Source organism: Zingiber officinale, chromosome 6B (assembly GCF_018446385.1).
Source record: "Zingiber officinale cultivar Zhangliang chromosome 6B, Zo_v1.1, whole genome shotgun sequence".
NCBI classification, from domain to species: domain Eukaryota; kingdom Viridiplantae; phylum Streptophyta; class Magnoliopsida; order Zingiberales; family Zingiberaceae; genus Zingiber; species Zingiber officinale.
Window position 1 is genome coordinate 69574596 of NC_055996.1, and position 72089 is coordinate 69646684.

At 37.2% G+C, this 72089-nt stretch overlaps 2 protein-coding genes and 3 non-coding genes across 11 annotated transcripts in view; 4 read left to right on the forward strand and 1 right to left on the reverse strand.

The window, feature by feature from the left end:
- Window positions 1-14690: 14690 nt before the first annotated feature.
- Window positions 14691-14762, forward strand: TRNAG-UCC. Its single transcript has one exon. It is a non-coding gene; the product is annotated as a tRNA-Gly (tRNA).
- A 445-nt stretch (window positions 14763-15207) lies between these two features.
- TRNAG-UCC lies at window positions 15208-15279 on the forward strand. Its single transcript has one exon. It is a non-coding gene; the product is annotated as a tRNA-Gly (tRNA).
- A 352-nt stretch (window positions 15280-15631) lies between these two features.
- On the forward strand, window positions 15632-15703 carry TRNAG-UCC. The gene has a single exon. It is a non-coding gene; the product is annotated as a tRNA-Gly (tRNA).
- Window positions 15704-34672: 18969 nt separating this feature from the next.
- Window positions 34673-36478, forward strand: LOC121992607 (glutelin type-D 1-like). The gene is made up of 3 exons (XM_042547097.1): window positions 34673-34970; window positions 35302-36025; window positions 36118-36478. Exons 1-3 carry the CDS (start codon window positions 34775-34777, stop codon window positions 36278-36280), a joined length of 1083 nt encoding a protein of 360 aa, XP_042403031.1. The 5' UTR covers window positions 34673-34774; the 3' UTR covers window positions 36281-36478.
- A 34105-nt stretch (window positions 36479-70583) lies between these two features.
- The window catches only part of LOC121992608 (putative pentatricopeptide repeat-containing protein At5g59900), a 4943-nt gene continuing 3437 nt past the window's right edge, over window positions 70584-72089 (reverse strand). The window contains exons 2-4 of one of the 7 annotated variants that reach the window (XM_042547103.1): window positions 71929-72089; window positions 71219-71352; window positions 70584-70996 (exon numbers count right to left, since the gene is read on the reverse strand). The exon at window positions 71929-72089 is cut by the window's right edge and continues 6 nt beyond it. The gene's annotated coding sequence lies outside the window, so the exon portion shown is untranslated. Of the gene's footprint in view, window positions 71358-71458 lie in introns of all 7 variants that reach the window. The other 6 variants (XM_042547099.1, XM_042547102.1, XM_042547104.1 and 3 more) reach the window with 6 other exon arrangements.

Sequence of the window (72089 nt, forward strand, 5' to 3'; positions counted from 1 at the left end):
CAAATAGATTAAGTTTTGGATCAAACGTGTTAAGTTCCGCAGGCGATCTAAAATTTAATTTAAAAGAACACATGATAGGTAGGAAAAGGTTCAGACCTTTGTACAAAATTTTTGTATAGTGGAACCTCTAGGTTTTTCGAATAGCAACCAACAGAAGAGATATGGTCGACCCTAGGTGGAGATGTGGGGCGCCGACCACCAAGGAGGGGCACCGGGCCTAGACAAGGGAGAGAAGAGAATTGTGGAAATTAGGTTTTAGGGGCCACCACGTACTCCTTTTTATAAGCTTGTCGTCGGTTACAAAGAAAGAAAAATAACAGAATTCTGTTTAGAAAAAAATCTCCCTTTCTATAACCAAGTTAAATCAAACCAAGTTAAGTTAAACCGAACCAAGTTAAGTTAAACCAAACCAAGTTAAGTTAAACCAAACCAAGTTGTGGATAGGTGGATGTGAGACTTTAGATATTGTGGCTACAACAGGGACCTAGAGGAGGAATTGGTTTAGGCCTTCTGATGGGCTCGGGCTTCTTGTGCTCTGCCCGAACACCCAACCCAAGTCCATCAATAATAACCCGTACCACTAAGGGTTATTATTGAACTACCGCACCAATCTCATATTACAATATGGGCTCCTTCTTATCATGAATGTGTTAATCTCCTTGTGTTTAAGATATCGTATGCCCGTTAATTAATTGAGTTACTGACAACCCAATTAATTAACATCTGATTCTAAGAGTAGTACCACTCAACTTTATTATCATGCCGAACTAAGTCCACCTGCAGGTTTTACATGATAATCCTTATGAGCTTCTCAAGGGGACATCATCAGTCTAAATAATTAGGACATAGATTCCTTCTATAATCAACAATACACCATATAAACAATACTATCTCCCAACTCATCGGGCCTATTGATTTAATGAATAAATCTCACCCGTTGATAAGTTAAAGAAATAAATACTAAGTATACGTGCTTGTTATTATATAGGGATTAAGAGGGCGCGCACACATAATAACAGAGGTTCTATTCTTTTATGTAGTCAGTACAAATCGAACAACTTCAAATGATCTTGCTCAATACACACATTGTGTACTAGTGTAATTTTATAGTCAAGACAGACTAATACCAAATTACACTACAATCGTTCCAATGGTTTGTCCCTATCCATCTTGGTTGTGAGCTACTATTTATAATTTATAAGGAACCGATAACATGATCTTCTGTGTGACACTACACACCATGTTATCTATAATATAAATTAAATGGACAACTGCATCGACATAAAATACAAACATTTGACCAAAGTGATTCTCATTTCAAAATATTTCAAAATAAATGTTCATACAAAAGCTAGGCTTGTAGTATACATCCTAACACTTGGTGCATTTGAGGGATGAGGTGTTGCGGAAGAGTACGCTGGTGAACGAGAAGGAGGTGTATGACATTTCTGAGGGACGAGAAGCTAGAGCAGAAGACTGCTCGAAGGCCGAAAAATGAGTTTAGGTGAGCCCTATTCCGGATGGCCAAAATCACCCAAGCGATCAGAGCAGTGATGTCATGATCGCAAGTGCACTGTTGTCGTCAAGTAATAAAATTTATAAAGTCGATCCCATGAGAATTGAAGTTTAAATGCTAATTGGTTCTACACTTATAATTTAGGTAGACACAATCGATAGATGTTTGTTTTGAGATTTTTGAACTAAAATGTGAAAGTAAAGAAAGTAAATTGAGGAAGTCATTAGTTCAAAAGATGTTCTAAGTCGAATGTTTCATTGTAATGGTGGATGTTATGCTACGAATTGGCCCGTTCCTAGTCCTCTGCTTGTTTTTTTTGTAGGATAGTCTAAACATCTACCAAATTCTACCCTGCGACGGTGTGTCAGAGTGCTTCCCCTGCAAGTAACCAAGTATGTCATCAAGTGAAGAAGTAACATAGAGAGTCCTTTCAATAGAGTATCTCCTGTCACAAGGTCTCCTCCAGGTATACGTCTCTAGATTACGTAGGTCACTTGTGTAGCATATGATTGGGGAAGCTCATTAGGTCAAGTGATAGACTTATCCATACATAGAATCCTCCTCCCTTAGGAGGTTGTGTTTCATATAAAAGGATAGTTACCTTAGATACTCAACTCCAAACAAGTATCTAAGGCCATGCCGAGCTATATTGGAATGCACACTCAAAAGAAACGATGATTTATGCATCTGATCAATGAAAATTTAGGTTCACACACAGTCCTGATATAGACACACAACAATGTATCTAATTCAGAACTAAGATCTATGAATATAGAAATGCAATTTAGATAGACAAATTCATGATCATAAGGGAATGCCTCTATGCAAGTATTTCATCAAACAGAACAAATGCATACAAGCGTTATCAAACTAGGTCATTGGCAATTCTATAGAGTTTACATCATCCACACATTACAATTACATCCTATATTCTAGAACAGATTAAATCTACTCCATAATAGCCAGAAATGCAATCCAAAGACTCATAATAATAGAAATCCAAGAGAAGGAAGAGGAAATCTTATCCTTTGATGTCAAGTGAAGTCTTTAGATGCAGATCTTGGCATGCAGACGAGGATGGAGCAGCAGAACGGCCTCGGATCATCCAGATGATGCCTTCGGATGCAAGGATTTGACCTAGATGGACTCTTCCTCTCCACCAAACTTTCTCTCTTATGGAGGAGATAAAGTGCCCCTCTTATAGAGGTGTGGCACGGGGTGGACGTGCCTCTAGGCATGACCTAGACATGACTCCAGCATCTAGCCATGCCATTTGGCACAGCTAGAGCCAATCAATCTCGGCCACAAGTGTTTGGTCGTGCCAAATGGAATGACCCCTTCTCTGCTGGCTTCTTGGCCATGCCATAAGGCACGACCAAAGCCAGTTTGGCTCTGTCCACATGGCCAAGTCGTGTGGTTTGACACAGTTAAAGCAGAGCAACTATGCTTTGCCTCTTCTTGGCTGTGCCAATTGGCACGACTATCTCTTTAGAACTGCACTTTGAAGTTCATGGGCATGCCTCAAGGCACGGCCAAGTCCAATTTGGTTCTGGAAAATGACATGGAAAGCTTTTGGCCATGCTCTGGGGCACGACTTCTCCCTCTTCTTGTGCTATTTCTTCTCTCTGGCTGTGCTATTTTGCATGACCATGTCTTCTTTGCTTCCTTGGCCATGCCTTTACACACGACCACCATCTGAATTTTCTTCTGGCCATGCCTCAAGGCATGGCCAGGCCCAGTTTAGTTCTGAAATGATTTGGGACTCCAATCCTTGCTTCATTTGATCTTCATTTACGTCTTTAGCATTCTTTTCCGTTCCAAACTGCTCCTGAAAGTTAAAACAAGCAACCGAGTAGATCTCTAGATACAAAGTAGTAATTATGCTAAAATATGATAGAAAAGGGTTCAAAAGCATAGATTATAACCAAATGAATACAAAAAGATGTGCGTTAAATGATATAAAATAATATATATATTCTACGCACATCACACCCCCAAACTTAAACCTTTGCTTGTCCTCAAGTAAACTCTGTAATCTAGATTCATGAGCTAAAATGAGTATTCTTAGTGATTCTCTCCAGTTCTATCAAACTAGTGAAACTAATGAGCATAATCACAATGATCTACAAGAAAGCATTCGATTGTTATCAAATAAAATTCTGTAATCTAGAAACATGTGTAAGAGTAAGTGCATCATAATCCTTGATGAATCAATTTAACTCTATAGAACAATTTCAATAATGAGCATGATCATAAATGGATTTAACTTAGCCTAAGAATAAGTCCTCCGTGCTCAGTGTAAAATGTGGCATAAATCTCTCAAGTATCAATTCTAAATCTTAGTCAAGTCATCATTAAACCATATTTTCCTATTATTCCCAACAGTAAATACTTCTTGATTCATCTTTTCTAACTCTACCCAAGGTCTAAAGAATGTGCTCGATAATAAGAGAAATCTAGTGTTCATTTCTCCAATAACCTAACTCAGTCTTAAAGAGACAAATAACTAGTTTCTACTCATGACAATAAATTTTTCAATCCCTTATTTCATATGTTTTTTTTTAATTTTTATTGCAAAATTGTAATGATGCAAATTTATGGGATTTTCATTTTTCCAAATGAGCTTTAATATTTCGAGCATCAATCTAATAGTCGAGATGTAGTTAAGAAATCACTATAGAAATCAAGTACTCATCAAGTCTAATAAATCATGACTAACTTTAGAACTTTCAACTATCAAAATAAGGCATGGTATATAAAGATCCTCAAGCTAGACTAGGATCAAATCCTTTCAACGAAAACAATGCTCATGTCTTGCTAATGATGATAGAGAAAAGTATATCACCAAACATACTAGTACTCATGACCTATCCACATGAATCTAAATAATAAACGTGTAAAAATTTTTATTATCAAACAATTGCTATGCTCATTTTGTTCCACTGTAGATAGAAAAATAGATCACTAAATATACTGGCAGTAGGAAATGTAGCTCATGACCTCTAGATAATAAACGTGCTAGAAGTTTACTTTTGGACAAGTCAGCAGTAATAGTGTGGATAGTGTAACTCAAAATGTCTCAAAAATTTTATTATAACCAAAATCTAAATTTTATTATCAAAATCTACACTATAACCCAACATATATACATCTAAATATGCATCCCCCCAAACTTAAATTTTTCATTGTCCCAATGAAAATAAAGTCAAATATGAAAGAGAGTTAAGATTAAAGGAGATATTGGAGAGTGTGCACCGTGTAGATACTTGGATTAGTTACCTCTTCTTGAGGTGGATACAAAGTAAATCCTCTTGTTAGTATTGGGGAGCTTTTGCATCGAGTTTTATCCGCTGCAACATCATCATCGATCAAACGTGAGAAGCTATTCCCCCCCCCCCCCCCCCCCCCCTCTAGCTCCGAAGTGTCCCAATAAATAATAGGAGTAGAAAGAAGATGTTTCTTCAACCAAATAAGCATTAAATATTGACCCCTCAACTCTTGCTTTGTTACAAATATTATTCTTTAATTTCCTCAAAAATCATTTAAATGGATACATCCATCTATACTGCATAGAAACAACTATTTGTGCCTCATATAGTAAATATATTGGTAGATGTTCCATTGAATCAAAAAAATATTTGGTGGAAATATGCACTCCAGCTTACATAGAATGAGAGGAATGCTCATTTCTAGTCAAAGCATATGATCCATCATAATACACCTCGCTGTCAAATCTCTGAAAAATAAACTCAATTTTGTGAGTGCTTACCAAACATTATGTGGAAGTAAATCATGGAAAACTATTGGAATAAGTCTTTACATGAATACATGACAATCATAACTCTTCATTTCAAACATCTTTAAACTATTCATATTCACTCATCGAACCATATTTGAGATATACCCATCTGGAAATTTGATTTCTTTCAACTAATTATATAAAGCTTGCTTACCATCATTATCCAATGTAAAACAAGCTTTTGGAAATCTATTAGTTGTTTCATCCTGATGTAACTCTGGTCTATTTTCTAGTTCTTTTAATTTCTCACGTGATTTTTTAGTGTTTTTAATTCTTCCAGATACGTTCATCACAATGTTGAAAATATTATCGAAGAAATTTTTTTCAATATGCATGACATCTAAATTATGTCGAATAAGTAGATACTTCTAATACGGCTGCTCCTAAAAAATACTCCTTTTCTTCCAATCACACTTGCACATCCTAATAATGTATTTATTTAACTCATTGGAACTAGGTTGAAATACTAGTAGAAATTCATAATTGTCTATTTATTCAATGATTTCTTCACCTGAAGCCCGAACTGTTAGAGGAGGTTTTCTGACTACAACATTCTTTAGGAATTTTTTTTTATTTCCCCTGAATGGGTGATCAACAGGTAAAAATTTACGGTGATTATAAAATCAAGATACCTTCCCACTGGAAGGTAATGAAAATGTATTAGAATCTATCATGCAGTGTGAGCATGCTAATTTACTAGTTATGTTTCATCCCGACAACATTGAATATGTTGAAAAATCACTGATCGCCCATAATAATGCAGCTTAACAATCTAAAACTAGTTTTATTTGTAACATCATAAGTGACCGACCCTACATTCCATAGTTCATTCAACTCAATAATCAGATGTTGCAAAAAAAAACACCAATCTTCTCTTTGGGATTGGTTTGACCAGGAATTTACACAATAAGAAACATAAATTCGTCTTTCATACGCATCCATGGTGGTAAATTATACAGTATTAATATAATTGGCTAAGATGAATATTGTTGTCCCAATTAACCAAAATGGCTAAAATCCATCTGCGAAAAGTCTCAATCTCACATTACGTGCTTTCATTCAAAGGAGGGAAATACAATATCAAGATATTCCCATGCAGGGGAATCACAAGAATGACACATAATACCTCCTTCGTGCTCATGTTTATTGTTGGTTGCTACTCGGAAAACCTAGAGGTTCCACTGTACAAAAATTTTGTACAAAGGTCTGAACCTTTTCCTAGCTACCATGTGTTCTTTTAAATTAAATTTTGGATCGCCTGCGGAACTTAACACGCTTGATCCAAAACTTAATTTATTTGTTCTTTTAGGTTTAGACTTGGATCTCCTGCGGAACTTAACACATTCGATCCAAATCACCTAAGTTATTAATTCCATTAAATATTAATTTTCATAATTGGTTCCCAGTACTGACGTGGCGAGGCATATGGCCTTCTTGGATATGAGAACAACCACCACCGACTAGACAAAACCTTTTAAGGAAAGCTAATATTTAATTTCCTAAAATAACTTTAGGTTAACCGAAAGGAACAATCAAATCACAAAGAAAAGAAGTAAACATAAGAGCACTCCATCGAAAATAAATTCGAAATACTAGAATCGTAAGCCTCTTGTATTTGGTATTATTTCCAAAAATAACTAGTATGATGCGGAAAGGAAAATTACTAGTTATACCTTTTAGAAAGACCTCTTGATCTTCTACCGTATTCCTCTTCTAACCTTGGACGTTGTGTGGGCAACGATCTTCCAAGATGAGAAAACACCTAAGCACCTTCTTCTCCTCCTTGCTAGGTTCGGCCAAAACAAAAGCTTCACCAAGGATGAAGAATAACACCAACCAAGCTCCAAGGGATGCAAGCTTTCTCTCCTTCTTCTTCTTCTTCTCCAAGTAGTATCCGGCCACCACAAAAGCTCCAAGCAAGAGATAGGTTTCGGCCACCACAAAGAGGAAGAGAGGGAGGGAGGATGGCCGGCCACAACACCAAGGAAAAGAGGGAGAAAACAATAGAAGTTGTAACCCATGAAGGCACCCCAACCCCTTCTTTTATATTCCTTGGCTTTGGCAAATAAGGAAATTTATTTATAATAAAATTTCCTTAACTTCCCTTAACAACAATTAATTAATAAAAATTAAATAAAATTTCCTAATTAATTGTATGTGGTCGGCCACCTCATGTAGAGAAAATAAGATAATTTTAATCAACAATTAAAACTTCCTTATTTGTCTTTGGAAATTTTAAAAAATAAAATTTCCCTTTAAAATCCCTTCATGGTTGATAAAAAGAAATTTCTATAATTTTAATTTTTCAACATGTGAATAATTTTCAAAAAGAAAAAATAAAATATCTTTCCAATCTACAAATAAAGAAAGAGATCTAATCTCTTTCTTTAATCTTTTGTAGATCCTTTTAAGAGAGATATTTTAATTTTAATTCTCTTTAATAAATTATATCTTCCACATAATAAAAATTAAAAATTAAAATTCTTTTTAATTTAATGGGGGCCGGCCACCTAAGCTTGGGTTCAAGCTAGGGCCGGCCACCCATGAATTAAGGCTTGGCCGGCCCTAGCTTGAACCACAAGCTAGCTTGGCCGGCCCCTTTATCATGGGTATGAAGGTGAGTATAGGTGGGTATAGTACTCTATAAATAAGAGGCTACGATAGGGACCGAGAGGAGGAATTAGTTTTGGTCTCCCGATAAAATTAAGCATCCTGTGTTCGCCCCGAATACACAACTTAATTTTATCAATAATAATTCATTCCACTAGAGAATTATTATTGAACTACCGCATCAATCCCAAATTACATTTTTGGGCTCCTTCTTATTATGAGTGTGTTAGTCTCCCTGTGTTTAAGATGTCAAATGTCCACTAATTAAGTGAGTTACTGACAACTCATTTAATTAATATCTTTATCCAAGAATAGTACCACTCAACCTTATCGTCATGTCGGACTAAGTCCACCTGCAGGATTTAACATAACAATCTTTATGAGCTCATCTTGGGAACATTATCAACCTAGATTACTAGGACACAGTTTCCTTCTATAATCAACAACACACACTATAAGTAATATCATTTCCTAACTTATCGAACTTATTGATTTATCAAACTAAATCTCACCCATTGATAAATTAAAGAAATAAATATCAAATATATGTGCTTGTTATTATATTAGGATTAAGAGCACACACTTCCATAATAACTGAGGTATTTGTTCCTTTTATAAAGTCAGTATAAAAGAAACAACCTCAAATGGTCCTACTCAATACACTCTAAGTGTACTAGTGTAATTATATAGTCAAGATAAACTAATTCCTAATTACACTACAACCTTCCAATGGTTTGTTCCTTTCCATTTTAGTCGTGAGCTACTGTTTATAATTTATAAGATACTGATAACATCATCTTCTGTATGTAGCACCACATACTATGTTGTCTACAATATAAATTAATTGAACAACTACAACTAAATGTAGACAATTTGACCAAATGTGATTCTTTATTCAAAATAAATGTTTACAAAAGCTTAGGCTTTCAGTATACACTCCAACATTTATGATGCTACATCATGTGGTAAGTTGTAGCAGGAGATGAATACAAGCGGTGAAGTCTAGCAGTTAAAAGAAAGTAATACATCACTTTCCAAGTAATATTTTTCCTTTTCTTCCCTGGTATGTGAGTACGATGCTTATAACGAGGGTGAGTACAGATTTCATTCACTCAAATCATTCTCTTCATTCCAAAATATCATGCAGTTGTTTATAAAAACTATCAGTCATTATATTATCAACAAGAAGTAACTCTGACATCAATTGACATATATCATTATAACATCTTTCTAAAAATGATGTTCTTCTTTCATATTCAATAACCTTGTAGTAGTTGATAGTTGAGAATGACCAGAGGGAATGTCTTCTCATACTTCTCTTTCATTAGCCTTTAACATTTCATATAGTTGCTGATATTCATGTGTTGTTATTTCATCTCTATTGGAATAATCAACTGTAACATTCATCATATCGTGAATCATTGATTGCATTGGAACATCATTAATTGATGATTCAGGCATAGTAAAAGTTGTGTCAGATGACGAACCACTAGAAGACCCAATTAGTTCATACAAATAAGATTCTCCGTGACAATATCAATTGTAGTAATTTAATACAAAATTATTTCTACATATATGTACTTTTACGGTATCCTCATCACAGAATACTCTATTTCTACATTTCAAATGATTACACAGACACTATAACTCAGCATCATTCATACACTCTGGATGGCTCTTAGTAAAGTTCACAAACCCTTATACTTCAGCAATAAAATTATCTATAATAAATTCATTTTCTAATCAATTGTACATCCAAACTTTATTCATAGACATTGTCACCTAATGATAATACAATTTAAAACACTATTAAATTTATACAATTTGATTTAAGTTTAAATAAAGTAATAAAAAATAATATAGTGTGGGTAGTTTTCATTTAACTACTTAATAGGTTAGATTAGACATAATGTCCGTTTTTTTATTGAACTTTCAATTTAGGGAATCACAAGAAACATAAATTGTTTTTCCATATATTGAACTTATAGTATTTATCAACCTAAATAAAAAAAAAACATAGATTTGAGATCAAATAAATAACAAACAATGTTATTTTTCAGAGTACATCTAAATTAAATCATATAAAATAATACATATTTACGATTTATTAAAGTATACATGAAGAAGAGTAGTTTAGTCAAAGAAGAGCAGTAAATGCAGTATACTATAAAAAACAAAAAATAGTGAAATTTAATCACAAACAAACATAGCAAAAGAGTATGCGATGAATCAAGCTTGTAGTCGCGAGCTTGTGACACGACCACTTGACGATCGGCTACGTTGCGAGCAGTCGTTGACCTTATGCTAGTGGCTGGCAAAGCCACTAGCATGCGGCTAACTAACAGAAACACCGCCAGCCGTGTGCTAGCGGCTGAAAACACAGCTAGCCGTGTGCTAGCGGGCAGAAACCCAGAAACACCGCCAGCCACGAGATCAGGAAAAAGAGTAGCCCAGTGCATGAAGCTCCCGTCATGTGGGATCCCGAGGAAGGATCCATTGTACGCAGCCTTACCCTGCTTTTTGCAAAAGGTTGTTTCCAGGATTTGAACTCATGACCTTTTGGTCACATGACAACAATTTTACTGTTGCGTCTAGTCCCCTTCAAAGACAAGAAAATCACCGAAGATCACCGGAGAAAATCGCCTTCAAAGACAAGAAACGCGTGCGTAAGGAAGGAAGGGCGCACACACCCTAATTATTTTCGGAATTTCCAACGAAATTATATTTCTGTTGGGATTTCTCGACGGAATTCAAAATTCCTTTAGGCAATAGGATTCCGTCGGAAATCCCGAAAATAATTTACCAACGGAATTAAAATTCTATCGGTAACCTCTTTTTTCATAAATTAATATAATTATTGATGGAAGTTAAATTCCATCAATAATATTAAAAAAAATATATCGATGGAATAATATTTTGTCTATATATTTTATCGATAAACTTGATAAATTTTATAGTGACGGATACTCTAGTAATATTATAATTATCCATTCATTCTCAAAAATTTTTTTACATATTTTTATATTTTAAAAAAAGGTAGATCCGCTACCTTAGCGGCCCCCTAGTGCCGGACCCACGGATATGGAGGGAGGTTCATGTAGGTACACAGGCCATAGGCACATAGCGGGATAAATCTCATGTCGTAAGTTCCTGAGAATCAACCTCTGACCATTAATAATTATTTTAAACCTTAAACTTTTGATACAGATTAACAAATTCCGAGGTAAGGAAGAAAAATGCAATTTTGTAAACATCCTTTGTTAGAAAACTATATATACAAATATATTAATTCAGAGCACAGTTTGTCCGAGACTTTTAAGAAGCGATTATTAGTTTTGATGAATTAATAGATAAATATTTTTTAATGGTGCTTGGTTAATAAATTGTTTGATATGAATATTTTTTTATTTATTTTGATGATTAATAGAAAATTTTTATAAAATCAAATCGAATATTTTAAAATTAATCGACGTAAACTGTATATCATCCTATTTTTTTTTTTTAAAAAAAAAAAAATGAATGTATCGTGATAATAAAGTCAAAAAAAAAATTATTTTTAAAAATTTTAAAAAAAATTATTCTTCACGATGAAATATCGAGCTTATAGGATCTATTGATAATCTAAGAGGATATTTTGGAAATATTTAAAGAGATGAATCGATAATCATTTATGACAATAATCTAAAATCTTTCATAATATTTTGATAAATTTAAATTTGTAGAGGATAATTTTAATTCATGATTAATTAAATTATCTTATTAAGGTACAATTTGAATTCATTATATTGGTGTTGTTTAAATTCGTTTTTATTTTTGCCCCGTCAATTTTTTAAAACAAAATGTCTAACTATGGTTTCTTTTTTTTTTATCAAGTTTCAAAATATCCGTGGGCATGTAATATATTTGTTAAATAGCAATCATAGATGTGCATATATTTCCTAATTTAAAATTCTTCTGCTTGGATTTATTATTATAATTTTGTCTTATATCAATTATTGAAATATAATAATATAACGGCAATTTACCAAAGGAGGCACTTGAAAATCTGAATTTACCAAAAGGCGTACACTACTTTGGTATTTACCAAAGAGTGCACTTTTTTAAAAGCATTTCCTATTTTACCCTTATGATAATTTAACTTTTTCTATTGTTTTTCTTTTCTTCATTATATTTCTCTCACTTCTCTCTCTCCTCTGTCGGCAGAATATAGGAATAACATTAGTCAATCTTTAATTACATTTTAATACATTTGAAGAAGCCAAAATAAATAATGGACACCATATTTGAACTCCTTGCAATTTTAGAAATTCACATGAACTGAAATGGGTGCAATCGAAGCTTTCTAGGTCGATTAGTGAGTTTCGGTCAAAACCCACTGATGGACCTAGAGAGCTCCGATTGCACCCATTTCAGTTTCTATGGATTTCTAAAATTACAAGGAGTTCAAATATGGTGTCCATTATTTATTTTGGCTTTTTATAAATGTTAACAAGTAAAATTAAAGAATAGACATAAAAGCCCACGTTGGGCCTGATTTGAGTCTATATCAGGCCCAATGTGGGTTTTTTTGCCGATTCTTTGATTTTTACTTGTTAACATATATAAAAAGCCAAAATAAATAATGGACACCATATTTTAACTCCTTGTAATTTTAGAAATCCATAGAAACTGAAATGGGTGCAATCGGAGCTCTCTAGGTCCATCAGTGGGTTTTGACCGAAACCTACTAATCGATCTAGAAAGCTCCGATTGCACCCATTTCAGTTTCTATGAATTTCTAAAATTACAAGGAGTGAAAATATGGTGTCCATTATTATTTTTGGCACTCCTAGTGGTTGACCAGAGGTTTTGAAAAATCATAAATCTCTCTTTATTTCTTTTTATTTTTTTATTTTTTTATTTTTTTATTTTTTGTTGCTACTAGGCCTGATATATCTCATATCAGGCCCACATTGGGCCTGATATGGGGAGATATCAGGCCCAACATGGGCATGATATCTCTTCATATCAAGCCTCAAAAAAAAGAAAAAAAAAAGAGAGATTTAGGGTTTTTCAAAACCTCTGGTCTACCACTAGGAGTGCCAAAAATAATAATGGACATCATATTTTCACTCCTTGTAATTTTAGAAATTCATAGAAACTGAAATGGGGGGTTTCGGTCAAACCCCACTGATGGACCTAGAGAGCTCCGATTGCACCCATTTCAGTTTCTATGGATTTCTAAAATTGTAAGGAGTTCAAATATGGTGTCCATTATTTATTTTGACTTTTTATATATGTTAAAAATCAAAAATCAAAGAATCGACAAAAAAGTCTACATTGGGTCTGATATAGACTCAAATCAGGCCCAACGTGGGCCTGATATGATTCCATATCAGGCCCAACGTGGACTTTTATGTCGATTCTTTGATTTTGCTTGTTAACATCTATAAAAAACCAAAATAAATAATGGACACCATATTTGAACTCCTTGAAATTTTAGAAATCCATAGAAACTAAAATGGGCGCAATCGGAGCTCTCTAGGTCCATCAGTGGGTTTTGACCGAAACCCACTGATCGACCTAGAAAGCTCCGATTGTACCCATTTCAGTTTCTATGAATTTCTAAAATTACAAGGAGTGAAAATATGATGTCCATTATTATTTTTGACACTCCTAGTGGTGGACCAGAGGTTTTGAAAACCCTAAATCTCTCTTTATTTTTTTTTATTTTTTTATTTTTTATTGTTACTAGGCTTGATATCTCCCATATCAGGCCCACATTGGGCTTAATATGGGGAGATATCAGACTCACATTGGGCTTGATATGAAGAGATATCAGGCCCAACGTGGGCATGCTATCTCTTCATATCAGGCCTAAACAAAAAAAAAAAGAAAAAAAAAGAAAGAGAGATTTAGGGTTTTTCAAAATCTCTGGTCCACCACTAGGAGTGCCAAAAATAATAATGGACACCATATTTTCACTCCTTGTAATTTTAGAAATTCATAGAAACTGAAATGGGTGCAATCGGAGCTTTCTAGATCGATTGGTGGGCTGATTGCACCCATTTCAGTTTCTATGGATTTCTAAAATTGCAAGGAGTTCAAATATGGTGTCCATTATTTATTTTGACTTTTTATAGATGTTAACAAGCAAAATCAAAGAATCGGCAAAAAAGCCCACATTGGGCCTAATATGGACTCAAATCAGGCCCAACGTGGGCCTGATATGGCCTGATATGATTCCATATCAGGCCCAACGTGGGCTTTTATGCCGATTATTTGATTTTGCTTGTTAACATCTATAAAAATCCAAAATAAATAATGTACACCATATTTGAACTCCTTGTAATTTTATAAATCCATAGAAACTGAAATGAGTGCAATCGGAGCTCTCTAGGTCCATCAGTGGGTTTTGACCGAAACCCACTGATTGACCTAGAAAGCTCCGATTGCACCCATTTCAGTTCCTGTGGATTTCTAAAATTACAAGGAGTTAAATATGGTGTCCATTATTTATTTTGACTTCTTCAAATGTATTAAAATGTGATTAAAGATTGACTAATGTTATTCCTATATTCTGCCGACAGAGGAGAGAGAGAAGTGAGAGAAATATAATGAAGAAAAGAAAAACAATAGAAAAAGTCAAATTATCATGAGGGTAAAATAGGAAATGTTTTTAAAAAAGTGCGCTCTTTGGTAAATATCAAAGTAGTGTACACCTTTTGGTAAATTCAGATTTTCAAGTACGTCTTTTGATAAATTGCCGAATATAATAACATGCCAGCTTTTGTAGTCCAACGGTTAGGATAATTGCCTTCCAAGCAATAGACCCGGGTTCGACTCCCGGCAAACGCAATTTTTTTTATTTTTAATATTTCTTATAATTGTGCATCTGTTCTTGGCTCAATATAACTATTTTTCCTTTATAATTATAATCCTTATGAAGAAACCTTTGATTATAATCAAATGAAGTATCAAAAGACAATCCACCAAACTTGAAGTGACCTTATGAGGTCAACGATACGACGATCAGTGGCGGCGACAAAGATTCTTACAACGTTGACTTTTTCTTCATGAAGTCGAACTGGACACGAACACAAACATACGGCGCACGAACAATCCAGTGAATCAACTTCGTAAGATAGATACTTATCGATTTGATAATTAACGAACAAATAACCAGACATCGATGGCTTCAAGATTTGTGCGTGACAGGGTATCCGATGCCGTGGGGATAAATCTTGGGGTTGTTAATTAAAATTTTACTTTTATAAATTTATTAAAAAAGCATATCGACCTAGCGTTTGTAGTCCAACGGTTAGGATAATTGCCTTCCAAGCAATAGACCCGGGTTCGACTCCCGGCAGACGCATTTTTTATGGTTTTTTTTGTTGTTTCTGCTAAACAAGTTGTATTTGCAAATAATAGTGATATGAAAACTGAAACTTAATTCTTTTGCTTAATATAACTGGGCATCAAATGTGAAAACTGCAAACTGGTGCAAAAAAGAAAGCACATAATAATTCTTTTTCTCAATTATTTAAATTGGCAATTGGTATTATTGGTGCAATTGGCAATTGGTATAGATAAACTTGCGTTACTGGTAATTTTATTATGGTTGATAAAATATTTAAATTAGACTTAATATATGTTAAGTACGGAAATACGTATTTTTCAATAACTAATATAAATGAGTAAAACATTTTGAGCTTGAAGAATATGAAGCGTTTGTAGTCCAACGGTTAGGATAATTGCCTTCCAAGCAATAGACCCGGGTTCGACTCCCGGCAGACGCAATTTTGTCGTTTTTTCCTTTTCGTTGACGGAAGAAATCAAATTATGGGAATTGTAAATATCTTTTGTTATTATTATAATTTAACGAATTATTTTATCAAGCTCTGAACTTTAGGGAAACAGTATTAATTTACACTTAAACTGAGTTAGACTCGTAAATTTACTTATTGATTGTGGATGGTTTAGTGTTCTTAATCTATTAGAAGTGTTTTAATTAATCCTTTCCTTTTTAAATAAAAAACAATGAGAATATATATATATATATATATATATATATTATTTTAAGAAAATAAGATCAAGATATCTCAATTAGTTTGTACCACCTTGTTTGTTTTACTTTCCATACAGATTGACAAATTCTGAGATAAGGAAAAAAAATATATAATTTTGTTAAACTTCCAGGGCTCAATTTAAAAAATATATATATTAATTCAGAGGAAAGTTAAAGTTTTTCCAAGAAAAATTCAATTTCTTTTTAATAATGATGAGTTAGATTAGACCTGACCACGATTCGGAAGTAACGGTTTGACGATTCGAAATCGATAGTTCGACGATTCAGAATTATCGGTTTGATGGTTCCATGCAGGTCAACTCTTAACTTTAATCGTCCAAGACGATTGCGTCTCACGGTTCGAAACCGCCGGTTCACGGTTCGATTCATAGTTTGCCATGGTTCAATATTATTATGTTAAAAAAAATTACAAATTACAAATTACAAATCAAAATTTATTAGAAAAAAATGCTTGCATTTAATTAAGTTGCCTACTGTCCCCCTAGGGAAATCAAAGTCCACGTAGTTCTTTTACATTTTTATTTTTTTATATTATCACTCGCTTTCATTTCCCGTTCCTATCGTATTTATTCCTTCAGTATCAAAATCTTCAACTTCGTCATCTGAAAGTTGCATTCCTTGGATTCTTTTATCCGCTCTGGTCCAATCGTCCAGTAATGATTGGGCTTCCAATGAGTCGGGAGACAAAGTTGTTCGTCGTTCATCTAATATGTTGCTGTCGGCACTAAACGTCTGCTCCACAGCAATAGTTAACACTAGACAAGCTAAAATTTCTTTGGTGATCACGGAGAGGACGTGAAAACTTTCACCCTTCTGTGACCACCACTTTAAGATATCGAAATTTTCGCTGTCTGCTTCATTAAAATCAAAAGAAGTCAGAAAATAATTCTTAAGTTTCTGTGTAGAACTTGAGGATCCTCGTGGATGTTTTGTCCGTTCTTTTAATAAAAGTTGTGTTTTTGTAAATTTTAAATTACTAGTAATTTGTTGTATTTCATAAATATTAATTTGTGTTCCATATTTTACATAATATTGATTATAAATATCATATAAATAAATTCTAACATTATATATAATATTAACTGGATCCGGAGAAGAAGAATCTTTAATTGGAATTAAATCGTCATAATATAAAGTTAACATTTCTTGTAAAACTTCTAATTTAAATCTAAGATCTAAAGCAAATGCAATTAAATAAATTTTAGGAATAAAATAAAAATATTTTTCCCATTTAGTTTTCATAGCTAAGATGCAAGGAGATAAAGATTAATTATTAATATGTTTATTTAAAACTAATACTATATTAGAAAAATTTTCTAAAACTAATTAAGCAGTGGGATAATAAATACCAGAAAGTTGTTCGGTTACATCATTAAATACTTTTAAAATTTCACAAATACTACAAATATTCCATTGTTGTGAAAATAAATATATATTAGTATTAGTAGTTTTGTGCAAAAAATGAACATAATAATTCTTTATATTCAAATAAATCTTGTAATAATTGGTATGCTGAATTCAAACATATTGGTACATTGCGCGGAAATTTTTTAGGTGTCATTCCATTAGTTTACAAAACCTACCACATTGTTTCCTTATAGATGGATGAGACCATAAATAAAAAATTACAATTCTAATTGGTTTAATATAACTTTCTAAAATTTTTAATCCATCTTGAACACATAAATTTAAAACATAGCATACACAACGAATATGAAAAAAAAATAAACCGATAATAATAGGTTGACAAATAAATTTTAGATCATCTATATAGGAGGTATTAAAACTAGCATTATCTAATGATATTGAAAATATTTTATGAGTTAAGACATATTCTTCTAAAATTAAACATAATAATTGTGCAATATTATGAACATTATGTGATTCATCAAAAACTCTATAAGCTAATAATTTTTTTTTTAGAGGTTCCAAGAGTTATCGATCCAATGGCAAGTGACACCCATATACGAATGTGTTTGCCAATAATCACTCCAAATATCGGAACATAAAGAAACTTTATTATCTAATTTACTAAATTCATCAATTAAATTCTTTTTTCCTTATTTTACTAATTTTTTAATTGTATGAGTAAGTGTAGTTCTAGGAACGTTTAACACATGGATTAAGAGATTCTTTACAAAAATCTTCAAATGTGAATTTACATCCAAAAATAAAAGAAAGATGTTCTACGAAAACAAATTTAGCTAATGATTTTCTCAATTTATTATCTGAATATAAAAATAAATCGAAATTAGTACTACCGCTAGTTGAAGAAAATCTTGATAATTATATTTGAGAACAGTCGAGTCCATATTCCGTCGGGTGCTTTGTTTCTACATGTCGTTTCTGTTGATACAGTCTGACCTGGATGTTGTTTTGCTGTTGACACTGATTTAAGTTTGTATCAGATATTTAACTCAGATTAATTACTAATCTAGGTTGACTAGGTTGACCTGATTGAGAAAGTCCTAACTGGGATGTTAGGCAGTTGGAAAGTCCTGGTGAGTGAAGCCAGACAGATTGGAAATCCTGGTGAGTGAAGCCAGGTAAAAACCCTAGTGAGTGAAGCTAGGTGCAAGTCCTGGTGAGTGAAGCCAGGCAAGGGAAAATCCAGATGGATCAAGGGTGATCGGACATCTGGTGTTGAAAAGTCCAAGAAGGAAGCTTGACATGCGAAGTCGGAGAGAGCTAGGGAGCTCGTTCCTCCGGACTAGGTCAGAGAGGGCTCGACCCGGACTGAGTCAAGAAGCTGGATCGGTCGGCAGACCGATCCAAGGAAACTTGACACCGGATCGGTCTGCACCGATCCGGTGGCTCTTAGATCGGTGCCGGACCGATCGTGAATCGATGGCTGCGAACGCGTTTCGACGGCTCGCGGACCGATCGAAATCGATCAAGAGCCGCTTTTCTTGATCGGTGCGGACCGATCGAAATCAATCGAGCCCATCGTGATTTTACCGATCGGTCGCGGACCGATCAGAAATCAACCTCATCGAGATTTCACCGATCGGCAGACCGTCGAGGCTTTAAGCAGGACGGCGACATCTCGATCGGTCCGGGATCGATCGATTAGTTCTGATCGGTCCGCAGACCGATCGAGTCGCGCACTTTAAAGAGCGGCTTCGATCGGTCCGCACCGATCGAGATGATCAGAAACATGGATCGGTCTGCACCGATCCACAGATATCTTGTTTTGCATGCGCTTTCTCTTATTGTTTCGATTCGCAATTGCTTTTACCTATTTCGTTTCTAACCATCTGCTGTAAGCTTTCTCAAGTTACAGATTACTTGATGTTGGGTGAATTCAAATTAAGGATCATTAGTAGAAGGCGACGAAAAAGCTTTTGCTGTGTCTCGCTGCGGACAAACCAGTTTTGGTAGCAACGTCTCGTTTGCGATCTGCTGGCAGCCGTTTGGTCGAAATCAGCTTGACTTGTGCTGATAGGTTCAAGCTCAGAGGTACCAGTGGAAACGAGGATGCCATTGGTGGGAGCTGAGACAATCAGACAAGGAAGAAGCGTGATTGGCGACGTCGTGGACGGTTGCAGGGATTTGCTGCAGGTTTGGCAGAGATCCGTTACAGAGCAGAGAGGCATATGAAGGTGGAGAGGAGAGGCTCTCGTAACTATGCTTTTTGTGCTCTTGCTGTGAAAAACACTGTGGTGAAAAACTCTCTGGAAGATTGAAGCAGTGTGCTTGTTCTTCGCTGATTGTGGCTGTGAGCTTCCTTTGATCATTTCACTTGAGCCACTACTGTAAGTCTTGTGCTTAATTTCTTACTGCTGTTAAAGACTTTGTGGAGAGGTTACTCCACCGAGAAGGAGAATCCTTTAGCCGGATAGCTTCCGGGGTGTGATCTACCGAAAGATCAAGAGGATTCGTCCACCTTACGGACACGCCGAGGAGTAGGGGCAAGTTATCCCCGAACCTCGTAAATCTCTGAGTTAGTGTGCTGTGCTTTCTTGTTTTAGTTTTCTATTTCCGCTGTGCTAACAAAGTTCTTGAAGAAATTTGTGTTTAGTGTTTTTCAAAGAGGCTATTCACCCCCCTCTAGCCATCTAAGGTCCCAACAAGTGGTATCAGAGCCTGGTGCTCTTCATTTCGGCTTAACAACCCAAAGAGCAAAACAATGGCCATGAAGGAGGGATTTAGCACCAACCGTCCACCTTACTTCGAAGGAGCAGATTTTCAATATTGGAAGGGCCGCATGGAGTACTACCTCAAAACCGACATAGCCATGTGGTTCTCAGTCAAGGAAGGTTTCACACCACCAAAGGATAAAGAAGGTAAGGAACTCGAGTCGTCAAAGTGGTCTACCGAACAACTCCGCAAAGCACAAGCCGATGCCAAGGCTATGGTCACCTTGCAATGTGGAATCGCCAAGGATCAACTCGTCAAGGTAGGCCCGTTCTCAAGTGCAAGAGACCTATGGAACAAACTCATCGAGCTCCAAGAGGGAACTCGAGATTCTCGGATTGCCAAGAGGGACCTATTCTTGAATCAGCTCCAAAATCTAACCATGAAGGACAATGAAACGGTGAGTGAACTTCATGGGAGATTCAAGGAGATCATCAATGGTCTCCACTCCGTGGATGAACGGGTAGAAAACCGTGACCTAGTAAGGTACGCTCTTAAATCTTTTCCTAGGAATGCCTTGTGGTCATCCATGGTAGATGCCTACAAGGTATCCAAGGATCTTTCCATTGTTAAACTAGATGAATTTTTCTGTGAGATGGAACTTCATGAGCTTGCTAACAAAGGTCAAAAAGAGAAGGGTATTGCTTTATTTGCAGGACCAAAGAGCAAGGATGGAAGAAGGAAGAAGGAAAAGAAGAAAGAAAAGGAGATTTCCTCATCCACCTCTTCTTCCGAATCCGATGATGAAAGTGGATCATCATCAAGCGAGATGGCGAACTTCGTAAGGAGGATTATGAGAAGAGGCCGAAGATACAAAGGAAAAGGTAAAACTAATGATCAAAATTTTGATAAATCTAATGTTACATGTTATGAGTGTAGCAAGAAAGGACACATTCGGAGCGAGTGTCCGAAACTAAAGAGGAAGGAGGAACGAGCCAAAAGGAAGGAGGAAAGAACCAAGAAGAAGAAGGCTCTCAAGGCCACTTGGGATGAGTCCTCATCAAGCTCATCGGAGGAAGAAGAGAAGATGGAAAAGAGCACTCGGCAATTGGCACTCATGGCAAGGGAAGAGTCAGAATCCGAGAGTGATGACTCAAGCGCTTCAACCACGGCTTCATCATCTTCGGATGATGAAGAGGTAACCTCTTCTCATATAGAAAAGTGTTATAAAACTATCACTCACTTATCTACATTGCTTAAAAAGTCGAAAACAGAAAATAAATTGTTGAAAGAAGAAGTAAAAACCTTAAGGACCCTTAGGGAAGATGAGGTCGATGACCTACATCTAGAAGTCCTTGAGGATGAGAACAAAGCCTTAAAGGGTGAGGTTGAGAAACTCAAGAAAATGCTTGAGAAATTCTCAACTAGCTCTAAGACTCTAGACATGATTCTAAATGCCCAAAGGGCAGTTTACAACAAAGCCGGGTTAGGGTATCAACCTAAGGAGTCGAGTTTCATTTCTCTAATGTCTAGAACTCAAAATAGTAGATCACATGTTTCTAGAGTTCATGGAACTAGGAAAGGTATGACCAAGGCATGGGTTCCTAGGTCTTTCGTTGTAGAAGCATTAGGTCCCAAGATTTTGGTACCTAAAACCTCTATTTTTCGTGTATTGTAGGCATTGGTCGAGGGGGAGCATCTATCAACTTGGTTTGTTGATAGTGGATGCTCCAAGCACATGACTGGGAACAAATCACTGTTTACTACCATTCAAAACAAAAGTAGAGGTAATGTGTCTTTTGGTAATAATGGTAGCCTTAAGGTTGTAGGAATTGGAGACATTCATATATCCGAATGTCTTCATATCAAGAATGTCCTTCTAGTCAAGGGATGACCTTTAATCTCCTAAGTGTCACCAATTGTGTGATACGGGTTACACAATTGAATTTCATTCAAGTCAATGTTTGGTTAAACACATTGACACACTTGACACGGTACTAGTAGGCACAAGGTTGACAATATTTATCAAGTATCATTTAAAAGTGCTACTAATGCTTTGATTAAGTGTTTCATGTCGAAAGAAGAAGAGTCTTGGTTATGGCATAGAAGATTGGCACATGTAAACATGAAGAACATCCGGAAGTTGGCCAACCAAGGATTAGTGCGAGGCTTACCAAGCATCAAGTTCCACAAGACCAAACTATGTGATGCATGTCAAAAGGGTAAGCAAACAAAAGCTGTCCATAAAGGTAAAAGCAATGTAAGTACATCTACTGCTTTAGATTTATTGCACATGGACCTTTTTGATTGCAGTAGTGTAATATCATTGAATGGAAGTAGATATTGTTTGGTAATCGTTGATGATTTTACTAGATACACATGGACTTTCTTCTTGAAACATAAGGACCAAACTATAGATATTTTTATTTCTTTTTGTAGAAGAACTGAAAATGAAAAATCGACAACAATTAAAACCATTAGAAGTGATCATGGTGGGGAATTTCAAAATCATAGGTTTTTAGAGTTTTGTCAAGAAAAGGGATATAGGCATGAGTTCTCTACTCCAAGGACGCCACAGAAAAATGGGGTTGTGGAGAGAAAGAACCGAGTCCTACAAGAGGCTGCACGAAGCATGCTCAATGAGTACTCACTACCGAGCTACTTATGGGCTGAAGCTGTGAATACAGCTTGCTATGTGCAAAATCGAGTTTTAATACATAGGTTTTTAGGAAAGACTCCCCATGAACTTTGGTTTGGGAAACCGCCTACAATTAAACATCTTAGGGTGTTTGGTTGTAAAGTGTTTATCTTAAACACCAAGGACCATCTTGGGAAGTTCACGGCTAAGGCTGATCAAGGGATACTGGTCGGGTACTCTCTTACCAGCAAAGCCTATCGAGTCTACAATGAGAGGACTAAATTGATTGAAGAGTCCTCAGACGTAGCATTTGAAGAAATCCCCAAATCAAATGATCAATCAAGGGATGTAGGAGAAATTCAATTCGAACTTAGAAATCTAAGTTTGAATGATCAAAACATTGGAAGAGTCAAAGTTGACTCTGAAGATGATGAGCAAAGGCAAGAAAGGGCTCAATCTGATCTCTTGCCTGTGCCGAGTGAGACCACTCATGAGGCACCGCCAACTCCAAGGCAATCTAGGATAGTCTCTAGTCATCCACAAGACCAGATTGTGGGAGACATCCAACAAGGGTTAGGACTAGATCATTCTTCAGAAATGAGTCGAATGAGGTTGCTTTGATCTCAGAAATCGAACCTAAACTAGTTGATGAGGCATTGCATGATCTTGATTGGGTCATAGCTATGCAAGATGAGTTAGGTCAATTTGAAAGAAGCCAAGTGTGGGACTTGGTTCCTAGACCTAAGAAGACCACCATTATTGGAACTAAATGGGTCTTCAAAAATAAGTTAAACCAAAAGGGAGAGGTAGTAAGAAACAAGGCAAGACTAGTAGCCAAGGGCTATAGTCAAGTTGAAGGCCTCGATTATGATGAGACCTATGCTCTGTGGCACGATTGGAGTCCATTTGATGCTAGCTTTTGTTGCACATAGAGGTTTCAAGCTCTATCAAATGGACGTTAAATCGGCCTTCTTAAATGGTTTCATTAAAGAAGAAGTCTACGTTGAACAACCACCGGGGTTTGTGAATACCGAAGCTCCAAACCACGTGTTCAAGCTCAAGAAAGCTCTTTATGGGCTAAAACAAGCACCTCGAGCTTGGTACGAAAGGTTGTCAACTTATCTATTAGAAAAGGGTTTTGTAAGGGGTCAAATAGACCCAACACTATTTCTTCGTCGAGATGGTGAAAATATTTTTGTAGCCCAAGTATATGTCGATGACATAATTTGTGGCTCAAATAACAAGGGCTATTTAAATGAATTTATCACTCACATGGAAAGTGAGTTTGAAATGAGTCTTGTGGGAGAATTGACATTCTTCCTTGGACTAGAAATCAAACAAACTAGAGATGGCATTTATGTCCATCAAGCAAAATACACTCAAGAGATGCTTAAGAAATTCAAAATGAGTGATTCTAAGGAAGTATCCACTCCTATGGCGACGAGCACTCGTCTTGACAATGATGAGAGTGGAAAATCAGTTGATCTAACGCAATATAGAAGCATGATCGGTAGTCTTCTATATCTCACAGCTAGTCGACCGGACATACTCTTTGCTGTGGGCATGTGCGCTAAGTATCAAGTCTGTGCCAAGGAATCTCACTTAATTGCAGTTAAGAGAATTCTGAGATACCTTAAAGGCACAATTAGAGTAGGTCTTTGGTACCCTCGTACTGAATCATTTGACTTGATAGGTTATACCGACTCCGATTATGCTGGGTGCAAATTGGATCGGAAAAGTACAAGTGGGGGTTGCCAATTTTTAGGTTCATGTTTAGTTAGTTGGTCAAGTCGGAAGCAACATTGTGTTGCTCTCTCCACGACCGAGGCTGAATATATTGCCATGGGAGAGAGTGTATCACAGTTGTTGTGGATGATACACACCCTAGAGGATTATGGACTCTCTTATAAGGGTGTACAAGTGCTATGCGACAACATTAGCACAATCAACCTAACTAAAAATCAAATCCATCATTCGAGGACCAAACACATTGAAGTGCGTCATCACTTCATAAGAGATCACGTAGCTAGGGGAGACATTGTGCTCACATATGTTGAGTCAAAGTCAAACCTAGCCGATATCTTCACAAAACCCCTTCCGGAGAATGAATTTAGTCATTTAAGGAGGGAGTTGGGAATGTGTTTGGCTCCTTAGGTCATTAGAACTTCACCATGATCAATAAGGACTATTAAAATGACAAGAGTAATTGGGAAACTGATTTGGGCAATTTGGGAACATCTCACACAAACGATAAGGTTTAACAAATTGTTTTTGTTTGCTAGAAATGGGGTGAGATGCTAGGAACAACCAATTTATTCAAAATGTACTATGCATCCCTTGAATAAGTAGGTTGAAGAGACATAAATTGAGTATGGGGAAGGTCATTACATAATTCATGTGTATTTGACTCCTAGATCTTACTCATATATTCCAACCAAGGAATCTTGGTTGGACTTTTGTCTAGAAATTTTCTAATCATGGTTGATGGTTAATGTGTTGATTGGTATTGTTGTTTGGTTCATGTCATGACTTTTGATTGATAAAACGATAGGTTATTAAAGGAAATAATAATAAATTGGATATATTTTGACAAACTTGAAACTAAACATAACAAGAATCAAGAACTTCAGCTTTCATGCCTTGATTGCAAATTAGGACAAGTTGTCTATTTTGACAAACTTGAAACTTGTCTGAAATATCAGTGTTTGTAGTCGAATATGAAAGTCTCAAATTATAAACAAATTCACACCATAAGAGCCCATCGTTAGGACATAGTTATGCTTGTAGATTCTCAGGGTTCTAGATATTGATTTTGAAAGTTTTACTGGAGAAACTTCTACGAACTATCAAAGGATTTCGGTTACTGAAATCACTGAAAATTTCAATATCAGACATCGATCGGGCTCACCCGATCGAGAGAAGATGGATCGGTCGACGACCGATCCAAAACTTCCCAATCTTTACGTTTCAATCGATCGGTCCCAGGACCGATCGGTTATTTGTCGGCTCACCGATCGGTCCGAGGACCGATCGATAATCTGATACGCGATAGGCTCTTCGATCGGTCCATAGACCGATCGGTGGTTCCATGAAATGCCTGAATTTTCTTTGTCGATCTCCGATCGGTCTACGGACCGATCAGAAGTTCTGATCGATGCGGTGACGATCGAGGCTTCGAATGCTACCGATCACCGATCGGTCCACGGACCGTCGGAGGTTCCGATCGATCGGTGACCGATCAGGGACGTCGGATACCTTCTGATCGGACAACCGTCCGATCATTTCTTCACTGTACACCCATCTTAACCCTTAAAACCTCCCGATCCCCTCTTTCCCTCATTCACGCGAACCCTAGCCGACTCTTCCCAACAGCCCACCCTTTCTCTTCTCCTTGCACGCCGAAGCTCCATCCCTCGGAAGCCCTAGCCGAGAGTTCCATGGCTCCAAGGTAACTCCTACCTCTATAGAACTTGGCATTGTGTTTTCATTTCTCATCTTCTGTTGTTGTGTTTGTCTCGGTTCTTATTTGTTGGTGGCTCCGGTGCTCACTCATTGCCCCATTTTACCACATTGAATCCCCTTAGGAAGAAACCCACTGATGGTGAGGGAACCTCTAAGGAATCAACCAAGAAATCCAAATCCAAAACTTCTCCTGCTCCCTTTCGACCCCAACCAGCTAGTTCCAGTAGATTCCCAAACCGCCAGTCTGAGCAAGCTTTTCAACAAAGGACTTTCAAATTACTCCCTTGTAGGTCCGTGGATAGAAAATTCATGGACGAATTTTGCCCACAAGTGTCCGAAATCATAGCATACTACAAACTCGATTCATTAGTCTACTTGGAACGAGATATCAACTATGACCTGGTCTCTGAGTTCTATAATAACCTTCATGAGACTAGTGATCAAGGTTTTAAAACAAGAGTTGCTAAGCGGACTCTTGATTTCAGTATCTCATCTTTCTTTGAGTATCTCGATTGTCGGAGGTGTTCCGGTGAGGTTTTTTCGATATTTCCTGACTTACCAGAACAATTACTTCCACCGTTTGATATCTCACCTGACGACATATATGAGTACTTCTTCAGACAGCCTAGACAAGGGCTAGATGAGCTAGATGTTGACTTCCCTACTTTTGCAGCCTTGAGATTATCTCCTCAAGATTACATTCTTTTTAAAATTGTCACGAACTGCCTTCTACCTATCACATCTAAACCCTTATCTGAGATCCGATCATATCATTGTCTTATGCTCTATGGTTTGCGTCGGCGTCTCGATTTTGATATCATGTCGAGCATCTACTCCTCAATCATATCCTATTCTCAGCCTAGCGGCTTCACTATTTATATGCCTTATGGGCATATAATTACTGATTGGCTTGAGACCCTTCAGGTTGATGTCTCTAAGGGTAGAACAATCAAAATGGTCAGGCAGGATTGCCGACTTGGAAAAAGGGCATTTTCCAAGTCTGGAATCATAGGGCGAAATGGGGATGTTCAGTGGAAGGATGGAAGAGCTTTAGGTGAGTTACCACGGGGACCTCCACGACAGGTTGCAGCTGCTCCTCCTGCTGACATTGGCGAGGCGGATCCTGATCTGCGCTGGCAGATCGCCGAGCTGGAGAGTCGCTTTGATCGACACGAGGAGATGGTGGCTGCTGAGTTCGATGGACTACGTATTCGGATAGACCAGCGCTACGATGACCTGCGCGGGCATATTGACCAGCGCTTCGATGATATGCGTAGTCATCAGGTGGTGACACAGCAGTTGCTACTCGGATGGATGGCACGCTACCCGCCTCCGCAGTCTTACCCAGGCTATTCATCCTCCAGCGTGTTGCCTCAGGATTTCACCCTTCCTGCCGATGATGATGATGCTCCTCATGTTGAGGACGTTGATTGATGTAGTCTGTGTGTCACCTAGTCTGTATGTATTTTGGATGCTATGTGTTAGTCTGACCTGGATATTTGTACTTCTGATGCTACTCATATATTTATGCTCCTCGGTTTTATATTTGCTTGCTCCTTATTATGCTTCATTTTCTATGTTTTTTTTATATATGCTGTTCCTATGCCATGATTTGATTGTATCTTTTGTCTTTCTTACTGTCGTATTGTGACCTTAGAGGGAACTCTAGGTCAGTTAAGAGAAGGCAGTATGGATTAAGGGGGAGCCTTTTGAGTTTTTGTCACCTCATTTGCACCTTTTCGGTGTTTGACAAAGGGGGAGAGGATACCTAAGTTTAGAAATGTATGAAAGCTTGATTTTAGGGGAGAGGATAACGGGAAGGATCTTGATTCCCGTCATTGACTTGGTGGTGTATCCGTCTTAGGGGGAGAATCCAGATTTCCCTAAAATTATGGGTAAATGAGCATTTTTTATCTAAACTTAAATCGTGTTGTCAAACAACAAAAAGGGGGAGATTGTTGATACAGTCTGACCTGGATGTTGTTTTGCTGTTGACACTGATTTAAGTTTGTATCAGATATTTAACTCAGATTAATTACTAATCTAGGTTGACTAGGTTGACCTGATTGAGAAAGTCCTAACTGGGATGTTAGGCAGTTGGAAACTCCTGGTGAGTGAAGCCAGGCAGATTGGAAATCCTGGTGAGTGAAGCCGGTAAAAACCTAGTGAGTGAAGCTAGGTGCAAGTCACGGTGAGTGCAGGCCAGGAAAATCCAGATGGATCAAGGGTGATCGGACATCGGTGTTGAAAAGTCCAAGAAGGAAGCTTGGCATGCGAAGTCGGAGAGAGCTAGGAGCTCGTTCCTCCGGACTAGGTCGGAGGGCCGACCGATCGAGAAAGGCTGGATCGGTCGGCGAGACCGATCCGGTGAAACTGGACACTGGATCGGTGCCCGCACCGATCCGGTGGCTCTGTGATCGGTGCCGCCGACCGATCGGAATTGTCGATGGCTACGAGCGTTTGCGGTCGATGCGGACCGATCGAAATCGATCGAGCCCATCATTTTTGATCGGTGCGGACCGATCGAAATCAATCGATAGCCCATCGTGATTTTGCGATCGGTGCGGACCGATCGAAATCAACGAGCCTCGAGATTTCACCGATCGATGCGGAGACCGATCGGGACTTTAAGCACCGGACGGCGACATCGATCGGTCCGGGACCGATCGATTAGTTCTGATCGGTCGCGGACCGATCGTCGCGCACTGAAAGAAGCGGCTGATCGATGTCGGGACCGATCAGATTAGTTCTGATCGGTCCGCAGACCGATCGAGATGATTCACATGGATCGGTCTGCGACCGATCCAGTATGACTTGTTTTGCATGCGCTTTCTCTTATTGTTTCTGATTCGCAATTGCTTTTACCTATTTCGTTTCTAACCATCTGCTGTAAGCTTTCTCGAAGTTACAGGTTACAGATTACTTGATGTTGGGTGAATTCAAATTAAGGATCATTAGTAGAAGGCGACGAAAAAGCTTTTGTTGTGTCTCGCTGCGGACAAACCAGTTTTGGTAGCAACGTCTCGTTTGCGATCTGCTGGCAGCCGTTTGGTCGAAATCAGCTTGACTTGTGCTGATAGGTTCAAGCTCAGAGGTACCAGTGGAAACGAGGATGCCATTGGTGGGAGCTGAGACAATCAGACAAGGAAGAAGCGTGATTGGCGACGTCGTGGACGGTTGCAGGGATTTGCTGCAGGTTTGGCAGAGATCCGTTACAGAGCAGAGAGGCATATGAAGGTGGAGAGGAGAGGCTCTCGTAACTATGCTTTTTGTGCTCTTGCTGTGAAAAACACTGTGGTGAAAAACTCTCTGGAAGATTGAAGCAGTGTGCTTGTTCTTCGCTGATTGTGGCTGTGAGCTTCCTTTGATCATTTCACTTGAGCCACTACTGTAAGTCTTGTGCTTAATTTCTTACTGCTGTTAAAGACTTTGTGGAGAGGTTACTCCACCGAGAAGGAGAATCCTTTAGCCGGATAGCTTCCGGGGTGTGATCTACCGAAAGATCAAGAGGATTCGTCCACCTTACGGACACGCCGAGGAGTAGGGGCAAGTTATCCCCGAACCTCGTAAATCTCTGAGTTAGTGTGCTGTGCTTTCTTGTTTTAGTTTTCTATTTCCGCTGTGCTAACAAAGTTCTTGAAGAAATTTGTGTTTAGTGTTTTTCAAAGAGGCTATTCACCCCCCTCTAGCCATCTAAGGTCCCAACAGTTTCAATGACTCATAGCCTCCGCCGACTTGGAATTTGTAGGAAGCATTGCAGTGCTTACATTTTGCACGCATTTCTCCCGACGGAAGAGTGACATTCTCAAAATGTTTAGTGAAAATAGAAGACTTTAGAGGAGGAAGTTCCCGAACCTTAGAAGTAATTGCATCGATACTTCCTTGTGTTTCGGGTGTCGGATTCGGAAGATGTCGGATCTCATATGTAACGACCACACTTCTTCACCCCAACTCCAGCCACGGATGTTACTTCTTTCCATACTACTAAGGACCCTATTGTATGTACAATGTTCAGTTCAGAGATCTACTCTGAACTTGTTTCGACTATTAAGTCGTGTTTTGAGAGCGAAATAGAGCTAAGATGAAGTTTAGAACTGCTTGAGGATCTGAGCCGTGTGGTGATAACCAACCGTGTAGCCTTACTGAGCCCTAGTTTGGGCACGGCCGTGTGTGCCACACGGCCGTGTAAGGTCCTCCCTGCTGAGGCAGGGCACGGCCGTGTGGCTTCCACACGGCTGTGTCACCTTGGCCGTAACGAAGAGGAGCATGGCTCTGTGGCTCACACAGCCGTGTCACCTCGGTTGAGTCAAAGGGGTGCACGATCGTGTGAATCCACACGGCCGTGTCATTTTGCCCGAGGAGGAGAGGTGCATGGTCGTGTGTGTCACATGGTCGTGCAACCTTTCCAGAGGCTAAGCCTTGCATGGTCGTGTGTGACACACGACCGTGCAACTTTTCCAGAGACTAAACCTTGCATGGCCGTGTGTGGCACACGACTGTGCAACCCTGGCCGAGAGGGAGAGGGTTGGGCCCGTTGGACTCCACACGGCCGTGTCACGGCCGTGTGGGGGTCACGCCCTGCACCCAAAAAGGAGTGGTTCTCCCCCTTTGTACTCCTTCTTGACTTATCATTTTATCCCACAACCTTAGGGAGAATATTTGACACTTCAACTACTACCAAACCGTAAATTCATTGTACACCATTCTTAATAATACTTTTATACTAAGCGGAGATAAGAACATATGTCCATCAGTACCAAAATCTAACATGGTTAGACACTAGCAAATTCCAGGATCGCTTCCCATTGTTCCGTCACCCATACCATCAAACATTGCTCCTGCTGCCCCTTCCTACTCGAGCTTTCCCTTACCTTTATCTGCAGTATAATAAGGAAATGCAAACTATAAGCAAATGCTTAGCAAGTACCATCTACTCACAAAACTACGCATTAAAGAGAACATGCCTTTTTATTATAAAACTGCTTGGAAAGAGAACAACAAACATGCACTTGAGTATAATTTACGCTAAAACATATGCTTTGTAAATATGCACATGATTTGTATTTTTAATTTAAAAAGTTTTAAAATGCTAAACACCAACTTAAACCTTGCTAGTAATGTAACGAAAATAGAAATCCTGGCATATTATAGAGTTCACCAACACTACACTTTATAACTCAAGTTCTCCACTTAATGATGGTTTCACTTCAACAAACCAATGCACTTTGAAAACTTTATCATGCATATTAGTGAACATAATAATCAACTTTCTTGGGCCCGACAATGTACCACTTGCGCACATCCTTAATAAAATCCGAGGTAGCTAATCCTGAACCTATTAAGGTACTACTAGGTGAACTTATGCGTAGGGGCAATCTAGGAGCCCATCCCATGGACCTTGTGTCAAGTACATGTCATTTTAAAGTAAAATACTTTCTTCTACTCAGTACTTTCTTATAATTGCACTTGTTGTCATTTCGACAAACACCTTATGTGTTGATATTTCCAAGACTCCCATAATAGTGGAGTTCTTTATTTAATTTTTGAGAGTTGCTGAAACATCAAGGGATGCACTTTACAATGAACTTAAATCATTTTTGGGAATATTTGAACTTGATTTTAATGACATGAGAGGGTAGGGTTATGATAATGGTTCAAATATGAAAGGATAATATAATGGAGTAAGCATCATAGCACTTAATCTTGCCCTTTGTGATATGGCTATAAGTTGTGTTCAAGCTAAATCACTTTTTGTAGAGATACAAAGAATTTATAAATTGTTCTCCGGTTCAATAAAATGGTGGTAGGTCCTTAAATCTTTTGTAAAAGATCGCAATAGAAAATGACTTACATTAAAATCATAGTTGGATACACATTGGGAAAATAATCTTGATAGCATAAAAGCTGTAAGATTTCAAGTTCCTCAAATAAGAGATGCACTATTGCATCTAGTAGAACATAGTGGTGATGCAACAACAGTGAGTGATGCGGGGTCTTTAGCAAATTATGAACTTTAAAATTTTGAATTTATTGTGGGTATGGTAATATGATTTGAAGTATTACAGAAAATAAATAAAGTCAACAAGATTCTCCAAAGAAAAGATATGACTATTGATGAGGGTATTAGTCTCTTAAACGTTTGATTATCTTTTTGGAAGAATAGACAAATACTAGTTTTGAAGCCGCGAAGAGTGAAGCTAAAAAGATTGCTTTAGGAATAAAGGTTGAGCCCATATTTCGTGAAACTCATATTCATTATAGAAAAAGATTCTTTGATGAAAATTCTTGAGATAAACCAATACAAGGAGCTGAAGAATATTTTCAAGTAAATTATTTTTTATAGATAGTTGATAATGCTCTTTCTTCACTCAAGACAAGATTTGAGTAGTTTCAGAAATATGAAGAGACTTTTGAATTTTTATTTAACTTGAGCAAGTTGAAAGACACAGATGATGAGAGTGTTGGATATATGTGAATGGAGAAGAGGTGGAAAGGAAAGAGACTCCATTGTGAATGAGACTTTAGTCCTATATTGAGAGTTTCAAGACATATTGATTTATTTATATTGGTTCACATGCATGTATGATGTGAACAAATGCATGGAAAGAGACTTTCTCTCACGCGTGGGTGCGCAGGGGGGCACAAATCCAAGACTCAGATTGCACTATACCAAGTTGACTCGTAAGTGAACACAATCTGTGCATGTTGAATGCTTTGCCCAAGCGAATAAACCAACGTTTTGCCATCTGAATATCTTTTTGCTACCTTCTTAAGAGTGTAATGGAAACATTAAAATAAAATTAATGGTGATTTTGTAATGTCTCAGCATTAATGACGAATTTTGTAACATCTTAACATTAATGGTGACATTAAACCTAGCATTAAATGATCATAATTTGGTTATTCATTGTAGGCTAGGTGAGAGCTCATGTATAAGGAGGCTGAATATTGAGTAAAGGGAAGAGTAATGGAAGATAATTGAAAGTGAGAGCAATAGCAAAAGAATTCCTCCACCTTCATTTTACGATTTTTTTCTCTCAGTCGTGCATCGACTCGATTGAACTACTCGTGATAGCACTCAGGTACATTCTCAGTTTGCCATGAACAACCAATGTTTGGTTGTGTGCATGGTTCTGCCGTTGTATCCTAAAAAATAGATGATCCGAGAGAACCTCGAAGTACATAGCTGGAGGTGGGACGAATCTATTTCAAGGAAACTGTGTTGAGAGTAAGCCTCAACATCTTCCTCAGCGAATTCCTTTCCTGATTCGACTGCGCATCGCATTGACTCTATGACTTGGACTACCGGAAGATTGCCAGAACCAACCCTGCTGACAACTTGAGATTATCTGCTCAGATCATCATAACAGATAAGTTAGAATTAATTTTATGTAATTTTAATTCAATAATATTCTCCAAAATCTCTTGCAGATTGTCCAATAGAGAGTTGGAACAATTCATGTGCTACACTTGAAGATAGTTTGAAAAATGCGGATGATTAAGATATTAATATGCTTGAACTATTATCTAAATTGCAATTACTCATAAAAGTATTGTCGAATTAGATTACCAAATCACTTGAAGTCTTGGAGTATGTCAAAAATTTGTATCATGAGTTTTCTAATGCTTGGATATCTTTTAAGCCATACTGGTTACAGTAATTCTGCTGAAAGAAGTTTCTTAAAATTAAAGTTGATAAAGAACTATTTTCGATCAATTATATCATAGGATACATTGAATAATTTGGTTATATTGTCTATTGAAAAAAGGATGATAGCTAAGTTTAATTATGATCATTTAGTTGATAATTTTGTACAATAAAAAGTAGGAAGAATATGAACATTTTGTTGTTATATTTAGTTTATATATATCATTTTTATAATTTAATAAATTTATATGGTATATTGAATATTGATGATAATCATATACATTTAATTATCAGCTCTAATATTTTTATATTTAATAAAAAATTTATATAGAATTTTCATCTAAAAATTACCTTAAACCTTCAGTTGGTAGGAGACGGCCTATCCTCCTGCCACGTGGATGCACCCGTAGGTGCACATGCAGGCGCATAAAATGAAGTTGACTTCGGTCTCATTCTTTTTCTCTCAGAAGAGTTGACTTAGTTGAGTAATCAATTTATGGTCTGAAAAATTTTATAAAAAAATTCGTGTATATCCTAAAACTCCTATTTATTCCCTTCCATCTTTTATCCACTTGACCGTCAGCTATTTATCCCCTTCCATCCTCTACCTTTGCTGCCATTTAGATAATCTAAGAGGATATTTAGAGAATATTTTAAAGAGAGGAATAGATAATCTTTTACAATAATAATCTAAAATCTTCCATAATATTTTGATAGTTTTATATTTGTAGAGGATAATTTTAATTGGTGATTAAATTATCTTATTAAGGTAAAGTTTGAAGTTAATGAGATCCAAATTTTAAGCCGTGTTTTATTCCAAACAGGCTCCTTCATTTTATCTCTTCCTCAATTTTCTTCCTCCTTCCCCTCTATAAAAGCCACGCCTTTGCCCCGATCGATCGCCAAGTTCTTCCCTTTCTTCTTCTCCTCGAGGATTTTGTGGATCTGCGGTTGGGATGGAGATCGATCTGACGCCCAGGTTGTCGAAGAAATCTTACGGCGGCGACGGCGGCGCCTACTACTCCTGGTCGGCCGAGGAGCTGCCGATGCTACGCGCCGCCAGCATCGGCGCAGCGAAGATTTTGTTGGAGAAGCGCGGATTTGCGCTCCCCAGCTACTCCGATTCTTCCAAGGTCGCATACGTCCTCCAAGGTGAAACCTTATTCGATTCATTTGCTCTCTCTCTCTCTCCCTCGTCCCCCATTTTGCTTTGGAATTAGGGATTTTGGTTTTGGGTTTAAAGTTGCGATCTCTTCTGTGGATCGTGTTATTTAGGGCAAAAAAACCTAAAAAAAAATCGCTTAATTTTTGCAATGGATTGCTTCTCTCTTCCCCCATTTTGCTTCAGCACGAATAATTTTGATTCGGGATGTCTTTTTGATTCAATCTTGTTCCTCATTCGATTGTTTCGATATTCTTTTTTCAGAAAATTGTTCGACTAATGCTTCTGAAACTCTGTCACCGAATGGCTTTTGATCCGCAGGTACTGGAACTTGTGGAATTGTTCTTCCGGAGGCCGCAAAAGAGAAGGTGCTCACAGTCAAGAAGGGCGATGCCATTGCCCTTCCCTTTGGAGTCGTCACCTGGTGGTTCAACCCCAACGACGCTGAGCTTGTGATACTCTTCCTCGGAGACACTTCGAAGGGCCACAAAGCCGGGCAATTCACAAACTTCCCCATCACCGGCAATAACGGCATCTTCACTGGTTTCAGCACCGAGTTCGTCGGCCGTGCTTGGGACCTCACCGAAGATGACTCACGGGACCTTGTCTACGGCCAAGTCAATTCCGGCATCATCAAGGTCAAGGATGGCCAAGCCATGCCCGAACCTTCGCCCAAGGATCGCGACGGCATGGTCCTCAACTGCGAGGAAGCACCTCTAGACGTGGACATCAAGAACGGCGGCTGCGTCGTGGTGCTCAACACTAAGAACCTGCCACTAGTCGGACAGGTCGGCCTCGGCGCTGACCTCGTGAGGATCAACGGCCACGCTATGTGCTCCCCGGGGTTCTCCTGCGATTCGGCTTTCCAAGTGACATACATCGTCAGAGGCAGCGGCCGCGTTCAGATCATCGGCGTCGAAGGCAAGCGAGTCCTCGAGACACATGTCAAGGGCGGCTACCTCTTCATTGTGCCAAGGTTCTTCGTCGTCTCAAAGATTGCTGATGCCGAAGGAATGGAATGGTTCTCCATCATCACCACACCAAAGTAATCTTCTCTCAACCATATTTAATTTCATGGCAAACCTACAAGAAATCTACCATTGCTACTCTACCAAATTGTTTTTGTTCCTTCTACAGCCCAGTGTTTACTCACCTGGCCGGAAAGACCTCGGTGTGGAAGGCAATGTCTCCCGAGGTATTGCAAGCTTCGTTCGACACCACCCCCGAGCTCGAGAAGCTTTTCCGATCGAAAAGGACGTCGGATGAAATCTTCTTCCCTCCTTCAGAGTCAAGCCAGTAGTTAGTTATTCTTCTCGAGTCCAAATAAAGCTCAGCGCAACCGTCGTTCAGCACTCTGATAGACATCGTTTGCTGTCTTCTTAATCTCTACAAATTAGGCTTTAATTGTCTCTGTTATGACTGGGATCTTCTATTATAATGATATAGTTAGTGTTCTTTTTTACGCTATATATGAATGGTTAATGACCTATTTAACTTATTTGTTAATCTTATGAGTTTGTTAGAGATGACTTTTTGGAAAAAAGATATATTTAATTAAATTTATATTTAATAAATGAATTTATAAATAACTTTGTTAATCGTTCTATGATAATAAAAATGAGCTTTTATAGGGGGATCCGAATTTTGAGGTATTTAAAATTATTTGATAAGGTAACTGAGTTGTATTTAAAATGAACTATATTTTTGAAATGATTATTTAAGTTTGGCTTGATTTATTTTTTATGAGTTTTAGCTTTTTTGAAGATTGACTTATTTAGATGTTATCGAGCTCTAAATTCAAGCTTGAATCGAGCTTGGCTTGAGTTTAGTTCGTTTTTAGTTCGTTTAGATATTATCGAGCTCTTAATTCAATTTTTTTTATTGTTTAAAATTTTTAATTATTTGATTGGTTATTGAATTTAATAATTTAAACTTATTTGTTTATTTTAAATTATTATTTATTTAACATATTGAAAAGAGTTTTATTAATGAATATAGTCCATGAACGTTGTTCACGAATGTTAACCAACTAAACATATATGTATTCAACCTTGTTTATTTAGTTTAACGAGCTGTTCAAACTAGTTTATTTAATTAATTATATATATATTGAATGAATATAAATAAATTCTTATCAAACAAATCATTTACATCCCTAAGCTTTTTCATGAATATTATCTTTATGTAAAGAGCTATCCCATTTTTTTATTAAAATTAAAATATGTAGTTCACTAAATTAAATAAAAAAACAAATCAAATCAAATTTAAGAAAAATAGGGTTTGTAGATTGAATTTTGGATGAAAAAAAATAAAAATTAAACATAATTGATAAGGAATATTTATATGATTTAAATTGAACAAAAATGAGAGCTATTTGGCAATTGGTTATCGAAGAAATGTATTGCGGCACAATCATTGTGTACACATTCAAGGATAAAGCACTAGTGTCGGGGCATTATCGAAAAGAAGGATCGAAGTTGACCAATGAGATGATGGAGGATAAAGTTTAGGGTCGAGAGGAAAATAATTGAGATGCCAACTAAACTTCCTAAATGATTGCTAGAGATAAGAATTTAGGTGTATCAGTGGGGACTATTTTAAAGTTAGGTCGTGGTATTTCAAAAATTTAACGGTTTGGTAAAATGTAAACTCTCCTGAGAGGAGTAGGTGAGGACACATTCCCCGTTGATGAAACAGTAGTCGTCGGTTCGATTTAGGATTTCAAAATCCGAAAATTAGATTCGGGCAGTCCAGAGACTATCAAATAGCTTATTTTCATATTATTTATTATATTAACTTTGTTTTGCATAATATCTTTGATATTTAGACTAATAAACCTTGCAGGTATTTAAATGCATAAAGAATACCTTGGGTGAACAGTGCTCAAGGCACCTCCTGCGGTGTTGGAGGCACCTGGCTGCCTTGGTTGAAGATCTCGTGCGGAAAGGTGTGGAGATGCCTTCCATGCGGCTAAAGGCGCTCTGGAGCTTGGCGCGGAAGTGCCCTAGATAGGGTCAAGGTGTCCTCGCGCAGATAAACCATAGGGATAAGGTTTTCGTCGTAGGGAGGCGCCTTGGAGCGCATGGAAGGCACCGTGGAGAATTAGAGGTGCCTTGGAGCTCCTGGAAGGCTCCTTCAGATGGATAAATAGCACAAACTGCGGAGGTTATCGAGTCCGAGGATAGAGGGATAACATCTACATATGCAGACGCCTTAAATGGTGTTGGAGTGCCTTCAATAGCTTATAAAAGCAATATTCAAGTAGCTCTTCAAATACAACTTCAATTAACAATCTCTCTCTTGCACACTGCTCCAAAGAAAAATCTACGAAGTCGTAACGTTGCTCCGATCACCGAAAGCTTGCAACTTCAACCCTTTAGTCATCGATATACTTTTCATTCGTAGCACTTAAACTATTATTCCATTGTACTTGTATTTGTCTTTGTAATTCTCCAAATTATTAGTGAATTACCCATCGAAAGTAATCGTTGATTGTGGGCCTTAAAGTAGGTCGTCACATACTCCAAACAAAGTAAAATCAACTTGCGTCAATTGTCTTTTATTTTTGCTACTTTTATTCTGTGTTTTTCAAAAAATGTGAACAAGTCACGAGCGCTATTCATACCCCCCTAGCGCTTTTGATCCTACACCCTGCACACTTTATATGGGATAACATGGGCGACAACATATGTGGGCCGGTGATGCGGCCTACACTTAAATTTTTTTAATCTCTCTCTTCCTTCGCGCGGACTTATTTTTACTCTTTCTTTTCCTTAACTTGCCTCTCTTCCCTACAACAAAATCCCTAAACCCTCTTCGCCACTCATCCGCTCCTTTCTTTCTCCGCTTCCAACCATAGATACAGGTCATCTTGTTCAACCCTCAACTCACGCCAAGTGAGTTAGGATTTTTGTTCACAACTATATTGGTCATCTTCCTCTTTTTCTGTTTCTACTCATGTTTCAGAATTCACATTCCATTCTAATTGCTGATTTAGGGGTACAATACAAATGTAGCACCACATGGTGAAAAATCAACTACAACATTGGTATTGGTTTTGAATGAAAATCAACTACAACGTTGATACTGGTTTTTAAAAAACAATACCAACGTACCTAGTATTACAAAGTAATATTTTATTTTGGATTTTGTATCGTTATTATTATTATTATTATTATCATAATCATTTTATAATTCATATTGACCTATGTAGAATTATCCTCTTTCTTGTCTAAACAAAGAAATTTGCAATCATACTATATTTTGGATGAGATTCTAATTATAGTGAACTTTAAGAATCAAACAAGAAAACTATTGCTTGACTTTGTAACTGATATATTATTTGTGCTTCCACCTGTACTGTTGCTCAATTTTCTAAATCAAATAATTTACATTAATGAAAGAAAATCTCTGTGATGATCAGCTATACATTCCCAAGTTGATGATGATTGAAAACAAAAAATTAGGATGAAATTTGCATCACTGGAGGAGGCATTTTCGTTCTATAATCAATATACATGAGAAGATGGATTTAGCGCAACAATAAGTAATGGCAAGAAAAATAAGAAAACTAATGTAGTAGCTTGAAAAAAAAATGTATGCTTTAAAAAAGGACATACAGATGTTCAATGGAATATGCAAACACAAGGTGATAAAATCAAAAAGACAAGAGCATATGGTGAAAACTGGATGTAAGTCAAATATTTCATTAGTGAAGGAACAAACTGGACCTAATTGGATTCTCACTAACTTCATTGAAAGTCATAATCATCCACTCTCATCTCCTACAAAGGTGTATTTGCTATGCTCACATCGTAGTATTTCGATAGCAAAGAAAGCATTGATTGAATAGTTTTCAGAGGCTAATGTGTCAACCTATCAACAAGTACAATTATTGGATATAGAGTATGAAGGCCCTGAGCATATCGGTTGAACAGAAAGAGATATTAGAAACTTCGAGAAAGAGCTAAGGGATAAATAAAATGTATTGATGCCAAAACACTGATTTAGTTATTTGTCTTTGAGAAAGAGAAGAAGTCAGGTTTTTTCTTTGATTACGATCCTAATTCAGATAACAAATTTAGTAGGTGTTTTTAGGCGGATCATGTATCAAGGAGGGCATATAGTGTATTTGGTAATGTAGTTGTATTTAATATTATATATAACACCAACAGATATGGGTTGATTTTTGCACCATTTATAGGAATTAATCATCATCATTAGATAATTATTTTTTGTTGTGGGTTTCTAAGTGATGAGAAAACTGAGTCTTTTGTTTGGTTGCTTAAGAAATTCATATAAGCCTTGTGTTGGGATATGCCCGATGCGGGTACGTGCTAGAACACGTTTTGTAAACATATACAGCGAAAAATAAAATAATAATAATTCCTAATTATTATATCACACACACACAACATGCATACAAGGATACAACATGTCAAATATGATTGCATAATTAAAATTTTATGGAAAGTAAATTTACGCTAAATATACCTTACGGATGACTTGTAACGAGAAGGGCATCAACCTAGTGACATTGTTGAACCTCGTCTCTATTTATATCCATGCCAAGCTCCTCAAGACAACTCCTTGAGTATAAGCCTATCCTTCAGAAGTTCCTAGCCTTGAGCAAAGAAGAGGGATCAAGAGGTAGACCTGACCACGGTTCGGAACCAACGGTTCGACGGTTCGAAACCGCCGGTTTGACGGTTCTAGGCAGGTCGACCCTTAACCTTAACCGCCCAAGACGGTTACGATTCACGGTTCAGAACCATCGGTTCACGGTTCGGTTCACGGTTCGGTTCACGGTTCGCCACGGTTCAAGATTAATATGTTAAAAAAATTAAAAATTAAACATTAAACATTAAAAATTAGAAATTAAAATTTATTGAAAAAAGGGCTTGCACTTATTTAAGTTGCCTACGTATCCCTTTAGGGGAATCAAAGCCCACATAGTTCTTTTACATTTTTATCCTTTTACATTTTCATTCACTTCCATTTCCTGTTCCTGTCGTATTTGTTCGTTCAGTATCAAAATCTTCAACTTCGTCATCTGAAAGTTGCATTCCTTGGATTCTTTTCTCCGCTCTGGTCCAATCGTCCACTAATGCTTGGGCTTCCAATGAGTCGGGAGACAAAGTTGATCGTCGTTCATCTAATATGTTGCCGCTGGCACTGAACGTCTGCTCCACAGCAACAGTTGACACTGGACAAGCTAAAATTTCTTTTGCGATCACGGAGAGAACGGGAAAGCTTTGAGCCTTCTGTGACCACCACTTTAAGACATCGAAGTTTTCGCTATCTGCTTCATTAAAATCAAAAGAAGTCGTAAAATAATTCTCAAGTTCTTGTGTGGAACTTGAGGATCCTCGTGGACGTTTTGTCCGTTCTTTTAATAAGAGTTGTGTTTTTGTAAGTTTTAAATTACTACTAGTAGTTTGTTGAATTTCAGAAATATTAATTTGTGTTCCATATTTTGCATAATATTGATTATAAATATCATATAAATAAATTATAACATTATATATAATATTAACTGGATCAGGGGAAGAAGAATCTTTAATTGGAATTAAAGCGTCATAATATAAAGTTAACATTTCTTGTAAAACTTCTAATTTAAATCTAGGATCTAAATCAAATGCAATTAAATAAATTTCAGGAATTAAATAAAAATATTTTTCCCATTTAATTTTCATAGCTAAGATGCAAGGAGATAAAGATTCATTATTAATATGTTCATTTAAAACTAATACTATATTAGAAATTTTTTCTAAAACTAATTGAGCAGTGGGATAATAAACACCGGAAAGTTGTTCAGTTGCATCATTAAATACTTTTAAAATTTCACAAATACTACTACAAATATTCCATTGTTGTGAAAATAAATATATATTAGTATTAGTGTTTTGTGTAAAAAATGAACATAATAATTCTTTATATTGAAATGAATCTTGTAATAATTGGTATGTTGAATTCCAACGTGTTGGTACATCACGTGGAAATTTTTTAGGTCTCATTCCATTAATTTTACAAAACCTACTCCATTGTTTCATTATAGATGGATGAGACCATAAATAAGAAATTGCAATTCTAATTGGTTTAATATAACTTTCTAAAATTTTTAAACCATCTTGAACACATAAATTTAAAACATGGCATACACAACGAATATGAAAAAATAAACCTCCAATAATAGGTTGACAAACAAATTTTAGATCATCTATACAAGCGGTATTATAACTAGCATTATCTAATGATATTGAAAATATTTTATGAGTTAAACCATATTCTTCTAAAATTAAACATAATAATTGTGCGATATTATGAGCATTATGTGATTCATCAAAAACTCTATAAGCTAATAATCTTTTTTGGAGGTTCCAAGAGTTATCGATCCAATGGCAAGTCACACCCATATACGAATGTGTTTGCCAATGATCACTCCAAATATCGGAACATAAAGAAACTTTATTATCTAATTTACTAAATTCATCAATTAAATTCTTTTTTCCTTGTTTTACTAATTTTTTAATTGTACGAGTAAGTGTAGTCCTAGAAACACGTTTAGCACATGGATTAAGAGATTCTTTACAAAAATCTTCAAATGTGCATTTAGATCCAAAACTAAAGAAAGATGTTCTACGGAAACAAATTTAGCTAATGATTCTCTTAATTTATTATCCGAATATAAAAATAAACCGGAATCGGTACTACCGCTAGTTGAAGAAAATCTTGATAATTGTGTTTGAGAACAGTCGAGTCCATATTCCGTCGGGTGCTTCGTTTCTACATGTCGTTTCAACGACCCATAGCCGCCGCCGGCTTGGAATTTGTAGTAAGCATTGCAGTGCTTACATTTTGCACGCATTTCTCCCGACAGAAGAGTGACCTTCTCAAAATATTTAGTAAAAATAGAAGACTTTAGAGGAGGAAGTTCTCGAACCTTAGAAGTAATTGCATCGGTATTTCCTTGTGTTTCGGGTGTCGGATTCGGAAGATGCTCGATCTCATCATCGGTGGATTGAATGTTGGGGTCCTCCTCCCGCAGATTCATTATTTGCTTTCCCTTCCTGGCTCGAGATGATGCACCTCCGCGGCCTCCTTCCATTGTAATTGAAAATTGAAAACGTAAGCGTATAGAGATTAGAGAATACGAAAATGAGATTAAGAGTAGAGAAGATGTGTGTGAAAAATGATGAAATGAGCTCTCTATTTATAGAGTTTTGATAGTAACGGACACTAAATCATAGCCATTGATCAAAAAACGGTCAAATGATCCTAACCGTTGAAAAAAAATATCCAAAAAACCCTCCCAACGGCTACGAACCGTCGGTTAACCGGCAGTTCCAACGGCTATGAACCGCCGGTTAACCAGCGGTTCAAACCGTTTAAAAAAAAAAAAAATTACGGCTGAACCACCGGTTCAACCCGCCGGTTAACCGGTGGTTCGCCGGTTTTACAATCAATGAACCGGAACCGGCCCGTTGACCCAGTTACGGGCCCGGGCCAGGTCCGGGCCAGACCCGGCCCGGGGTTGGGTCTATCAAGAGGAAGAAGAAGAGAAACATATAAGAGAGAGTTTTTTTCCCTTGTGGTGGTCACGACAACAAGAGGGAGCACCCTCTTATTGGCGGCGGGAGAGAGAGGAGGATTGAGTTTCCAAAAACCAATCAACTAAATAATGAAACTTGTATCTAATTCTCTCCCAATTACATCTATATAAAATTCTCTTTAATGAGTTAGATTAGAAAACTCAAAGCTAACCCATTATCCCTTAACCAAAAATTAACTCATTAATCCCTTGGTTTGGTTCACAACTAAACCAAGTTGGTTCATGACTAATTCATGATTAAACCAAATATGGTTCAACTCTACCATAAGAGATGTAGCCCATCCGCGCTTCCATCATGACAAATATTTTCATATTTATCTTATGTATAGTTCAATCAGATATTTATGTTTTGATTTAAGAATCCTATTCTTTAACTTGTTTTACGTCTTTTAGAGACTCGTTAGTGCGTGTGATCCAATAGGTTCCCGGTTTATTTTGACCATTCATAATTAACTACTTAATTATAAAACGATCATAAGTGCCACCTAGTAGCACATCAAGATCCCCAATTAGCCAGAAAATCATAGTTAATCTTAGAACTAATTCTAAACCCTTCAGTAGCTACAGTAAGTCATACCTTGTTCCTTTCACTCGTCTTATACCCACTTGGTTTAGGATATGGTCTATGTGTCTATCCCCACTAGACTAACTACGTCACACCTAGCCTAAGTAATACTTCCGTTCTATGAATTTAAATTACTCGTACATATGTACAAGAGTCTCGTACTCTTAACATGTAATGCTTTGGCCAAAAACTTTGAGTAATAATCCTAACAAGTGGCCATAGGGTATACGTCTCCTAGCAAGGAGCGACGAATCCTCTGTGAGATATCCAAACATTTTCAGGTATTTCGACTTATACCCAATCATCCCGGGTCCACACCTCAATGAAGTGCTTACTTAAGATGTCAAAGTATAAATCTCCATGACTAAGATGACTTACATACCTGAAGTCGAAGGAAACGTACACTCGAGTTATAGTAAGAGCTTCATAGGCATATCCATACATATATATATATATATATCATATGAAGTCTTACAGCGAGTCACTCCAATGAACTAGTTACCATAACTAGCATCCACGTTTAACTCTCGACATCCCTATGTCTCCAGCCAGTGAGAAAACAGCTAATTGGTGAACCAAGGAGTATAACTCATGCTAGTCTTACAAAATTAATGATGTCCGAATGCATCAATTCGATGACTAGAGAAATTCCAATACGTTCATAATTGTACATGTAGAGATAATCACTAGTTGTGATCCAATCACAATTTCTCCCATGGTATGAATTGTATTGCAGACATTCAGTAAATGAGTTTAAAACAATCAAACATATAATATGCACTCAAATAGTGAATCTATATTTAGTAAAAATCGTAAGGCGATTGCCTTAGGACATCCCTCAAAATCTAACACCATGTATAAAGGTAAACCAGATGTGATCATCACTTATCAGGATCCTGCTGTGATGAAAGTCATTGTCCAAGTTTTCCCTCAGATAGTGCATCAATATTGTTTATAACACATACTAAACAAATTCCCAGACAAATTACACTCTTTGACTTTTCAAAACCACTATCAAAGTATAAAGAATGTTATTACAAATTCTACAACACCTGATGAATTTGAGGAGTCATGGCATGTAACACCCCACCCTCCTCACTACTAGTCTGCGAGGGTGGAGCGCTACTGGACTACTAACTTATCTTAATTAGAGTTATTCACATGTAATTATCAATACATAAACTCTCTAAACATGCAACTGATAGCAGCGGAAAACATAAATAACTTATCTTTACATTCTACTCCAGCATATGAGCACAACTAAAACTATACATCAATTTAATCATGCTGAAATAAATGTATTAATCTGAACATGCATGCAACCATTATACAACTCAGATAATAGGTCTAATGTGCATAACAATTTAAATGAGAGAATTCTAAATACATGACAATCTTAATAAATTCTTATGCTAATCCCAAGGCTTCTATAGTCCAGGCATCACACATCTGTCCGCACCTCCTTGTCGCCTTCCTTTCTTATAGCTTTTCCTTTCCTTTATCTACAGTAAGAGGAAAATGCATCTATAAGTAAAATTGCTTAGTAAGCGTTATCTAACTCACAAAACTCGAGTATGAATGTAAGCTGAAAGAAATCTAGAAACTGAATGCTCATCTAATAGAAAAAGAAACATAGCATACTGAAATACTAAACATGTAAGCAAATCTAAACAACATGTCAATACTTAACTAAACTTGCTGAATTTTAAACTTATGTGAAACTTATTTCTTTTGTTTAAAAACTTGTACTTTAATACTTCAAAATAATAAGTTTAACTGAACTGATACATAAGATGAGCCAAACTGATGCTAGGCTAATGCTGAATCTGAACTGTATTCACGTAACTGATTTGTGAAGTTTTGAAAACTATTTTCATAATAGATAAAAATAATAATCATGCTGCTGATGGGCCCGGCAACTGTACTTGCTATGCGCGCATCCCTAACTAGACCCGAGGTAGCTAGTCCCAAATCTAGTAGGGTTTACTAGGTTATCTAAACCTAGGGACGACTATGGGAGCTCAACCCAAGGACAACTAAGAGTCCAGCACAGTGTCACTGATAAAAGTAAAATACTGATTCATAAGCTAATTTATCTTATCTCGCTCTTACTAGGTTATCTGAACCTAGAGCTAGGTTATCTTTTATTACTTCTAATATATAATGCCTCGGCATTTTAACAAATACCTTGTGTGCCAAAATCCCTAAAGTCTTGACTTTGGGATCTACTTAAGGCCTTGACCTTTTTCTTTCTTTTCTTTATCTTTTTTATACTTGTTAATACCTCTAATAAAAGAATGCTTCTTTAAAAACTAAAATGTTTAAACAAATTCTAACATTGAAATGCATAAACAAAAATCTGCATACTTTGCTAATCAAAATTCTGTATACTATACTAACAAAATTCTGCACTTGTAACCTTAATAAAATTCTGCACTTGTAAACTTAATAAAATCTGTACTTGTAAGCTTAATAAAATATGCAAATCTAATTAAGCTACTAGAGATCTAATTGGATCTTCCAATGCTAAACCATCAAAACTGCAATGCTAAACAAGTCAAAATCTGTAATGCTACACATAGCTATTCCACACTAAAAATATGTTAAAGCTTGATACCTATGTAAAGCTTATACTTTTATAGAGCAATAGAGATCTTTAAGCATGTTACAACATGATCTAAACTGGAATACTAAGCCAAAATCGCAAACTGAAAACTAAATCTGCATACTATACTAATCAAGATTCTGCATTCTATGCTACACAATTTCTGCATACTATGCAAACATAAATTCTGCACTATAATACTTAACCAAACTGCACTATAATCTTTTTTTAAAAACTGCACTATAAGTTCCACCAAAAATCTGCACTACAAGTTCCACCAAAAATCTGCACTATAAATTCCACCAAAAATCTGCACTACAAGTTCCACAAAAAATCTGCACTATATGTTAGAGTGTATACTAAAAGCCTAGCTTTTGGTATAAACATTTATCTAGAAATAAGAATCACATTGGTCAAATATCTACATTTATGATAAATGTAGTTGTTCAATTAATTTATATTGTAGATAACATGGTGTGTGGTGTCACACACAGAGGATCATGTTATCAGTACATTATAAATTATAAACAGTAGCTCACGACCATAATGGAAAGGAACAAACCATTGGAAGGTCGTAGTGTAATTAGGTATTAGTTTATCTTAACTATATAATTACACTAGTACACTTAGAGTGTATTGAGTAGGACCATTAGAGGTCGTTTCTTTTATCTTGACTTTATAAAGAAACAAAGACCTCAGTTATTATGGAAGTGTGTGCTCTTAATCCTAATATAATAACAAGCACATATATTTGATATTTATTTCTTTAATTTATCAATGGGTGAGATTTAGTTCGATGAATCAATAAGCCTGATAAGTTGGGAAATGATATCACTTATAGTGTGTGTTGTTGACTATAGAAGGAAACTGTGTCCTAGTGATCTAGGTTGAGAATGTCCCCAAGAGGAGCTCATAAGGATTGTCATGTTAAACCCTGCAGGTGGACTTAGTCCGATATGACGATGAAGTTGAGTGGTACTACTCTTGGAGCTAGATATTAATTAAGTGAGTTGTCAGTAACTTATTTAATTAGTGGACATTTGTTATCTTAAACACAGGGAGACTAACACACTCATAATAAGAAGGAGCCCAAAATGTAATTTGGGATTGGTGCGGTAGTTCAATAATAGTTCTTTAGTGGAATGAATTATTATTGATGAAATTTAGTTGTGTGTTCGGGGCGAACACGGGATGCTTAATTTCATCGGGAGACCAAAACCAATTCCTCCTCTCGGTCCCTATCGTAGCCTCTAGTATATAGAGATTTATACCCACCGCATACCCACCTTCTTACCCATCCAATGGGGCCGGCCAAGCTAGCTTGGAACCCAAGCTAGGGCCGGCCAAGACCAAGTGGATGAGCCATGTAGGTGGCCGGCCAAAGCTTGGGTCCCAAGCTTAGGTGGCCGACCACTAGAATATTTAAAAGGATTTTTATTAAAATTATTTCTTATGTGGATATCATGATTTTAAAAATTAAAAATTTCCTTTTATAGCTTTCTACAAAAGATTAAGAGAAGAGATTAATCTCTTTCCTTATTTGTAGTTTAAAAGGATGGTTTTAATTTTTGGTAAAAACTTTCCTTATTTGTAAATCATCTACATGTTTAAAAGAGAGTTTAAAATTTGAAATCTTTCCTTATTTGTTGATTAAAGGAGGATTTTAAATTTTAAGAAAACTTTCCTTTTTAACCATGTTCATGATTTAAAAGAAAGTTTAAAATTAATAATTCTCTTTTATTAGTTTCTACAAAGATTGAGAAAAGATTTGATATCTTTCCTTATTTGTAGATTAAAAGAGATTTTAATTTTTAGAGATAACTTTCTTTTATCCACATGTTTAAAAGAAAGATTTTAATTTATTAAATTTCCTTTTAAACCAATCATGAAGGGATTAAATTATTGTAGAAATTTTATAAATTTCTGAAGACAAATTAGGAAGTTTTAATTAATTAAAACTCTCCTTGTTTGTAGCTTTGGTGTGGCCGGCCAAATAGAATTGAGAAAGAAAATTGTTTTAATTAAATAATTTTTCCTTTTCAATGGAAAAGAATTAAGGAAATTTTTATTAAATTTTCCTTATTCAAGATCAAGGATTATAAAAGAGCGGTGAGAGGAGGCTTCAAAGCGAACGACTCTATTCTATTTTTCTTTCTCTTTTCCTTGGTGTTGTGGTCGGCCAACCTCTCTTCCTCTCTTCCTCTTGGTGGTGGCCGAACCTTCTCTATTGGCTTGGAGCTCTTGTGGTGGCCGGATACTACTTGGAGAAGAAGAAGAAGAAGGAGACAAAGCTTGTATCCCTTGGAGCTTGGTTGGTGGAAAAAGATCTTCATCTTTTGGAAGCTTTGTGCTTGGCCGAAACTTGAAGAAAGGAGAAGAAGGTGCTTTGGTGGATTCTCATCTCGGAAGATCGTTGCTCACACAACGTCCGAGGTTAGAAGAGGAATACGGTAGAAGATCAAGAGGTCTTTCTAAAAGGTATAACTAGTATTTTTTCTTTCCGCATCATACTAGTTATTTTTGGAAATAATACCAAATACAAGAGGCTTACGATTCTAGTATTTCGAATATGTTTTTCGAAGTTGTGTTCTTTTGTTTTTATTTTTCCTTGTGATTTGATTGTTCTTTTCGGTTAACCTAAAGTTATTTTAGGAAATTAAATATTAGATTTCCATAAAAGGTTTTGTCTAGTCGGTGGTGGTTGCTCCCATATCCAAGAAGGCCATGTGCCTCGCCACGTCAGTACTGGGAACCAATTATGGAAATTAATATTTAATGGAATTAATAACTTAAGGTGATTTGGGTCGAACGTGTTAAGTTCCGCAGGAGATCCAAGTCAAAACCTAAAAGAACAAATAGATTAAGTTTTGGATCAAACGTGTTAAGTTCCGCAGGCGATCCAAAATTTAATTTAAAAGAACACATGGTAGCAAGGAAAAGGTTCAGACCTTTGTACAAAATTTTTGTACAATGGAACCTCTAGGCTTTCTGAGTAGCAACCAACACTATAAACTTAATTAAAATCTGCACTATAAGCTTAATTAAAATCTGCACTATAAGCTTAAATAAAAATCTACACTATAAGCTTAATTAAAATCTGCACTATAGGCTTACATAAAAATCTGCACTATAAGCTTAATTAAAATCTGCACTATAGGCTTAATTAAAATCTCTGCACTATAAGCTTAAATAAAAATCTGCACTATAAGCTTAATTAAAATCTGTATAAAAATCTGAATTTCTAATTACAAGGGAAAAACAAATCTTGGATCTACTCTAAATTCCCAAGCAACCACAATCCTTTACAGCATATTCCGAAAACTAAAAGAAACACTAAATCAAAGCTCGAAACTACCCTTACCGTAGGTGAGTAGCACTTACCTTGGCGTTCTTGGACTCACTACTGAAGAAGAAGGCTCCTAGGGCTTCGGTAAAACTCAAGCTCTCGAAAAGTTCTTCGCATCTACTTGTTCTCCTCGCCAAGGTGATCACGATGGTGGAGGAAGCCCTCGGATTTGGTTCTTGGCCGGTCACCGGAAACGATGCCCTAGCTCCGGCTTTGTTTCCCGCCCGAGCACCGCCGTCGTGAGCGAGAGGAGAGGAGAGGATGGTTTAGGTCACGGGAAAAACAGAACATCAACTTATCCCTCTTTATAACTTAGTATTTCTGTTATGGCTTAAGACTAATTCGTTATTAATTTATTCACGAAATACCTGGTGAATGCTTGGTTATCGCGCTTCGCCTAAATCTCTGACCGGGTCAGAGGTCGCAGGTTCGAATATCGACTGTATATCTTTTATACTTAATTATTTTTTGTTATTAACTACTACTTAAATAAATTTCGTTCTTTCTTTAATCGGCATCGCCCGCTTGGGCACTTGGCTATCGCGCTCCACTTAAGTTGTGGACTGGGTCGGAGGTTGCGGGTTCGAACCTCAGTCGAAACCTTTTTATTCCTAATTATTTTCTGTTTACTACTACTACTTAAAATATTTCCACTCATTCTTTAATCAGCACTGTCCGTTTGGGCACTTGGTCAGCCGAAACAACTAAAGTCTTTGCTTAACCGGAGGTCTCCGGTTCGAACCTCTTTATTTTTTTGCAACTTGTTTCTTTTGGTAAAAATACCAAACGAACTCCAAAAATTACATAAAAATACTCTAAAAATTTCTAAAAATATCTAGAATATTTATAAAGAATTTCTAAATATTTTTAAGCACTATTAGGACTCGTAATGAGGAAATTTGGGTTGTTACATGGCAAGAAGTTATCAAGTGTGCTAACTTGGAGAAAAATGATTGATTGTCGTTGATGTATGAATTGCGATACAAGTGGGCGCCAGTTTATTTTAGATATATATTTTGTGCTGGGATGTCAAGTAGTCAAAGATATGAGAGCTCATATTCTTTTTTCAAGAGGTACATCTCAAATAAGAACTCATTGATGGATTTTATCACTCGTTTCAATAGAGCACTAAGACACTAAAATCACAATGAGTTAGTTGTGAACCATATTGATATGAATGAGCATCCTAAGATTAAGACAAATTGGCTAATAGAAATTCAAATGGTTAAGCTGTACACAAAAAAGATATGGCTAGAGTTTCAAAGTGAAATGAGTGATAGTCATGGTTATATGCAACAAGTATCTACATTAGTTGACTCAATGATTTACATGTGCTGAATTTTCAAAGTTGTTCTTCCTCTAAACCAAGGGTGTTCACACATTACCAACAAAGGGAATGTAGGATCATTGCGCTAGGGGGGGGGGGGGGGGGGAGGGGGGGGGGAATAGCGCTCGTAGCTTTCACTTTCTTTTAAAACGCGATCAAGTAAAACGACAGCAGAATAAAGACAGAAAGAAAGAAACAATGCTAACACAACCAAGATTTACTTGATTCAGAGTCTGTGGTGACTCCTACTCCAAGGTCCGCATGTGAGAGTACTTTCGATGGGTAATCACTAATCAAATGGAAGATTACAAGTATAATTTCAACTTAAGTACAAGCAATTTAAAATTTAAATAATACCAACGACTTGGAGAATTGAATCTTTAATGCAGTCGTCATTAGAGTAGCGCACAGAAGAGGAAGATGCTTAGAATGTTATTTTTGAGATGCTAATCGAATCCTCCTTTTATAGCCCACTCCGGGTGTCTGGAACCTTCCCCGGGTGCCTCCACAGGGCTGATGTGGTGTGCTCTCATTAAAACTTGATTCGACAAAAGTTATCCACCTCCGAGCGCTCGGACCACCCCGGGTGCCTGGACTATGACATATGCCCATCAGTCAGTGCGCTCATCAAAAACCTTTTTGGAAAGGAAAATATAATCGATGATCCAAAAAGGTTTTTGATGACAAGACACTCAGGGTACGTTTGGTTCAAGTTATCATTTATAACCTTGATTATGTGATTACCAAGTAATCACATAACCAAAGTTATGGGGAATAAAATATAATCAAATATTGTTTGGTTCAACGTAGGTAATACAACAAAAACTTGTTTATTTGAAGGTTTTAATGAGTAACCTAGTTTAATATTTTACTATATTACCTTTAGTTGCAAACCTAACCATATTATTATTATTATTATTAAACTCTACGTTTTTTTATTTTATTTTTTCTTTTTCAAAATTTTCTTTATTTTATGTGTTTTTTTTGTTTTTTTTATTTCTTTTCGTTTTTCCCCTTTTTTATTTTTAAAAATTTTGAAGTGTTTTTATTTTTTTTACGTTTTTTATTACATTTTTTTTATTTTTTTAATGTGTTTTCTATTTATATATATATATATATATATATATATTTTATGTTTTTCATTATTTTTTATGTTTTTATTTTTTTATTTTTTTTTACATTTTTATATTTTTATATTTTTATTTTTTTATTTTTTTTCCCCCATTTTTTAATTATTTATAAAAAATTTTATTTTTTTTCTATTTTTTTATTTTTTTAATGTTTTTATGTTTTTTTTACATCTTTTATTTTTTAAAAGTTTTTTATTTTTTTCTTTACATTTTTTTATCACATTTTTCTCTTATTCGAGATTATTTTGGGTAAAAAAATTCATTAACCCCGGAATCAAGAAAAACCTCAGTTTTTCGAGGTTTTTCGATTTGTATGCCCCTTTTGCTGATGTATCAGATATGGAACATTATTCGGGAATCATCAATTACCTAAACTAAATAGGGTTTTTGTTGATAACCTTGGATGGATAACCAAGGTTATCAAGTATAACCCCCAACCAAACACACACTCAAGGTTATCCTATAAAGCTTCAGTATTAATTGATGATGTATCTTTGACGGATAAGAGCATAAATTTCTTGGATCAATAATTAGATTATATCTATCACGCCCCAGAGGAGTCCCTACCAATAAAATTTCAACAGCATCTCCCCTGTAACGGTGACAATATGAAGCATATATACAAACATATTCAACAGCCCACACGGTTGGATATAAGCACAACCACGCAGTTTAAAAGCAGCCCACACGGTTGAAATAAAAGAACCAACACAGCGGAAAAATGATAAAGAAAGCTCATACGAACTAAAACAACACACTGCTAACCGACTAGACTTTATATAACAACCACAACAGCACAAAATTCAACTCCACATAATAAACTCCAAAAGATAATCGAATTAATATAACACCAAATACAAAATATGAGTAAAGAATAAACGAAACCCGATGCAGTTTTCGGATGTGACGTAGGACCGGTAGTCAGGACTCTCCCAAGCATCCTTGATTCATCTACCTACTACTTGGCGAAAGAAAAATCAATTTATGGGGTGGTGAGTACTGGGACTCAGCGGGTAAAGGAAAGATAGTGCATGAACATAATATACAAATAGAGAGTGAGCCAATAGTATACAGTCAGTCTTATATGGAAAATAGCAGATACTAAAATAAAACCCTAATATATACTCATACCTAAAACCATATCCTAGGCTAGTAATAGAAGGTCAGGAGTGATACAAATCAACTACAGAACTGCTCATCACTACGAAGGTAACATGTGAGGTAAATACATTCTATCAATAAGTAAATCGGGGTCTAAACACATACAACAGATATATATATCTCAACATATGTAAGTATATTAGCATAAGTAAGCAACATCAGCATAAGCTAGCAATAACAGCATAAGTAAGCAATAACATCAGCCGGTATAATAATAATAGTGTATGAACGGATGATCACCCCGCCCACCTCTCTGCACCACGACCCTTGTATGGTCGAGAGGCCGGATCGATGACAACTGTATCACTCAAAGGTCGCCACTACTCTCGAGTGACCGAGTGGTCAGGTGCTGAGTAGCTAACTAGCTACAAAACGAAGGGGCTCGCAACTCCAGCTACCACTACCCATGAGTGGCCGAATCCGACACGACAGGACAAGCGACATCTGCTCCATCTACCACTCTCTCGAGTACCCGAGCGTGCGGTCCTGGTCAACGACTCTCTCGACCGCAAGAGAGAATTCATCGTTGACATGCATGTAATGATATGATGTGCACAATACAACAGTCATCATATATATAAAAACAGGAATCAGGTATGCTACATGAAGCCAGCATGCTCAATACTGTACATAAATAAACAACAATCAAAGTATATAAGGTTGGTATCTAATATCTGCTAAATATCATAGATAACAACAAGAGACTGTATGGATATAGAACTGAATGACTCAAAGGTTTGAGTGGAAGTATCAAGCACAAGAAAAATACGAGTGGAATCAAGGTAAAGCAGTCCTTATCCAAAAATAGCTCATGCACCTAGGTCAAAGTACTAAAAGAAACAAAGAAAGAAGTACCCGCCGTTATTGTAGATCATGTCGGAATATCTTCACACCCTAGAGTTCGCTTCAAATCAGAATCAAAACCCTTCAATATAGGATACATATCATAACTAGGTTCTACCATACATCAAGTAGAAAAACCTAATCCAAATCTAATTACATAACACCAATTAATCCCACTCATAAAATAGATCAAATACTACATTTATCTCTAACCAACTGAACAATTAGCTAGACTACCACAACCTAAACACGAAATTGATTACAACTAATTGACTTGCAATCAATCTTATACCTTGATTAATCCACCTAATCCAATACTACAATTTAATCCCTCTCAAGGTAGCAATTAAATCGATCTGCCAATTCCCTAACCAAATTGATTCAACATCACCGATACAACATGAGATGAAATAAAACTCTAGTTGAATCTATCTAATTTCTTCCTATTTCATTAACCTATGAACCTACATCTCCATAAGGAAATTAATGAACAACACATAGGAGGTAGGAGGTTTTATTACCAATGCTTCTCCTCTTTGGCGGAAGTTATAGAGGTGACGGACCCTGTAAATCTGTTATCCAAATGTGATGAAGGTTGTCCAGATCCGATGAAAGGCTGTCGGTGGTCACACGGCTAGCCACTGCTGGGTGCTGGCACTGGTGATCAGGATACCACTTCAATGAAGGAGAAGCAAGGCGGTGGTGTGAGTGATGTCGCAAGGCGGCGCTAGAGCAAGGCTCGAAGGGGAATTGAGGAAAATAGGAGCTGGTCAGTCGGTGCTAGGGCACAAGGGTGACGGCGCTATGGTGCTCACGTGAGGAGGAGAGGTCGACTGGGGTGCGGTAACTCGTGAGAGGGAGAGGGCTCGGGGAAGAAAGAAATCGTCGCTGCTCGGTCTGAGGAGAGGAGGTGTCGGCGAGTCGAGTGGATGAGGAGGAGATGGCGACGGTGAGAAAGCACGGGGAAGAGGGATTCACAGAGGAAGGAAAAAAAAAAGAAAGGATCGGGGGAAAAAATATTAGGTTTTTACTTTATATAACATAAACTTAGGTTTCAGCAAATCAAAACCTAAGTTCATTCCTCAATCAACTCCCATCTTTGGGTATTTCAAAGAGGTTTTCTTGCAACCCAATAATTGATCCCCTTAACATACCTCATACGAGCTCCAATTAATTCTCAGAAAATTTCTAAAAATTCCTAAAAATTTCAATAAGATTATTCTTCAAATAACCTTATTATTTTATTATTATTTGGATACCATATTTTACAGTATCTATAACAAAATTCAACAGATGAATATTAGTAGAATATGCGACAATGAAAGTTAAAGAAAGAAATCTATAGATATAACCCTTGGTATTGTTGATCCATCTTTAGTAAGAACAAAGAGATGTGGGAAGAGATTGAAATCATCAAAGGAGAAATCAACCTCAAAGTCTAGGTTATGTCATGGATGTGGGTTTCAAGGTGTGTCACATGACAAACACAACTATTTGTTGGAGCAATTGATGTACCCTTAGGTTTTGATGTTTAGGCAAAAGGGTTTAAGTTAGGATTTGCATTTGTATTTGATATGCACTGTTAAGTGTGTAGGTGACAAGTGCAAGGAAATACCAAGTGTGATCTTGGAAAAGGTGAAGTCCAAGCATGAGAGTCTTGGGGTGTAAGTCCAAGTTTGACGCTTGGCCGTGTAAGTCCAAGTGTGACTTGGCAAGGTGAAGACCCAGAGTGAGGGGCTCTTGGCAAGAATGAAGACCCGGAGATAAGGAACCTCTTGGTAAAGGAAGACTCAACAATAAGGATAAGGCCAAAGGAAGCTCTTGAAGGTAAGGCGTGAAGGATAGGGAAGCATCCAAGGGATGCAAGGCTGATGGAGGAGGCTAGAAGGCAAGGTCAAGGTTGTGCGGACGAGGATGAGTACATGAGTGATTATACTCGAGGGTATAACCCTAAGTTAGAGTTTACCAATCGAATAGTGGTTGAGAACAAGCAAACCCAGAATGGAATTCCAAGGTTTGTGGTTCTAGGGTTACCAGCTGACTAGTAAAGTTACTAGTCGACTGATCCATGGTGAGTAGTCGATTAGAATTGGGCCGTTAGGTTCTAATGGTCGAATTCCACAAAGGTCAGTCGACTGGTAAGTATGACAGTCAAATGGTGGCAAAAACATAACTTAGGTGTTTCCTCCCAAGTTCTATATAATGGAACTTAGATTGGCTGATTTTTATGAAAAAATTAGAGGTGGGAAAACCCTAATAGAGTCTCCAAAGCTCAGAGCAATCCAAGAGTTCTTGATATAGTTTGTAGTGAGGTTTCTCCTCTGACAAGGAAGATTGAGCTAGCCAGAGTTCCGGGGAATAATCTACTAATAGATTGAGAGATCATCCATCTTATGAAGAGCCATAAAGTAGGAGTATCATCTCCGAACCACGTAAACAAACATGCTAGGATTAGCTTTCATATATGTCTGTGTATATTTCCGCTGCTCTAACAAGTATAGGAAAGAAAATGAAGTGGGTGATCATCTATTCACCCCCTCTAACTGGTGATCAAGGTTCCAACACTGGCAAATTTTGTAGTAAGGGTATGTGTCAAGTAATTCTACATTATATTATAATTTATTTCTCAATCAATTAGTTTTATTAAATTTTATAAATATGAGGATGTATTGATTTTTAGATCAATTATTAATAATCAAAATGTGACAAGCAATGATGACACATATGAAGAAGATTTGTCATCTATAGCCAGTACAATCAAAGTTTCTATTTATTAAATTATAGTGGTTGATTAAGAAAGTTAAGTTAGTAATTGTCATTATTGTTGTAGGTTATGTGACAAGCGATGATGACACATATGAAGAAGATTTGTCATCTATAGCCAGTGCAATCAAAGTTTCTATTTATTAAATTATAGTGGTTGATTAAGAAAGTTAAGTTAGTAATTGTCATTATTGTTGTAGGTTCTAACAATATGCCTAAGGATGAATGAATGTTTAGCTTCTTCCTTCTGTTTGTATTCTTCATTTTGATATTGCAACGCCATCTTTGGTATTTATATTTTTCAACATACTTACCAGTAAAAGGTTTCATTAACTAATTTATAGCTAAAGAAACTTCATGATGGACTTAGATATGGTTTCTGGTTTATCCAAAAATTATTACAATTTATTGTAATAATAGTGGTGCAGTAGCAAACTCGAAGAAAACATAAGTCCATAAGACAAGTAAACACAATAGAGCGTAAGTACCACCCAATACGAGACATCGTATAACGAGGAGAAGTTGTTGCCGCCTAGATTGCATCAGGTGATAACCTGTAGATCCTTTTACTAAGGTCCTTAAGGCAAGAGCTTTTGATGGGCATGTTGAAGGGTTGGGAATCAGATGTATGGCAGCATAGTCTTTTAGTATAAGTGGGAGATTGTTAGAGTATATACTAAAAGCCTAGCTTTTGTATAAACATTTATTTAGAAATAAGAATCACATTGGTCAAGTATCTACATTTATATATACTGAGTGTAGTCGTTCAATTAATTCATATTGCAGATAACACGGTGTGTGGTGTCACACACAGGAGATCGTGTTATCGGTTCTTTATAAATTATAAACAATAGCTCACAACTGAGATGGAAAGGAACAAATCATTGGAATAGTCGTAGTATAATTAGGTATTAGTTTATCTTGACTAATAAATTACACTAGTACACTCTAAGTGTATTGAGCAGGACCATTTAAGGAAAATTCTTTTTATACTGACTTAATAAAAGAACAAGTCCTTAGTTATTATGGAAGTGTGTACTCTTAATCCTAATATAATAACAAGCACATATATTTAATATTTATTTTTTTGACTTATCAAAGGGTGAGATTTAGCTCGATAAATCAAAATGCTCGATAAGTTGAGAAATTGTTTTACTTATAGTGTGTCTTGTTGATTATAGAAGGAAACTATGTCCTAGTAATCTAGGTTGATAATATCCTCAAGAGGAGCTCATAAGGATTGTCATGTTAAACCCTGCAGGTGGACTTAGTCCGACATGACGATAAGGCTGAGTGGTGCTATTCTTGGACTGAGACATTAATTAAAATGAGTTGTCAGTAACTCAATTAATTAGTGGACATCCGACATCTTAAACACAAGGAGACTAACACACTCATAATAAGAAGGAGCCCAAAATGTAATTTGGGATTGGTGCGGTAGTTTAATAATAATTCTTTAGTGGTATGAATTATTATTGATGAAGTTAAGTTGTGTGTTCGGGGTGAACATGGGAAGCTTAATTTCATCGGGTGATCAAAACCAATTCCTCCTATCGGTCCCTATCGTAGCCTCTTGTATATAGAGATTTATACCCACCACATACCCACTTCTTACCCAACCAAAGGGGGTCGGCCAAGCTAGCTTGGAACCGAAGCTAGGGCCGGCCAAGACCAAGTGGTTGAGCCAAGTTGGTGGTCGGCCAATGCTTGGAATCCAAGCATGATGTGGTCGGCCACATCACATTAAAAGGGATTTTATTTATAAATTTTTCTTATGTGGATTCCATGGTTTTTAAAAGAGAGTTTAAAATTTAAATCTTTCCTTTTATAGCTTTCTACAAAAGATTAAGAAAAGATTTGAAATCTTTCCTTATTTGTAGATTAACTTTCCCTTTTTAACCATGTTTATGATTTAAAAGAGAATTTAAAAATTAAATATTCCCTTTTATAAGTTTCTACAAAATATTAAGAAAAGATTTGATATCTTTCCTTATTTGTAGATTGAAAGGATATTTTAATTTTTTGAGATAACTTTCCTTTTTGGAAATCATCCACATGTTTAAAAGAAAGATTTTAATTTATAAAATTTCCTTTTACAATCCACCATGAAGGGAAAAATTATTAGAGAAATTTTTATTAAAAATTTTCGGAAACAAATTAGGAAGTTTTAATTCTTGTGAATAAAAACTTTCCTTGATGGAAAATTAGAGGTGGTCGACCATTACAATTGAGAAGAGGAAATTGTTTTTAATTAAATAAATTTTCTTGTTCATGGCAAAAGAATTAAGGAAGTTTTTATTTCCTTATTTGCCAAGACCAAGGATTATAAAAGAGGGGGTAGAGGTGCCTTCATGAGAACAACTCTATTCTTTTTCTCTCCCTCTCTTCCTTGGTGTGGCCGACCCTAGAAGTTTTCCTTTCTCCTTTTCTTTTCTTCTCCTTGGTGGCCGAATCTCTTCAACCTTTGAAGCTCGGAAGGTGGCCGGATATTGCTTGGAGAAGAAGGAGGAAAAGGAGGCTTTGTTTCTAGCATCCCTTGGAGTTTGGTGGTGGTGGCCGGACCTCTACTTCTCTTGGAGAATTGATGGTGGCCGAATCTAGCTTAGAGAAGAAGGAGCTTGGTGGTTCTTGTCTCGGAAGATCGTTGCCCACACAACGCCCGAGATTAGAAGAGGAATACGGTAGAAGATCAAGAGGTTATTTGCTTACAAAGAAAGGTATAACTAGTAATTATTTTCTGCATCATACTAGTTTTCTTTGTATAGTTATTTTTGGAAATACCAAACACAAGAGGCATATGATTCTAGAGTTTTCGGATTTATTTCGAATTTGTGTTTCTTTTGTTTTATTTTTCAAATTTGTGATTCGATTGTTCCTTTTGGTTAAACCTAAAATTATATAAGGAAATTAAATATTAGCTTTCCTTAAAAGGCTTTGTCTAGGCGGTGGTGGATGCTCCCATACCCAAGAAGGCCATGTGCCTCGCCATGCAGTCCTGGAAGTCAATTTTGGAAATTAATATTTAATTGAATTTATAACATAGGTGGATTTGGATCAATAGTGTTAAGTTCCGCTTGTGATCCAAGTCTAAACCATTAAGAACAGATAAGTTAAATTTGGAATCAATAATGTTAAGTTTCGTTTGTGATTCCTAATTTAACTTCTAAAGAACACAATAGGTTATTAGGAAAGGTTCGACACTTGTACAAAATTTTGTGCAGTGGAACCGGTATGATCTTCCTAGGACTAACCAACACACGTGTCGTCCTTCTCACTAGCTACGTCTTCCGCTTGACTTCCTGCACTCCTAAGCTCCTGCACACTTAGATACAGGGATCAAATACAAACAGGACATATCTAACTTATTTGATCACATCAAAACAACCACGGGGTCCAACAACATCCATGCAACATATATATCACTCCATCCAAGTATCGTGAACAATCTCCAACTATTAGTGATGGCTCTGTGGTTTACAAGCTCACCTTGCTTCCGCTACTCACCCACTGCTGTCTAACCAACAATAGATAAATCAACTATCTCCGTACTGCATAATATACTATCAGCAACACCTCTAACCTCTGTATATGACGCTCAAACTATCCACCAGTTTGAGGTTAAACATCTGTACTAAGGCAAAGCTTCGAATCCAAAGTCTGTTATAACTTCAGTCAAAATCATGATGTGAATTCACGGATCTTCATCCAATATATACTCAGAGTTATACCATAAAGTCTGGTGACCTCTCTACAGTATAACCCTGCTAATTGATTCAAAGAATCCATCCTGCATATCAATAGAATAAGAGCAAATTAGTCAATCATTCAACGATTAACCAATATCGTAACATAACCTTTATAAGTCCTGGGTAATCCCATAACAAGGACGATCATAACAAACTCCCATTTCCATTCAAGTATCTGAATCAACTGAAATTATCCTTCTAGTATCCGATGTTCAGCCTCTATTGGCTGACATTCTAGACATCAAGCTACAAAATCCGCGATGTCTTTCTTCATGTCGTTCAACCAACCAGAACACTCCAATTTTCTATACATCGGGTATCACCCGAATGTATCGCAAATCCAGATCGATGTGTTTCCTGTAGTAACTCCTCCCGGATAAGAAGTAACTCGGAAACACACATAATCTCCCATGGAAATACAGAATCTCATTCTCATTACACGAGAATTCTAACTACTGGTAAGAGACTACTCTGCTCATGCTACATCGGAACTACACCAAACCCTAAGTACTATACATCTATGTAGAGTATAAATCCATCCACACCAGATGGTAAAATTAAGACGGGTGCAGTTATCAGCTTTTTGTTCCAGCTCCTAAAACTGGTCTCAAAAGCATATGTCCAGGAAAATTTCCACACTCTTCCTAGACGACTCAAGTCAACGACACAACAACGCTGGAGAAACCCTCAACCCATCTCTGGTAACACTCAGCCAGACCAAGGAAGCTGTAAGTCTCCTGTACAGACTTCAACTACTCCCAACTGGTAACAGCTTTTATCTTCTGCGACTCCACTGATATACCCCTGCCAAAGACAATATATCCCAAACAATCCCCAGAAGACAATCGAAGGGTGCGCAACCGAACTCTGCACTAAGATGTTCCCGTCGAAACATCTCCGGAAATATGCTAAGAGGGTGCTCGTTATCCACCTCGGATCAAGAATATAACACAATATTGTCAATGAAGACAATATCAACTGATACAAATACCCTAAGAATAACAAGTTCATCAAATCCATGGAAATATCTAGAGTACTGTAGCCTAAATGGAAATATCAAGGACTCCTAATGTCCGTACAACAAGCATACTCAAAATCAGATCACTAACAATAAGTCTATAATCAGCTCACCAACTAAAAAAATCACCAACCTGAAATCATCCATAATGCCAATCAAACCTAATAGTTTCCTGCATTATGATAAAGAAAAGGAATGCATCCATCCTTCAACACCCACTGTCAACAAACTTCAATACATCCACCATGGTTCAACATCGCACGTCATGTTGTTCCACTACAGTGACTATATCTACTGGGGAAGTTTATTATCATATATCTTTAGTGAGACGGGCCAGTCATGTCCTCACACAAATCTAACTTCTAGTGACCCGCTCTCATCATGGGGTACTATCAAGATGTAAATATATATCACCATCCTACCAAAAGTGTAGCCCAACTGAAACCCGAGGGCGTCCCTTGATTTCCTGATCAATGACCAACTACTTCTCCAAATAGTAGAGATACGGTCAATCCGTGAGATATGAGTATACAAAACTCTACTCATCTTATTCAAAAATATCCAGAGAGTATGTCGAATCTCATTCCTCTCAACTACTCCAAAAATCCACCGTAAGAAATTGATGATCCAAAATCCAAAGGGTCACTTAATCTTCTGACCAAAAGTCTACCCATCAAGAGAGTATCTCCACACTCTCATAGGCGTGCTGCAAATATCCTCTGTCAACTATTGACAAAAGGTCGAACACTCTGGTCTGACATATAGACTTCAAGACCTTTTGTAAATGATCAGGTGATCAAGGTCTTAAGCTACTTATAGAGACAATGATAGTTGAGATGACTAACCATTGTCTTGTAACACATACTATGATTGCTCCACCTGAGGTTCAGTAACCTTTAGTGACGAGCAATGGACACAAGGGTAGAGGGGCACCATCAACAAATAACTAACCGACATAACCGTCGATCGTCACTCTGCTCCTCGAAGATTATCATATGATATTTCCCCTCAGTAATGGTGGAACTTCATAGGTGTTAAACACTACAGATCGTATATCAATATGTATCATCGAGGATGTCTATCCATATCCAATCGATCCATGAGTCAGGCTCTCCCATGGAACAACACTAGACAAGTCGGCTAACCGTCGCCTTATCAACCATCATGCATCCCAAGGAGGTAGAGAAGTACTCTCTCAAAACACCTCAAAATAATCATCGAGATGTTCTGTTCTCAACAACTGTCTTCTGCATCTTCCTTTACGTGGTGCCTGGTCACGTAAAGGATACGCAGCTAACATCATTTTTTTTCCACCAATACATGTCATATATCTCAATATACTCACCAAGTTATACAACCAAGTAACGGTTATATTCTGTAAGTGTTACGCAAAGGATGCGCAGCTAACATCATTTTTTTTCCACCAATACATGTCATATATCTCAATATACTCACCAAGTTATACAACCAAGTAACAGTTATATTCCGTAAGTGTTACGCAGGTAGCGCTACACTTTTCCGCATCAGTGGGGTCATCTAATTAAACGTACCTTTTAGGTTACTCAACCAGATACATACAATCCATGGTTAAAGTCTCCATGGAAGTACATCGATCATCTATAGACTAATCAAACCAACAATGGTATGTGGCTATTTCAGTCCATTCTATGTATGTACAAATCATGTACTCAAATGTGTCTTCTAGGTTATCTAACTAGACCCAAATAACTCAAAGGTTTGAATCTTCATGAAATAAAGTAATTCGGTCTCTTACTGACCGAACTAATAAAAGTACTCAGTACTCCACTAACCACACCGATAAAAATGGATCAACCTTCTACTGATCAAGTTAACGAAGGTAAATCGATCCTCTACTAACCGAAACAATAAGAGTAAATTGGTCCTCTACGGACTGAACCAACTAGTGTAGATCAATACTTTACTGAGCAAGACAACAAGGGTACATCGGTTCTCTATTAACCGAAATAACATGATATTTAGCAGAAACTATCCACTACCAAACTAGTGATAACCAAAACTAATAATACTGGCGATATGGTAAAAGAAATCCCATGAGACTGTAATCCTTGATCTCTAGTAGGGTCAACCGTGATCAGTGATTGACCCAACACATGTGATGTATGCTACAAACAACTAAACAAGTACTAACAAAAGAATATTAATACATGTCATAACTATGATAGACAACTATGCATGTACAAACAGAAGTCTACGATAACAATATGCAAACATACCTCCTATAGCTTGGAGATTCCTGTCGTTGCTTGGTCCCAAAATCCGAAAAATCACATCGAGAAACCAAATCATGAAAAATCCAAATCACAGAAAATAGGCCTCGTAAACCTGTGGCTCTGATACCAATAAATTGTCACGCCCCCAGAGGAGTCACTAACCTATTCTGGATGGGTTCAAAAATCTTAGGATGGGTGACCTCTTGAGAAGTTTTCCCAAGGTGTGTGCGAGTGAGGACAAAGTGCGCTGAAAGGACATTCAGTGGTCTTTGGAGCTAGTCGTCAACCTGATGGGCAATTCTGGTGGCGTTCCCGGTTCGATTCGGGTGGGGCCTACCTGGGTCGGGTCGTCACAATCGGAGTAGCAGAAGAACAAAAAGAAGGCTGGAAATACTGCTGGAGGCTCCTTCAAAGGGAGTTGAAGGCGCCTCCGAGGTGCCTCCGTGCGCCTCCGCACCTTCACTGTGAAAGGTGCCTTCCATAGCTGAAAGGCACCTTCGACCAGAAAAATATTGACGTTGCCAAAGGATAGCTTTATCCTTTGGCGTCTCGCTGGAGGCACCTTCCAACCTGTTGGAGGCACGTTCCACCCACGGATAGAGTTTCCCAAGATCTATAAAAATTAAGGCCGATGGAGTTAGGAAATAGACAACAACTTCAATAACAACTCCTGTATTCTTTTCCTAGCAATAGTCTGAGCAATTAACGAGTGTAAGAGGCTTCTCCGCCTTCACCGAAGGAGAGTTTTAGATCTTTCTTTATTCTTAGATTAACAACCACCTAGGTTGTAACCAAGTAAACCTTGTGCCTCTTTCTTTATTTTCTTGTTGTTTATTTTAATTATACTATTACTGTTAATCTTAGTTGAATAGACGAGAAAGGTATTTGTTTTACTTTTTGACAGATAAACTCAATCCCCTCTTGTCAGCCCTAACTGGTCCAACATCACCAGGCTTGGTGCTAGTTTCCTAAGATCAACATCAAGGTGGTAATGATCTTCTCATACTAACACCACAATGTATATAAAGATTCAAATCATTTGAAACAACGTTAGAAAGGTATAAAAAGCATAAATTAGGGTATATTTGGACTCCCTTGAGCCATATGGGCCCATATGATTTGGAATGAATCCGATCGAAATCATCTAGGTTCATCAATGGATTTTGATTAAAATCCATTGATTGGCCTAGGGGCCTTGGATTTATGAAAGTTTGGTATGAGATGAAATGGGTAAGTGTATAGAATGTATATATCCCTCCAACCATGATTTTGAGACTCACATAAGAATCTATAGTTACGTGCAAGTGGCATGGATGTTAGTGTTGATCATACAAAACCAACACCAATGTGGTGCTGCACTAGCAAAACTAGCACCACATTGGTGCTAGTCTCGCAAAAGTAGCGCCAACATGGCCTTGTGTAATTATCACAAAGAAGGGTGTTGGTTTCTAAAGATCAGCACCAAGGTGGTTCTAATCTTCTTATACCAGTACTACAATGTACATAAAATTCAAATCGTTTGGAACAATGGTGGGAAGGTATAAAAAGAGTAAATTAGGGCATATTTGGACTCCCATGAGCCATGTGGACTCATAGGACTTGGAATGTGTTGGTACCCCATGATAGTTTTGATGTGATCAACCAAGTCAGGTTAGGTCCTATTGGTATTTAACCCCTGTGTCTAAGTGTGCAGAAACTTAGGAGCACAAGAAGTCGAGCGAGAGACACAGCTAGCAAGAAAAATGGCATGGGAGAGAGTCGATGGGCTCGGTGCCTCCGAGGGACGAGGTGCTGCGAAAGAGTATACCAGCAGACGAGAAGGATTCACGCGGCGGTTTGAGGGATGAGAACTCTGGAGGAAGACTGCTCAAGGAGAAGGCCGAAAAATGGGTTCGAGTGAGCCTTATTCTGGTTGGTTGAAATTACCCAAGTGAGCGGAGCAGCGGAAGAGCCAAAGGAGAAGTTTGGAGCTCGGTAGTAGCTGCTGGAGGTGCCTTTAATGGATTGAAGGCACCCTCGCAACCTTCTGGTGGAAGGCGCCTTCAAGCACTTGAAGATACCTTCAACCCTTTATAGAAGGTGCCTTCGACTGGTCAAATTTTGACGTTGGCAAAGGATAAAGCCCAGGATAAGATTTTCCAGGGGTTATAAAAAGACCCCTGGACCTAAGAAATATAATATAACACTTGTAACTGAATCCTCTTGAGTTCTCTGTAATTGAGTGTGGTAACTACTGTAAAGAGGCTTCTCCGCCTGAAGGAGAGTTTAGTGCGCTTCCAACTTCCTTAGATTAATAACCTCCCCGGTTGTAACCAAGTAACCCTTTCGTGCCTCTTTTTTTTCTAGTCATTTATTTTGTTTATGCAAGTGTTGATTGTTTTTAAGCTATAAAATCAAGAAACGTTCATTTAAATTTTACAAGGCTATTCACCCCCCTCTAGTTGGCTGCCAAGGGACCAACAATTAGTATCATACCAAGTTCACTTCAAGAGGACTAACCGTCGAATGAAGCACACGAGATGATCGAACCGAGCATCTACCCACCGAAGTTCGAGGGGGAATTCGTGAGCTGGAAGAAAAAGATAAAGGTATTCTTTAAAACTGATTTCAATTTGATTTTAATAATGAAATTTGGTTGTATAACACCTGAGGGCAAAGAAGAATACCAATGGACTAAGAAGGAGTAAGCCAACTTCGTGGTAAACGACAAAACAAAGTTCCATCTACTGAGCATCTTACTATCATAAGAAGTCAATCGGATCGGAGTCTACAAGTCTACCAAAGAGCTTTGGGAGAAATTCCTGAAACTACACGAAGGTACGTCTGAAGCCAAATTTGTGAGATAGGATCTGCTTAGAAACTGTTCTAGGGAATGCGTTAAGCGTGTACCTTAGCGAATATCAGTTGCTTACCTTTTCTCCGATATTGGTGAGTCTGGTGACGAGCTCCTTGATTTTTGAGTGAAGGTGTGCAATAGTTTTGCCTTCTTCTAGTGAAAGTAACTGGGACACCTTCAAATTTATAATGATTAGTTTTTTATTATGTGCTTCTAACTTTCAAAATTAGAAAATGTACCTAAAAATTTAAAGATTTGAGATGTTAAATCCCAACTTTGAACTATATTGACCAGCAGACCATAAATTTGTTGAATATCTTGTATGTCCAAAAATACAACAAAAGAGGTTTTTTTTGTTTCGATCATGTAAATGAATTGACCCATGATCCTGTGCTTTCATTATTGGATGGCCAAAATAATCATTAAAGTCACCTAAAATACTGGTGCATTGGAGTTTATGACCAACATCAACTGATAACTAAAATTATTCAAAGTGTACATTATTAACATAAATAAATAAATGTACATATGCATAAATAATGGTTCTAAGATTTTGACATTGATATAACAATTTGTTTTCTAACTTCTATGTCTTTATCAATATGTTGGGGTGGTGCTAGTTTTCATATTATAGTACCACATTAATGTTGGTTTTTTAGACATATACTAAAACACGTTGGTGTGGCTTTTATGTTTTTTTCTAAAATTGGGTGGTGCTGGTTTTAAGAAACCAACACCACATTAGTGGTAGTTTTCGAAAACCAGCACCAATGTGTCCATTTTTTTAAACTAGCGCCAATGTAGTAATCAATGGGTTTTTGAAAATCAGAATTTGTTAGGATCGATTTGTAGCTAGAAGGGGGGTGGGGGGTGAATAGCTCGCTCGCTTCATCTTGTTGATCTTTTGCAGCGGAATACTCTCGAAGCAAGCTCCAATGCTAACAATATGGATTTACTTGTTATTATCCACCTCAAGAAGAGGTGACTAATCCAAGGATCCGACCCTCACTCACTCATCCACTATATAAAACCTCCTTCTCAATAACTACCGGAGGCGGAGAAGCCTCGTACAAACTCCCACAATAAGATACAACTCTATACAAGAAGTAAATACAAGTGTACAAATCAAAACCTCTTCTTGCTAGATCTCTTGTTGATGAAGATGCCTCTGGACAAGATGGAAAGTGCAATAATACTTGTCTTCCACACTCGAAGTCCGACGAACAGTGGCAGTGAAGGATCGTGTAAGCACTGCTGAGAAGAAACCTCGCCACGAGCCTTATACTGTGCGCTCCTAGGGCTCCCAATCAATTGGGTTTGCTCCCAATTGATTGCCACATCAGATCGTAGCAATCTCAGCCGTCCAAAACATGTATCTAGCGCAACGGTCGTTTTCCAATCAATCGGTTAATCGATTGGAGAGGCTAAATCAATAGACTGATCGATTCGACCTTCTTCTATACTTCTCACGACCACACGAGAAAACTGGCCCCAATCGATCGGTTGATCGATTGGTGGTGCCCAATCGATCGGCTGATCGATTGGGGACCATTCTATTTACACAATAAACATCCCCAATTGATCGACCAATTGATTGGGTTGTTGTTTATAGCAGCATTCTCCCAATCGATCGATTGATCAATTGGGCTTCGGTCCAATCCATTGGATGATCGGTTGACTACCCTTGACTTGCTCAAACCAAGCTCAAGGGTCCCTAAATCCAACATCCGATCAACCGTGACCTATTGAATCTCCTCATGCCTAGCATCCGGTCAACCATGACCTGCTGGGACTTCTTCACCAAGTGTCCGGTCAACCCTTTGACCCACTTGGACTTTTCTTCTCGTGCCAAGTGTTCGGTCAACCTTGACCCACTTGGATTTACCGTCTCGTGCCAAGTGTCTGGTTCTCCATAACCCACTTGGACTTTCACTAGATGTCTGGTTACCCTTGACCCATCTGAATTTCCTTGTGCCAAGTATTCGGTCAATCCTTTGACCTACTTGGACTTCCCAATACCAGGTGTCCGGCCAACCTTGACCCACCTAGATCTCCACGTGCCTGCTTCACTCACCAGGTCTTTCCTTCTGCCTAGCTTCACTCACTAGGGCTTTCCATCTGCCTAGCTTCACTCACCAGGACTTTCACCTAGCTTCACTCACTAGGATTTTCACCTGGCTTCACTCACCAAGATTTTCCCTTGCCTAACATCCAGTTAGGACTTTTCCAGTCAAGTATCCAGTCAGTCTTGACCTACTTGACTCTTTTTCATATCTAATTGGTCAGTCCTTGACCAGAGGGGAATTGTATCAACAATCTCCTCAATCGGACGATTGCATCTGCAATCTCCATGTATTGTCAAACAAATCCAAACATCACGACTCAAACTTAAGTCAACTCAAGTTTAGTCAACCAGGTCAACCTAACTCAGGGGATATTGCACCAGCAAAACCAACATTGGTACTGGTTTGTAAATATTAGCATCAATGTTGGTGCTGGTTTGCAAAAACCAATACCAATGTGTAGTCAATTGGTTTTTGAAAATCAATGCCAACATTAGTGCTAGTTTTTGAAAACCAGCACTAATATTGCAATTTTTGAAAACCAGCATCATGTTCTTCAAAATCAAATATCAAAGTGTTCTCACAATGATTTTTAAATAGCTAGTTCTTAGAAAGTACGATAGGTAAAAGACAAACACTCAACATACCTTCACAACACATTTTTGCGTCATTCTGAAATACTAGTAAAAAAAGAGAGGAGAGAGATGACTAGTATAATTGTGAGCGAAAACCCTAACTCAATCGGTGTGAGCTTAGAGTAAAACAATATGACCTATATCTAAGGTTGGAAGCAAAGGAAGACAGGAGCATATAAGAGATGAAGAGGATTTAGGGCTTTCATTCTTGGGAAGAGAGACAAGCGAAGGAAGATAATGAGCAAAAATAAGCTCACACGAAGGAAGAGAGAGATTAAAAAAATTCTAATTTAAGCTGCGTTATCGACTCACATATGTTGTTGTCCATATAAAAGTGTGCAGATTATATATATATATATCATTTTTCTTTAACATTAATAAATTCTCTATAAAATTAATCAAATTAGGCCATACTAGATCAATCAATCCACTCGAACCGACTAAAGCTTAAACCAACTCTGCAGTCTACCACTCAACCCAACCAACTCACATGGACCTACTAGCCCACCCAACAAAATCGACCTCTTCGACTCAACTTGGAGAAGTGAAACATATTATCCATCTATGCACCAACATCAAAAGTTGCCCTTCTTTCTAAAAAAAATTCATGTAAAATTTTCATTAGAAAATATTTTAATAAACCAAAACATTTTACAAGAAACAATCAATTTACAAGAGATTAAACTACTTTCAACCAGCATGTTCAATAGAATCTCATCACTTTTTAATAAAGTAAGAATATGAACACAAACTAGGAGGAACCCCTTTGAAATCAAAATAGGAACAGTGATCAAATGATCTCAAAAACAAAGATGCCCTTTCTGTTTTTGCCGAAATACAATCTTCAAGATCAGCGTGGAGCAAAGCAAGGATTATTGTGAAGATTGGCGTAGCAACTTTGATCTCGGATGAATGCTGATATTCCAATTTGAGATCACCTCGTGTTTTTGGTTTTATACCGGGTGCGCCATTGCTGGAGCAAACATAAAAACTTGTTTCCGGATGACTACAAACTGAAGCACTACTAACAACAAAGTCTATGCTGGGTGTAAGCAGAAACCATCCATGCTTTAAGGGACTGGCCAACTTCCAGGCAGTTCTTCTGATGTTGAATCCTGTCACGAACTTGAACTTGGACCTTTCAAAAACGTGTGATGTAAAATTACTGATAATGAACAGAAAATCTTCCAAAAGTTCGGCATGGATACTAATGATCAGGCACCCTTTATCCCAGTGGTTTCGAGTTGGCCATACTAAGCTTATATATTCCACCATTCCTATGCCTCATGCAATGTGCACATACTGCTCATGAGCTGAAAGAATGGAAGAAGACTTACCATACAACAAAATGGCAGCATAGAAAATTCAGTGGCATTCCAGGCAACGAGCAAATTCTACGAATCTTGAAGCCTTCAGTAATGTTGGACATATACTTGAACATTGGCTTGGTCCAACATGAGCCACGTTAAATCTGCACTGAGACATTGTAAAACATTTAAACTTCCATGTTTGATTATTAAGAACTATCACCAACATTTGCTCATATCAATTAACAAATCTAAAATATCTAGTCTCACCCTATATTTCTGTAAAATGTGAACATCTTTGTCATTGATATAGCCATCTTAGGATATCCATAGAATCCTAATCATTAGCATAGTATCAATAAGTAAAGATCATTATGAGTTTATGATCGTAGCATGAAGAGAACTACCAAGCGGGATAATATGAAATTTCAAATTCCATGCAAACTGAGAAACAGTTCCAAACAGTGTGTGTGATATATATATGAGTTCCGCTGAAGTCTAAATCCAATTAATCATAGGATACTTTAACATAGGCACATCTGGAAGTAAACATGTCTACTTCGGGCATTCTAACCCTAGGGTCTAAAATTTTGCTGATGAGATTGTCTTGACAAGTTCAAAAGTTGTACCGGAAGACCACATCCAAGTCTAGTAAGATATATCATTAGCATCACCCGGGACTATGGTGCGATGGTAAGCAGTGTGATGGGATGCCTAAGCAACGAGAGTTCGAATCTCACCCAGAGCACATTACACCTGAGGAGTTCAAATTACTTGTGACACTGGGTGCCCGCCAAGACCCATCTGTGCTTCCCGATTTACCTTGATGGCCAATGGAAAACATCCGTGAAGTCGGTCCGGTCACCTCCAAGATTAGTCAATCGTAAAAGATAGATACCTG

Coding starts and splice junctions, on each gene's coding strand:
- LOC121992607 (XM_042547097.1), top strand. CDS start 34,775: ATGGAGATCGATCTGACGCCCAGGTTGTCGAAGAAATCTTACGGCGGC. Junction 34,971..35,301: donor GGTCGCATACGTCCTCCAAG/GTGAAACCTTAT, acceptor TTTGATCCGCAG/GTACTGGAACTTGTGGAATT. Junction 36,026..36,117: donor TCCATCATCACCACACCAAA/GTAATCTTCTCT, acceptor TTCCTTCTACAG/CCCAGTGTTTACTCACCTGG.